At 45.5% G+C, this 72,089-nt stretch overlaps 2 protein-coding genes across 3 annotated transcripts; one reads left to right on the top strand and one right to left on the bottom strand.

Moving 5' to 3' along the window:
• Positions 1-12,628: 12,628 nt before the first annotated feature.
• HHIPL2 (HHIP like 2) lies at positions 12,629-57,728 on the bottom strand. Of its 2 annotated transcripts, XM_085887351.1 has the most exons (9): positions 57,199-57,728; positions 41,611-42,260; positions 30,815-30,958; positions 26,033-26,361; positions 24,475-24,601; positions 22,571-22,731; positions 20,736-20,817; positions 20,250-20,332; positions 12,629-13,314 (listed from the first exon to the last, which is right to left on the bottom strand). In XM_085887351.1, exons 1-9 carry the CDS (start codon positions 57,454-57,456, stop codon positions 12,977-12,979), a joined length of 2,172 nt encoding a protein of 723 aa, XP_085743477.1. In that variant the 5' UTR covers positions 57,457-57,728; the 3' UTR covers positions 12,629-12,976. The 2 variants fall into 2 exon arrangements, with proteins under 2 accessions (XP_085743477.1, XP_085743478.1); XM_085887352.1 differs by lacking the exons at positions 12,629-13,314; positions 20,250-20,332; positions 20,736-20,817 and adding an exon at positions 21,640-22,088.
• Positions 46,525-47,862, top strand: LOC147022611 (endosialin-like). The gene has a single exon (XM_085887353.1). The coding sequence runs from the start codon at positions 46,657-46,659 to the stop codon at positions 47,719-47,721; it is 1,065 nt and encodes a 354-aa protein (XP_085743479.1). The 5' UTR covers positions 46,525-46,656; the 3' UTR covers positions 47,722-47,862.
• Positions 57,729-72,089: the final 14,361 nt, after the last annotated feature.

Raw genomic sequence — 72,089 nt, 5'->3', positions numbered from 1 at the left:
TTCCCCATGATGTGATGGAATATATTTGGTTATTACAGTTTCACATCAAACGTTGTGTATATGTTGGTTGTTACCTTTTGTCATCAATTTTTTTTTCTTGCTGTGTATATATATATATATATATATATATATATATATATATATATATATATATATATATATATATATATATATATATATATATATATATGGAAGCCACTTGATATATAATTATAAACAAAGACTCCAAACGAGGTACTTCATTAGACTTTTAGACGTCTTCCTGACAGATTCGTCAGAGGGAATTCAGTTTCACCACATCGAAGACCCCACTGGCACTTCGGATCACTGTTGTCATCAAATATACAGCTGCTGTCATTACAGAACTCTGTCCTCTCATCAAATGTGTCAAAAACAATTCCGTTCACAGTCCTTTATCATCATATTTGAGGTACGAGGACACAAATTGCTCAGAGGCTTTTCGTCATTCAACTGTTTGGGATAGATGTTTATACACTCAATCATGTGATAACACAGAGTTGTTACAAACCAAGATAGAACAGAACTTGTTCCACTCTATTGCGGAGAAAATGGATTCTGTGAACGCCAAGCCAAGCAGAGGCCAAGATATACCATGGCCATTACAAAATTGTCATTCAGCAATATCGATGTGGAATCAACCAGTGAAAGAGGGAACAGTATATGCCGACTTCACAATCAGTTTCTTAATTTTACTGATCATCCTTGGTGGATGCTGATCAACAGCATTACCAACCTAAAACCACTTTCAATTTGTTGAATATTTCAACAAATTGTTTCAATCAAAGTCATTTGTCAGTGAACTTGACTGTAATACCCAAGGTGACAACAACTCTTCCTTTGTCAGCATTCCTTGGAGTTTGTTTGTTTCTGCCCAAAAGTTGTCAAAAATAAGCTGCTTAAATAACTTTGAACCATTCCAAGCGACCGGTCCTGATAGCATTCCCACAATTGTCCTCGTAATGTGTGAATGTGTACTCACTTCACCAGTGGCTCGTCCTTTGGAATATTCCATTGACAAGAGGGCCACGCTGACCGGGTGGAAGGCCGTTAACGTGATGTCTGGTGATAACTGGAATGGCACTCAGTAGAGCACATACTTCTGCCAGGCTGCACAGCTTATGATTTGTATCTCACTGATAGGCCGCATCTGGATCCGGGTCTGAACCAACATCGAATCGGCTCGTTCTTGTCACTGAACCAACTCATCCACCAAGTTTTTTTCATAACTCGTCTCCAACTTTTTGAAATATAATGTTATAAAAAATATATAATATTGTTTTTGCCAAAGCACATCTTCACTTTCGTCCCCAAATTTCATGTTCTGAGCTCAAAGGATGGCTGAGATATAGCCCAAACAAACAAACAAGAAAACAAGACAAAGACGTCGTGCAGAGCATGATACTTGCAAAATCCATAAAACAAATTTGACCTCAAAAATAATTGCCTTGTTGAAGTCAGTGACGTGAAATATAAATCCTCTTCAAATTTCAAGTCAATCGGATGAAAATTGAGGATTTTAGAAACACCACCTTAATTGTTGACCTTGGGCCTATGTTGACCTTTTGGTCCATGTTGAATTCAGTGACATGAAATATAAATCCACTTCAAATTTCAAGTCAATCGGATGAAAATTGAGGATTTTAGAAACACCTCCTTAGTTGTTGACCTTTTAGTCTATGTCGACCTCAAAAATAATTGCCTTGTTGAATTCACTGACCTGAAATATAAATCCTCTTTAAATTTGAAGTGAATCTAATGAAAATTGAGGATATTAGAAATCCCACCTTCACTGTTGACCTTGGGCCTATGTTGACCTTTTGGTCTATGTTGACCTCAAAAATAATTGGCTGGTTGAATTCACTGACCTGAAATATAAATCCTCTTCAAATTTCAAGTCAATCAGATGAAAATTGAGGATTTTTGAAACACCACCTAAGTTGGTGACCTTCAGCCTACGTTGACCTTTTGACCTCAAAAACAAAAGGCTTCTTGCTTATGGCAAACTCTACCATGTGGTGAAGTTTCGTGAAGATCGGTTTAAAATTCGACCTGTCGGCGATAAACAGACAGAATAACAAAATCGACGAACCAATATACTTGAAAAAAATCTTCGATTTTGCAAGTGACAAACAAACAAACAGACAGACAAGCCGGTAGGTGACATGGGTGGTCGCTACATAATTGCATACTATTACTAGTCATACAGTTTTTGACGGATTGGGCTGAAATTGTTTGACAAAAAGGTTGATTATAGTGCGCATAAAAGCACGGAAGCTGATTTTTGATTTTCGAAAAAAAATTTTTGGGGGATTTTTTAAAAATTTCAAAAGCCCATTGCTTGGCAACGGTTTCCGTCCATAGCAACGGTGCTCAAAAGCATAGAACTAGATCCTGGTATGAACCTACCTGTCAAGTTTCATCAAAATCGGTTAACTCCTCTGGCCTCCAGAGCTGTCCATTACATACAAACATACAGACAGACGGAAAAACTGAAAATAAGGGTAGTCCAGCGACCACCCAACAAACATACAGACAGACGAAAAAAGTGAAAATAAGGGTAGTCCAGCGACCACCCAACAGACCCAAATGCAATACCCTCTCCTTCAGCGAGGGTAACAAGAAAACAAACGGAGTGAAAACTGAGTACTCCCTTCGACGCCCCGCGATGACGTCTTGGGTGAGATGAGTTAAGTTGGTGAGGATTTATGGGGGCACACTGCACAGCCATGACTGACTTATGGAACGATCTCTCCCAGTATCAGGACATGGGGAAAAGCTTGTTAAGTCAGTTTCAATCAGACAAAGTCCATTAACACGACGTAACGCAGAATGTGATAATAAAGGACAAAACTGTTCAGGCTATCACATTTTAGTACTGGCCATTGACTTGGAAATATTGACTGAGCCAAGTGCTTCCTTGGATGCCATCAGCCTGCAAGTACTCAATGTATTATTTCCACTGACTTGGGGTACAGCTCCCCTCTGTGGCTCTGATTTCTGTTGCACTGCCAGTGGAGTGGAATCCAAGGATTTGGCGTCAATCAGCAAGAATCTGAAGCTCAAAGACTTCTGAAAGGTGGTTTTCCACTCCATGTCAGTGAAATAGCGTGTGACCTACTGATTACCTCCGCCACCGAAGGTGAAGGAGGTTATGTTTTCACCCCTCTCTGTCTGTTTCTGTCTGTCTATCTGTCTGTCTGTCTGTTTGTCTGTGTGCAGGATATCTCAAAAAGTTGTGGACGGATCTGGATTAAATTTTGTGGACAAGTTGGATGTGTGACCATCTTTCATGGACAGGTTGGATGTGTGACCACGACAAACTGATTCGATTTCGGTGAAGATCCGAATCTGGATCTGGATACGGGAGTTATTTAATTTTTAAGTGATCCTTCACCATTGAGAGATCGGGTCAAAAAACGATAATATAGCATGTTTCAAAAATGTATTGGGCCCGACATGTTCTCGTGGATCAGGTATTACGTGACGGAGGTATGAATGGGTTTTTTTTCTCACAGTTCTCTTTCATCACTTTTATTCTCTATTCCTCTTTTGTTATCTATCTGTCTAAGGAAAAGTGAATTCGTACAGGAAGTTTTATGTGAGGCTCACTTGGCTGTGGCTGGATGGATTTGAGGGTAGTGGAGTAGCGGCTGAAACCCGAATCCTATCCTGGTTCCTCTTGATGACTCCATCTTTGCTCATTACTTCTTCAGGTTCCTTCTTGGTCTTCTGTTTCGTTAGGTTCGTATCAACCTAGCTTGCATTTATCCAGAACCTCAAATCTGGTTTTGCCCCCTATGTCCTTTCAGTCCTACGTCAGTCCCAAGTGTGTCAGGTAATTATCTGTGAAATCGCCTCTCTGAGGTTGTTCAATCTTGCTTTTCCTTCTCATCCTCAAACGTGATTGACCCACTGTCATCTTTTTTGTCAAATATAAATTCATTGTATTATATTCTCACTGGCTCTACCCCTCTGTTCACCTCGAGGAGCAATGGATCTGGAATGGGGTGTGAACAGGGGATCAGCCCCCATTCTGCAACACACACGTACAGCATAGACAAAGAAGGCCTTTGGAATGATGAATGAAGAAGATTCAATTATGATGGAGAACAAGTCATAATAAATGCCCAAGACCCCGGACACTACGCCAATGGCTTTAAGAAGACGGCAGGACTGAGTCAATCGGACAAGTGTAAGTTCTGCAAGGTAGAAACAGAAAGTATGAGTCAGCTATCGGGATGTAAAAAGCAACTCATGTCAGAACAGCTGTACAAAGAAAGGCACACCAGAGTATGCAGTGTAATCCACTGGCATATCAGCCAAAATCTCAATATCCCAGTTCCAGAAAACTCAGAGAAACATGAACCAAAAGCAATCACTGAAAACAAGGAAGAAACGCTCACGCACAACCTAACGATCCCATCGAACGTGAACATAGAAAACAAAGCATTGCAACCAGATATTGCGCTGAGGTACTCTGTTCCACCTTCTGAAACCTACATTTGGACATAATGACCACACAAAAACACACACAGCTTGAGGATGAGTTCCATGGGATCCAGAACCGTGCCAAATACAACAACAATGATGGGAGTGAGAACCAAGCCAAGGATGGAAGCTTTGGTGGGGAAGAAGGCTCCGAGGACGCCGAGAGTCACACCGATCAACATGTATTTGGAACACGGCCTCTCACCCTGGCCTTGCCTTGAGGCTTGTTGGGTTTTGCCGACTCTATCCCATCAAGGAAGGATGAGACTGAAGAATAATAAGACCGAGAAGAATGAGACCGAGACCGGGTGTACCCTGGAGGCCACATGGGAGGTCGCGCATTTCTACATCACCACTTCGGGGATGGAGGGAAAATGGAGCAGGGATAAGGAAACTGCCCCTGCTGCATTTCAAAATATGATTGCGACAATTCTTCAGGGTTTAACAGGTGTACAAAACTACCTGGAGGACATCATTATTTATGGCTGTTCAAAAACTGAGCACAACTATGGAGAGCTCTTGCTCTCTTCAATCAAAACCTGCCCACGTTCGTCTCGACAGATGTGCATGACTATGGGCTGGGGGAAGTGTTAACTCAGCTGCACCCTTAGAATACCGAGCACAGTGGATTTTGCGTCTCGCACACCGTCTCCTGCCAAAAGGAAATACTCAACAGTAGAAAAGGAAGCTCTAGCCTGTCTGTGCTGTGGGAAAAGTGGAGGACATGCCTCTGGGGACACCACTTCACTCTTCAAACTGACCACACTGCTAACCACGAAAAGCATCGGTCATGCCGGAATGCGAATCACCAGATGGTCGACTCGACTGCTTTGCTTTTCTTACAATGTGATGCATCACCCTGAAGAACATAACTACACTGCTGACTGCTTACTCAGACTGCCTCTGCCTTCCGATTGTGATGCGGCACACAATGAACCTGAGCTGATTGCCACAATTTCGCCTGCCCTGATTGCTCTCTCTTGTACCAAGTTATTTGCTGCGTTTCCTGCTTGCCCAAGTATAGCAAGGCTGGCCAAATCTAGGAAAGTGGTTGCACCTGGGCTTGCTTTGTCCTACTTTGCTGTCCATCATGAACTGGCAATTCCCAATGCATATGTGATGTGATTGACTCACTTGATTGAACTGCCGTCTTTGCGTACAAAACCGGTCAACCTGATTGGTGCAAGAAAGTCACGAGGACATTGTGCGCACTAAAGAGCGCCTCTGCGGCCTATACTGGTTGCCGCAGATGGATAGTCTTGTGTAATCCATTGTATCGTCTTGAGTCACTTCGCCTGCTCCACGTCAGTCAGTCAAACTGCCTGAGGAACCCTGACACATTACGGAAATAGACATTGTTGGACTTTTCGAACGTAGCACTTGGGACTGCTGCTATGCCATCATCTTGGTTGACTATTACAGTAAGTGGCTTAAGGTGGCATTCGTTTAAAGTGTCACAACAGAGGTCATTGCTGCTTTTCTCTCAGCATTTTGCAGTTGAGAAGGGAATCCTCACCGGGATGTTACCGACAACGGCATGCAATTCACGTCCACCACCTCCTCTCAGTTCTTGGAAGAGAGAGAGAGATACAGAAAACTCATTCCAGCGTCCACTACCCTCAACCTAACGGAGCTGTAGGAAGGTTTAACAGAATGTTGAAGGAGTACATACATCATGCGGAACGAGAACGGAAACCTGCGGCAACTGAATTTCTCTGGAATTATCAGGCAACACCACACGCCACTACCGGTGTACGGCCTTTCGGGTTGCTTCACAAGAGGAACATGCGCACCAAGCTGAACATCTTTCTGGTCATCTCCGATTCCAAAGTGCACCTAAACATGTGGGACAATGTCATCAAAAGACAGGTACAAAAAACAAAGAGTACATCGACTAAAGAAGGAGGGTGAAGATTCAAACATTTAAACCAAGGGATCAAATATGTGAGTATGGGGACTTCAAAATACTGTACACTGAACCTATGCTGATTTAGGAGAAAATTGGACCGAGCACACCTGTGCCTAGTAATTGAAAAAAAAAATGGAACACATCACACCTGGCCCTCTATCTAGAGTCTGCACTAATGCTGAGCAAAGAGGGAAAGAAAGGAATGAATCAGTTGCAAGTCCAGTGTGATGCAAAAGGGTTAGAAGACCATCTGCCTGACCGAAAGACTTTGAGAGATGGAATGAAACATCGGCAGGTGTGGTACTTGGCAGAATTTAAGAACAGGGTAAGTAAATATTCAATGTTGTGTCCAAATTTCACCACGGGTGAGCTATCGGATGATGCGACACAATCATGAGTGAACAATGAATACAACATCAAGGATAAAACACAGCCCTGACGTGCTCTGGTGTTCACGGTGATCGTTTGAGGGAAATTAGAACCAATTTTGACCACCTGTGGTCCGTATAACAAATAAAGAAAAAAATACAAAATATACTTACAAATCACAGTCCCCCTTGTCATTGCCACCTACAACTGCCGTGGCACTTAGACTAGGAAGTAATTGGAGAGTGTTGATTGAAGTGCACAATGTGATGCAGCAGAGAGCCGAGTAAATGCACATGAAAAGGATAAAGTACTCCAAGTTGATTAATCGCGAACGCAGTGAGCTTCATACTTAACGCGTGCACATGAAAGAATAGGAACCAACAACAACAACAACAACAACAACAACAACAACAACAACAACAACAACAACACAATACCCCTGGCAATTTGGAATCCGTGTCGTGGCTGTGACCCTTTTGCTTCCGGTTGTTGTTAAACGCTGTGCGGTGTATAAACACGATTGGGTTTTAATTCTATCTTGTGAATATTACTTAATGTGTGCACATGAGAGAATAGGAAACAACAACAACAACAATAACACAATACCCTGGCAATTTAGAATCCGTGTCGTTGGCTATGACCCTTCTGCTTCCGGTTTTTTTTTAAACGCTGTGCGGTGTATAAACACGATTGGGTTTTATTTCTATCTTGTGACTATTACTTAACATGTGCACATGAGAGAATAGGAAACAACAACAACAACAATAACACAATACCCTGGCAATTTGGAATCTGTGTCGTTGGCTATGACCCTTTTGCTTCCGTTTTTTTTTTTTAAACGCTGTGCGGTGTATAAACATGATTGGGTTTTATTTCTATCTTGTGACTATTACTTAACATGTGCACATGAGAGAATAGTAAACAACAACAACAACAACAACAACAATAACACAATACCCTGGCAATTTGGAATCCGTGTCGTTGGCTATGACCCTTTTGCTTCCGGTTTTTTTTTAAACGCTGTGCGGTGTATAAACACGATTGGGTTTTATTTCTATCTTGTGACTATTACTTAACATGTGCACATGAGAGAATAGGAAACAACAACAACAACAATAACACAATACCCTGGCAATTTGGAATCCGTGTCGTTGGCTATGACCCTCTTGCTTCCATTTTTTTTTGCTTCTGTTATTTTTTGTTTCCGGTTTTGTCATGGGGAATGATGCATGCCGGGAGATAAAGGCATCGTCGGAGACATGAAAGACCCAAATAATATCAGACATGGTGTATATTTTCTCCACTGATTTTAATAAAGATATCTCCCGCATCATCAAAAAATAATTTTTAATCGTGATTTACATTATTTGATGGCTGATCCCGAATCCAGGCCGAAGTAACCGGAAATTGCAGCATCGAATGTAAGAAGAATTCTACGTTCGCTTCTAGGCTTTGCCTATTCCATATTACATTGCAGTGCATGTGTAATGCATTGTGATACTTTACAGGTGAATCCCAATAACAGGAAAATGAATCCAAGCTTCCACAGACTTGTGTGACCACTCACAGAGCCGCGATGACAGGAATACCGAGGTGAGGTATATTGTCTGCCGCATGACCCGAGGAATCTCTTGAAATTGATGTCAAGGATGGCGATTCTGATGAAGACTTGTAGGACTGCGCATATGACAATTATCATGTCACGGATGAGTGTAAATGATGATAAAGCCGGGAGGCGACGATGGTTCGCGGGAATTATTGAGGAAGCCCGACCGTAAAAACCTATCTCTTCCTTCAAAATTGACCAAATCAATTCAGATTTTTTTATATGTTGTACTTATGGACATTACACACAGCTTCTTGGAAATGAAATTACGAGAAAAAAATAAATAAATAAAAAGTTCAAGTGGGCGTGGCTCCGCCCACAAGGGGCGTGGGACGTCACTCATACAAAAAGACACAACTAGACCATGATCTCTAGCTTGTGTCCAAGTTTCATCAAGACCGCATCAAACGTCACGGAGCTATTATATGCTCTGGAGAGAGTCACAAACAGAAAGACAGACACACAGACACAACTAAAATAGTGGTCACTGCTGGTGCCCATGAACCAAAAGCGGTGTTTGAACGTGTACTGACTCATGAATTTTTCTTTGTACTTTTTTCTAAAATTTGTTCTAAACGTGTGAGCACGAGCAGCCAATCAGTGGAGTCTTTCCAGACAGCCAATAGGTGTAGAGGACACTGCAAGGCTCACTCCATTAGAGCTCGTTATCACAACCCGACAGAAGCTCACGTGCTTTTCCTTACAAGCCTTTGCTCACGCATGGCTCACTCAGTATATCAATAGTTCAGAGTGACTTTTGTTCTACACCATCAAGACAATTGAGCGAAGGGGATTTCGTTTGTTTGGTGAAACCACCACCATGAAAAGGAACGGGTCTCCTCTGCTCACCATTTTAAGGCCGCGGTGGCTTGACGCCAAGAAACCTTTCTTCTTCACGAAATGCTGGAGAAACAACGGAGGATTAATTATCAGCCGGACTTCATTGACAACGTGTCGATGAATTGGTGACCCCCACTTGATTCGACGAGAGCAATTCATCCCATATTCCATCATGTCAAATGGAAGTCCTCCTTTTGTCGCACTTCCCATCACAGCTGTTAGCTTGAAAATACCTCCATTTGGGCAAATGACCCCACCATAAGTTTCGCTCAAGTTGATGCACAGGTTTTTAACCCAAGGCATCACAGCACTGGAGACAAAATTTGCACACGTCAGGGCTTCTCTTCACCCAGAGATAGCCCAATAGGTGCGGAGCAGTCTCATTGAGCCACCCACTGAAAGGGCCGTACGACTCCCTCAAGGCAGAGCTCGTTTGCCGCAACATCTGCCTCATTGCAAAAACGATTGCATCGCCTTCTTATTTCGGATGAGCTGTGAGATCGTAAGCCTTCTCAATAGCTACGAAGGAAGTGACAATTGTTGGGTGAGAATAACCTAGAGGATGACATCCTCAAGCAGCTTTTTCTCCAACGATTGACACTCAATACTCAACGTATCCTTGGGTCAACCAACGATTCGGTGAATATTGAGAAACTGCTTCATGTGAAATCTCTCTCTCTCTCTCTCTCCCTCTCTCTCCCTCTCTCTCCCTCTCTCTCCCTCTCTCTCCCTCTCTCTCCCTCTCTCTCCCTCCGAATCATTGTAATAGAAATTGTAAAACCAAAACGACACTTTGTGGACAGCCTGGACTTCCTTGTATCCACAAAGCAATCCATACATACAGCCTGTGCCCGTATCCACAGGGCAGGTGCACTGAAGAATAGAAGAAACTTTATGAATTATGTGACAAAATGCAAAAAAAAAAAAAAAAAAATGCATCATTGTATCTCTTTTGGTTTCCTTGTAATAAAAATTGTAAAACATGAACAAGGCTTTTGTGAACAGCCTGGACATCGTTCATAAGCCGAACACAATCTTCATATTGTTACGGCTGTGGAAATTCGCAAACCACCATTCAGGGCCCGTAGGTGAGATATCTCGAAGTACATGTGTAGTTAGCCCCAAACCCGTTGTATAGAGGGAACTTATGTGATTCATTCGGGCTGCGACCCTTTGAGATAGCCGTTTTTCTGTTCTATCTATATTTTGAACCAACCACGTCTCAACCGCCATCACACAACAACCACCACGCCAGCCATCATCACCAACTGCAACCATGCTCCAACCCTCGGACAACAACAACAACGCCAACAGACACCACCTTTACCTTCACAACTCAATCCCACATCATCGCATCACCGTCATTCCCAAACGGCACCATAACCATCAAAGCACCACCGAAAACCCTCCACCACCTTCGCCTCTCTCCTTCTACGGCCATTCCCGCACCACCTGTGAACACTGAGTGTCGGGCTGTCTTGGGCTCGTTCAAGATACGCACCGAGCCGCGAGTGCAAATAGCGGCCTTTCCGAGGGAGAATTTGGATCAAGAATGCTACACGCCCACTTCTGATCCGTCCAATCAGCAAGCGCGGAGCGGCTTGGCCCCGCCTCCATGCGCGTCTGTGTGAAATCCATATATGCAAATTATAGGATGAGGGGAGGTTCATGCCCACTTTTCCTCCGTCCAATGGGCGAGCGTGGCTCCGCCCCCGAGGTCATTCTGATCCGGAAATTTGCATATTGTTTTCTCCTGCCGGCCTATAAAATGGCGAGCGCAAGGCGAATCGTGGCAGAGTGAGTCGAGTCGGGCAGAAAGAGTGAGTCGAGTCGGGCAGAAAGAGTGAGTTGAGTCATCGGTGTGGCAGACTGTCGAGTCGGGTGGAGAGTGAGTTGAGTCAGGTGGCGAAGTGATCGGTGTGTCTTTGAGTTGGGTTCTGGAGTCGGCTGAGAAGAGTTGCGGGAAGAGGCAAAGGAGCTCGGGTCCGAGGCGAGAAGGACGGCGGTCGGCGACGAGGTCGCGGTATGGGATCGCTCGTCACGGGACCCAAGCCAGCCAGCCATTCTCCTCACGAGTCACGAGGACGCGGGTAGGACACCCCCCCCCCCCCGGTCTCGCGCACAATTGGCCTACAGGCCTGTCTGCCCCCTTGTCTATGAGGGTGGCTTCTTTCCTTTGCTTTTGAGTAAATGTGTGTTGGCACCGTCTGTAAAGTAGAACTGTATAAGTGTTGCCGTGTGTGCGCGTAGTCGGTAGTAACTCTGCGTCTTGTTGCTTTTGTTTTGATTGCTACATGTGCATTTTGACTGGCTGTATATGTATGTGCTTTCCGTGTGTCGTGTAATAAATGTGCTTTGTGTGAACTGTTTTCCCGTTTCGCTTCGTCTTTTCTTTATTGACCCTCCATCCTGCTTCACGTAAAGGGTTCGTAGTGGGCTTAATACGCCCGGTAATGAATCGGAACCGTCGAGGCCGACGATAACACCGCCCGGTTATCACTGTAGCACGGAACGGACCGCTTAAGCGGTTCGTGTCTGGAGTCGACCTGTGGCGAGGTACGATCGCCCGGTTTACCATCCGCGTGGGTACGTAGGTAGGTCGAGTTTGGCGAACAACCCTATCCTACGCGGGTGGCCGATTGGCACGATTGTGGTGAGGTCGAAAGGCCCACCCATGACTGGCTCCGGGCGATAGTTCCCGGAGGGTCACGACTGAATTGTCCAGTAGTTTTGTCCAGTAATAATACACAGTATTGACCATGGACACAAAGAAGAAGCGTGAAACACAAATAGTTTCGGAATAATGTATAAATCTCACCTGAAAAACAAAAATAAATCAAGATGAAGAAAAGAAGGATTTAACACCCCCTTAGTGATTGAAGCAGACTCTGAATGCATTACAAGGGCTCGAAGGGCACTTGGTTGAGCGCATACCTCTGCCACCTAATGCCTGATCCACGAGAACATATCGGACCCAAAAAGTTTTTTTTGAAGTTTCGGCCGAACGTGTCCACAACTTTTTGAGATATCGACATATACAGGGTGTTTCAAAAAAATGTTAACACTTCCAAGAATTTTTTTTTCTTTCCTTGCTGTTGACTGAAATGGCAATGATGTTGACGTTGGTGCAAAGAAGGTCACTGCATGGATGGTCAACCACGGTGGTCCGCAACAAATACAGAGGGTATTTCAGCTGCGATCCACCCTCGACATTGACCATTTATGTCATGTAAGTGTTTACATTTTTTGAAGCACCCTGTATATCGGTCCAGCCACATCTCTCAATGTTGATGAATCACGAAAAAAAAATTTCACCAAGTAACAAAAAGATGAACTAGAGGGGTGAAAACATAAGCTCCTTTCACCTTTGATGGTGGAGGTTAAAAAAAAAAAAGAAAAAAAAGATAATTGTCCCCCTGATCCCAATTATTATTGCACTGTGAATAATTATTATTGTAGATTATGAAAAACATGAACCAAGTGGATTTTGATATTTTATTAACAGTAATGATGATGGGAAATTCCATGAAATGAGAATGAACTTTACGGGAAGTCCAAATGTCAGTGGAACTTGACCTTTCAAATCACACCCTGTCTGTCCAACCACAACTAAAACTATTATTAAACACTGCGATGCAGTTTAATAATAAAAATAAGACATTTCATAGGATTATAACATTAAAGTGACGATGCCTATTTACAGGGCAAGTTACATTCTGCCCAAACGCGCCATTCAATTACAGCTACATGATGGAGAGGAACAGGAACAGGTAAACGAAGGGCGGCCTCACTGAAGAAAGCCCACACGCTTCGTTCATCACCGTCGTCTCCTGTGCATCCGTCTGGCCACGCTTCTGGGTCTTCTCATGATATTTTGAACTCACATTTGAAGGCAGGGATGCAGGGGTCACCTTAAAGTTGGATTTCCAAGAAATATTGGTATTTTTGGTGGCCAAAGGTGAACTCTGAGTTGACGATTTGCTCTCATGGCCACGAGTTCGCTTTGCTTCATTACGAGACTTCTTCAATACAGACTTGATTTTTGTCATTTCACGGCCTGCTTTGGTATCCAATACCAACTCTGTGTGAACACACATACACACACACAAAAAAAGTTCATACTGTGACACCAAACTGGACCTCATGTAACAAGGAAATAAAAGACAGGCACCCCTGTCAAATTTATTCTCCATTATATCCCACCCTGGACCTACAGCACTCTCCACATCCTCTCCATTGAACAAATGACGTGTGAGTGATAGAAACAACCACCTACAATGCACAACATCAAAGCGGGACAGAGAGAGAGAGAGAGAGAGAGAGAGAGAGAGAGAGAGAGAGAGAGAGAGAGAGAGAGAGAGAGAGAGAGAGAGAGAGAGAGAGAGAGAGAGAGAGAGAGAGAGAGACACACAGAGAGAGAGACACACAGAGAGAGAGAGAGACACACAGAGAGAGAGACACAGAGAGAGAGACACAGAGATATATATATATATATATATATATATATATATATATATATATATATATATATATATATATATATATATATATATATATATATGACCGTGAAGATATATTTGAGGTGACACTGCACATCCTGACCCAGAGATTATCCGTGTATGTGTATTTTCAGGTGTGATGATGTCACGTTTTTCGAAATTCTCCAATCGTGCCTGCAAGCAAAATGGTAGAACCGTCTGTTTTCAAACTTGGGCTGAGAATCTTCTACCATTTTTATTATATTTATTCACTTTTTTTGGATGCCATGTTGAGGATCATGCGAGAGCTTAAAATACTGAAACGTATAACAAAGCAGGAGGCAAGAGGGAAGCACAAAATAGTGGGGGAAAAGGCAACAGGATATCTGTGGAAGGGAGAGGGATGTGGCGGGGTGCATGGGGTACACAAGATGGTACTACAGGGACTTTCAGGAATGAAAACAGGAAATTTGAAAGAGGTGGATTAATGAGATTACAAAAGATCAAGATTTTGGATGGGGGATGATATGAGATGGTGATGAACAGCTGTTTTGAAGACCTGGAGGGAGGAGTGGGATTGAAGAGAGTGTGGGAGTTTGCTGAAGAGGCAGAAAAAAAGAGGAATGAAAGAGTGAAGGTGAGCAGTGATTCTTGATTTTGGCAGTTTCACCAGAAGGGGGGTTTGGTGAACCTTGAGTGCCCTGAGAAAATATAAGGGGGACAGATCACAGACAGAGTGGTGGGGGGGGAGCCAGAGAGAAGACAGCAGAAGACAGAAAGATGACCGACCTACCTCTAGTGAGAGAGTGAGAGACCCGGAGACTCAGCTTCATCGTGGGAGATACCAATGATCCTTAAAGCCTTGGATTCCACAGAATGAAGTTGAGCTATGTGTGAGGCAAGAGCACCAGTCTTGGGGGGGGGGGGGAGAGCAGTACTCCAGACAACTGTGGATGAAAGCTTTGTTCGTGGTCAGGAGCTCAGGTGTGCCAAGGAAGGACTTTTCACGATGGATGATAACCCAGTCGGCAACTGGCTTTGGAGGCCAGCTTGGAAACGTGGCTTTCCCAAGAAAGATCATGGCAGATAGTGAGACCCAAAAGCTTAAATGAAAGGACTTCTTCAAGGGGATTGTTGAGAAATGAGAATTGGGGGGGGGGAGTTCCAGATGGTCCTTTTGGAGAGACATGGTGAGAGCGTGAGAGTTGTCAAGATTGAAACGTATTCCAAGTGTTTGACCAGCTTGTGATTTTATCCACATGTGCAAAGAATGAAGAGGCTTCTGCTTGCCAATTAGAGGGATGACAGATGGTATGGCAGAGGGTAGAGTCATCAGCAAAGAGATAAAGAGGATTTTCCAGTAAATGTGAGAGAAGATTGATGATAACCAGAAAAAGAACAGGGCCCAGAACACTGCCTTGAGGAACTCCAGCCTGGACAGGAAGAGGGGATGAGAGAATTCCATTAAGAGCCACACATTGACTGTGACAAGAGAGAAAGTCTGCGAACCATGAGTGGATATTGCCTTGGATACCATAAGAAGAGAGTTTGGTCAGCAGGGCAGGGTGCCAGACCACATCGAAAGCTCACGATATGTCTAGGGAGATGGCTCTGATGTCATGTCTGGCATTGAGGACCTCCATCCATTGTTGGAGAAGCAGAAGCAGCATATCCAGAGTCGAGCGACCTGATCCAAATCCAAATTGATGGTCGGAAATCAAGCCATTGGAGAAAAGGAAGGATTTAATATCAGAAGTGATGATGGATTCCTTGACCTTGCTGATGATTGGGAGAAGGCTGATTGGTCTGTATTTGTAGGGATATGTTTTTGGACCTTTTTTTTTGCAGGGCAGTGATGTTTGCTGATTTCCAAGCAGATGGCAGATGACCTTGAGTAAATGCGAGGGTGAACAGAACAGAGAGAGGGTGAGCAAGAGCAGAGGAGCAGGTTTTTAGAACACGAGGGCTGATGCCGTCTGGACTTGTTGCAGAATCTGAGTCGAGGTTTGGCAGCAAACTCTCCACTTTGTCAGAAGAAAAGGACACAGAGTCCAGGAACAGCTGAGTGCAACTGTGTAAGGTGGGTACAGAAAGCATTGGGTTTGGGACACAAGATTTAGAAGCAAACAGAGTTCAGGCATTCAACCTTTTCACGTGCAGTATCAACTGTGCAGCCGTTTGAGGTAAGAGAGGGAATTGAGGGGGACATACACCAGAAATACTTAACCAGATGCCACCAGGATTTGGAGGAGGGAGACAGATTTGAGATGAGAAAGATGCTGTTTCCTGGCTCTCCCGAGGGTAGACACACACTTGGTCAGAAAGCCTTGCAGAAAGAACTTAGATTGCCTTCAGTAGGATTTGCCTTCCATGAGGTGAAGGAAAGTTGTTTCATGACAAAAGCCTCACCACAAGCTTCAGTGTACCATGGATGGGAGGAAGGATATGACATCTGAAGATGACATGGGATGAATCTGTGCATGAGGGAGAGCAAGTTCCTTTGAAAGAATTCCCAGAATGAGCCGATGCCAGAGAAAGTAGAAATGGGAGACAAGTCTAGAAGTTTGATGGCTGCTTGGAGACCCTGCCAGTTGGCCTGAGTGAAATGCCAGACTCGACGGGGCTGAGGTGGTTCTCTGATAACAGCCAGATATATGTCCACTTTAACAAGCATATGGTCATATGAACCGATTGGATCGGAGGAAGAACAGCAGACATTTTCAGGGAAATTGGTCAAAATCAAATCCAGAACAGATGGAGTCCCGTTGGCTGTGGTCCAGGTCGGGAAGATGACCGATTGAGTCAGTCCCAATGAGTCTCAGAAGTCCTTTGCTAAAGTGCCATGGCAGGTGAGAGAGATACCCACACCAGGCCAACTGGCATGATGGCAATTAAAGTCACCGCATCTGAGGAAGAGAGAGTTTGGATGAGTGGATAGAAGTTGGCCCATGTCTTCAGCGAGCGAGATGTAAATGGAGTCATCACTGTTTGGTGGACGGTACAACACACATATAAACAAGAGGTGGGAGCAGAGGTGAAAAGTGGGGAGGGGTATTTGAAGGTGAGGGGAAAGCGGGGAGATTTGAAGGGGAGCAGTGAGGGGGGAGGTGGGGGGGAGAGAGAGTGAAGTTTGCTTTGAAGACAAAGAGCTAAGTCGTGGTGGTGAGGGGAGAAGTGGCAGTGGGGAGTAATAAGAGAGGGGGCAAAGGGAAGTGGGAGATTGGAGGAGGTGGAGTAATGAGATGGAAGAGTGTGACGAAAATATTAAGATATGTGCAGAAAGTGGAAATTTGTTGATCTCAACTTAAATAATGAACCATCTGGATCTTATTACATTAGATCCAGACGTTCGACAAGCTGCTTTTGCAAAAGATGGCGATACAGTCCACAGGGGGGTCCTTTTTTCATGAATTACATTCGCTGTTTGCTTTTTTTTCACCTTTTTGTACAATCTGCTTTCATTATAAAATATAAATATAAATATATGAATAGTTGCTGCAATTTATTAATCGCCGGCATTTGCTGCGAGTACATACATGATGAGTCACAAGTCCCAGGACACCGTTTGAGCTGTTTATACAAGATTTGTTTGTACCGTGTATTTATACTGTGACTACGCTCTGTGGGGGTACGTCAAAGCTGAGGTTGCAGAACATCGCATGGCATCTGTTGATGAACTGAAAAAACACATTCGGGAAGCAGTTGGTACCATAACACATGGTATTTTGCATCAGTCTCCACACCGCATGAGAAAAAAATTATCTTCTGTCATGACAACAGCGGACATCATATGGAGGCACTCAATGTCAAAGGAGGTATTGTAATTGTTGTATTTCTGCAATATTTTAATTATTACTCCTGTTATTATTGTAATCTGTTATTACTCCTGGGGCTTATGGCTCACCCTGTAGACAGCATACACGGACGTGGTACAAATGGCTAAATGGGTACAAATGACTCTCCGTGGGTGTGTGTGTGTGTGTGTGTGTGTGTGTGTGTGTGTGTGTGTGTGTGTGTGTGTGTGTGTGTGTGTGTGCACCTTCATGTCAGGTTACGTGTATGTGGTGCACAGGCGCACAGACCAAACTCGCACCCAGGCCTGTGGTGCGTGGTGCCATGATGGAGGTTTCGTGACCGTCTCATGAACCATGTGCTTCAGCGCGGAGGGAGCGGACATGCTGCAGTGTCGAATGGACGTGCAGTGACCCGAAAGCCATGGGATGTGCCGTGCAGTGCGGGTGTGGGGAAATCCGTGCAAGTGAAAGGATGAGTACATCACCAGTGCATGTGCATGGACCACGAGGAGGTTGTTGGAACACATATGGGGGGGCTGTTAAGGACTGATGGCTTCCTCAGAGGGTAGCAGGTAGGAATCCGATCAATTGTAGGTTGACCGGACAGGTGAAAAGGTTGCTGCATGTGTGAGCATGCCTGTATACAAGCAAGCCTTTGTCAGGTAGATAGCATAGGTTTTAAATGCTCCGGCCCAGTTTTATGGAGAACTGAGTAGTTAAAAATAAAACGTTGCTCTTTGGGTGCGTTTTATCGCCCCGGTATGCTGCCTTCCCTTCGCCTCCCCTCATGCTACCTTCCCTCCCCTCACGCTGCCTTCCCTTCCCCTCACGCTGCCTTCCCTTCCCCTCATGCTGCCTTCCCTTCCCCTCACGCTGCCTTCCCTTCCCCTCACGCTGCCTTCCCTTCCCCTCATGCTGCCTTCCCTTCCCCTCACGCTGCCTTCCCTTCCACTCACGCTGTCTTCCCTTCCACTCACGCTGCCTTCCCTTCCCCTCACGCTGTCTTCCCTTCCACTCACGCTGCCTTCCCTTGCCCTCACACTGTCTTCCCTTCACATTGCCCTCCCTTCCCCTCATGTTGCCTTCCCTTCCCCTCCCCTCACACTAACCTCCTCTCAAACCCCCGTAACCAACATACAAATCTCCGCAGGTCGAGGCCAGGAAGGGGTGTCATAGTCTGTACTAATTGGACAAATCAACGTATTTTTCCTTAGAAGTCGGAACTGCTGCTCGGATCAATTCAACAGTTTAAATTTTGAAATTCAGCTCAGGTTAAGACATTCTGGAGCTTATCGCATGTGTGGCAATTAAATAAAAGCACGAACACTGGCACAGCTTTTTCGATGAATGAAGGAAAATTCCCTTCCTTCCCTTCCCTTCCCTCAAACTTACATCCTCCCGAAGCCCCTCCCACCTTCAACACCCCCATGGACGTGTCTGGGCGATGTTTAGTCTGACCCGTTTGAACATTCTGGTTTCACGTACCCCCATTTTGTTCAATCTTTTACTAATGCCGGCAGAAGGGGACCATATGTCCGCCCCTCCCCGCCTTCCCTCAAGTCCCCCCACTAAATGCTAGTCAAGAATTCCTCCCCCTCTTCTCCCTACCTCGCTCCTTCCTCCCTCCTCTCTCCCCCCTGCCCCCACCTGCCTCAACTTCATATTGCTGTCAGTGAAGCGACAGGTTGTATTTGTTAGTATACAGTAGAGAAAGTGCACGGAGAGGAACTCACCAAGCGGCGTGAGCAAGCGGCTCAGAGCAAGCACCAATGAGGTTCGAGCAACTGCAGATATTGAGAATGTCGCGGAGTCATCGACAGACCAGTTGCTTCAAGTTTGTAAAGGGCAATGTCTCCCTAAAAATGAAATGGCTGACATGGGTCAACCAAAAACGAGCACCATCGATGTCGAGGAATTGATGGAGAAAACTGGTATCGTGGTATATATCGGTTATAAGCTCGATAGGTAGTTATGACTACTTGTGACCATATCCCGTGACTCGTACTTCAAAAACGAAGATGGCATCCGTAGCAACTGAGACAGATGCCCATTTTACAAAAACAGGGAAATGATTTGTTGTCGGATCGTAATTATGCCAGTTTCCAAAATGCTAGAATTGAAAGTGTATCACACATTCCTTCATTCAAATCGAGCTGTTACTGCTCAGAAGCCTTAGTAGTTGCAGGCAACTGATTAATTAGTAGAAGAAGAGCAAGCCTAGTGTTGGTTTAGTGGTAAAGGAGGTGGCTTTGGATCCTAGGGTCCTGAGTTCAAGCCCTGTTGGCCACTGAATTAAAAATATACCAGGAGGTTAACTCAGCCTGTCATCCTTCCGTGGTCAGCAAAATGAGCACCAGTGTACCGGTAAGGGGGACACTGCATCAGCGGCATAGCCGCATCCCAACCAATGATGCAACCAGCAGCCACAGGCTGCACTCGACAGAGAGAGAGAGTATAAGAGCAGGATTTCAGAAGAATGCCAAATTGATAGATTACAGATGGGTGAACAAGGATAGAGTAGAAAAGATCACACACTCGTATAAAAGTCGAGATTCCAAGATAGTTAGCGAAGAGCTGTTACTTTGATGCAACAACAGGATTGCACTGACATACAGAGGCAAATCCATAGGTGGAAGTATAAGAAAAACTTAAACTCAGTCCATCGTTAGATAAACTGGCAAGAGGTAATGAAACTTGAACGTGTCATGTGGAACTGTGGAACTGTGGAACGTGGCATGGCGTACCTTGCTTCTGCACAAACGGCACCAGCTTGCTCTGTATTGTGACCGGTCTTGGGATGAACGTACATTTTCCTGGAGCTGAGGCCCTGTAGTTGAAGGATGCGATCATTAACCACGACTTTGCACAAAGGACTATAAAAATAATTATGTAGATGGCAAGTTTGCGGTGAACTGCTCTTAAAGTTTACGTCATCCCGATACGCACTACCGTGTTCAAAGGTAACTTTATTTTTTTCTCTCTCTCATAACGTCAACGTGCAAGTGTAATCAAAAAAGTTTCCGCATGATGAAATCATTTTGAAAATCTAATTTTGAATCAAGTAAGTTGTGTTTGTTGCCTTGCTAGGAGAGCCAATCGGAAAAGGTCAACGATGACTTTCCTTGGAGGCAATGAGTATATTCTTCAACGTGATGGAGAAAATGATTCATGAGCGGGTCCTTGTGCCTTTGAGGAAAGGATCGAGGAAGGTAAAGGAATTGTCGACAAACCTGGATGGATCTACTATTCGGTAGATTGACGACGTTGGAGAAATTGTGCTGGGTAGGCCCGAGGCCAGAAGATAGACTTCACCTGCGAGAGAACCGGAGAGATGAGACTTTTCAACAAGTCATGCAAACAAGACATTTAAGTTCTTATACGTAGATTCCCTCTTTGTTTACAAATCAATCTCACCGAAACAAACTCGATAAGAGAAATGGGGGGAAAAAAACAAAACAAAAAAGATTGCAAGTTGTGAAAGATTGGAGGCCGAAGTGAATGAAAAGTGCTCGTTAATCTCGTAGGGGGCTAACGTGCCGATCCCAGAGAGCGGCACTTTGGCTCCAAACAAGACTTCACCTTCTTCTCCTTCTTATATATTGCAGCACACAGCTGCAGGTAGTATCATTTGCTTGGAGCACGGCTGTGTCACCAATGCAGTGCCCCCCCCCCCTGTAGTTTAGGGCATAAATTAGTAATTTGTTCATGGTGCCGGTGAAAGCTTGCCTGCTCTTCGCAAAGGACACCACAGGATCTTTAACTCCCACCAACTAATGCTGGTACATGGAACGCCCAGTTTAATGTCCATCCGAATGACGGCACACACATTGACGCCTCGTCCCGCCTGTAAAACACCGGGGATGGGGGTTGTAGCTCGGTGGGTATTCAAACCTAGGCAACAAAGCTCAGGGGAGTGTGCGCATACCTATAGGGTACCCTACCAACCCTCCCACAGGATTAACGAATGCTCACACCATGACAGTTACTGCTTTTGCATTTGCTGAACCATATCATGGGCTTCTCCTTAATCTGCCATTGTCAAACATGAGGCATTGCCTTTAAACCACACAATTTGATCCCGTTGGCACTGAACAACCATCTTATGTATTCAGCCAACACCAGGGGGTACAGAAATAGAGTTCAAAATCTGTCAGTGATTTATTACTACACTTCTGTGAGCCGAAGTTCATGCATGTAACAAGTCAGCTTTCCAACATGGTCACATTCTCATTTTATCCTCTAGAGTCTAGATTCACTGGAGTTGCTGGGCTGGCAGGGTAGCCTAGAGGTATGCACACTCACCTCTAACCTGTTTAGCCCAGGTATGAATCCCAACCCAGCTATCAACTGTCATCCCAGCGTTTCACAGGCAAGGTGATCCATCAATGCATGTGCCGTCCCTTGGATTGACGTTAAACTGGGTGTCTTGTCTTCTGGCATTAGTTGGTGAACGTTAAAGATCCCATGGTGCCCCTCGTTTTGAGTAGGTGAGATATCGCCGGAACCTGCCCGAACCTCCAGAGGGCATTGCATCAGTGGCACAGCTGCACCCTCAGCCAATGGTGCTGCACTGTAGCCTCGTGCTGCATTCGAAAGACAAAGAAGACTCAAATTATTTTATTCCGATCAATTCACTGCCAAGCACATCAATTAATGAATGAACTTTGCCCAATCACAATGTCCTGTGCTTTTTGTGTGAAGGAGGTAGGAAACATTTTTAGAAAGATTATTTTCTGGTAATTATATATATATATATATATATATATATATATATATATATATATATATATATATATATATATATATATATATATATATATATATATATATATATATATATATCTTCTTCTTGTTCTTTCGGCTGCTCCCGTTAGGGGTCGCCACAGCGGATCATCCATTATGATCCGCATAGTGATTTGGCACATGTTTTACGCCGGATGCCCTTCCTGACGCAATATATATATATATATATATATATATATATATATATATATATATATATATATATATATATATATATATATATATATATATATATAATGTTATAATTAGTATTCGTTCTTACCAGCTTCGTCCTCAGCAAATGAGATAATGTACTGGTAGTGAGTGTTTGTGAGTCCAGGAAACATGCAAGTCTGCCCTTGACCCATGCATATGTCCTGCTTGATCCACCTTCCTGGAGGTTTTCCTTCACCTTTTTCCTCTTCTTTGAGAGCCATAAGCTTCCTGAGGCACAAGGTATTTCTACTACTGTGAAATGTTCGTACTTCCAATTAGACAAGGAGTGTCCAAAAACAATTGTTTTAAGTAAAAATCTACAGGAAGTAGACAAAAAAAAAATGGAAACACCAACAAAATGTCACCAAGTCGGGTGTTGGCCCACCACCTGCTTCCAGATTGGCAAGGATATGACGGGGAATGGAGTCAACAAGGGTCTGAAACTGTTCCGCAAGAACGTGCCACAATTCTTCCACAAGGAAGTCCTCCAATTGACGTCAGTTTGAAGAAGGCGGAAACCAACTGTCGGAGGTGCCTCCTCTCCAGACAATCCCACAAATGCTCTATCGTCCATGGGACTGAGGTCTGGCGATTGGGAAGGCCATGGAAGATAGGTAACTTCGTCCTCGTGCACCTCAAACCACCTGGTGAGGGCACGTACCCTCTGCACTGGAGCATTGTTGTCCTTAAAGACACCCCCTCCCAGCAGCGAAGAAATGCTGCAGCATGGGATGGAGATGATCGCTGAGGACGGTAACGGAGCGTGCTGCATCGAGTGTGCCTTCTTACGGAATGACCCTGGCCATGCGAGGAAAACGTGGCCTACACCATTATGTGAATACCAAAACCTTTTACTGTTAGAACCAATCACTCGGGACTGTGGAACTCCCTGGGCTGTGGTCACATGTGCATCAATTGAGAACACTGTTCAGACCACACCGCTCTACTCCACAGCTTAGCAGTCCATTGCCGATGCTCCTTGCACCACTAGACCCACAAACGGGCGTTGCCAGATGTTATCAACAGTTTGTACATAGCAACCTGGCGATGGTATCATGCTCTGTGAAGTTCCTTTATGACCGTTTTCAATGATACAGGATTCTCACGACCCATGTTGAACTCTGCACACAGTTTGTCCACCATTGCTCTCCTGTTTCACCTCGCAGTCAAGACTAATACCCATGCATCGTGCTCGTCAATTATGCCCTTCGAAGATGACCTCTTTCCCATCTTTTTCCCAGGCTGGCATCACCTTTGAGACAGTTCCTCACGACGCGTCAGCAATTTCCGCAGCCTTTGTCGCTGAAGCGCCTGCCAAACGTGCACTAACAATTACACCCTCTTCAAAGTCACCGAGGTCTCTTCTTGAGCTCTGCCAGTAATACCGGACTCGAGCAGCAACCCACTTACAGTATATATGCACGAAAAGAGGACTCCCGCAAAGAGATTCGCAGATTTAATGTGCCACTGCCATACATGTGGCGGCCACATACGATGTATGTATGTAGTACGGGCCGTGACCCTGGTGTTTCCATTTTTTTTTGGTCCACTATATGTAAATTACGATGATAAAACTGGATGTGCAAAGTTTGTTAGGGTTAGGGTTAACAGCAGCTTTCCTTCCATATTTGGCATATTTGACGAGTACCCATACCTCGAAGTCATATATGAGGGTTCAACCAGTCAAAAACATGGTAACAAATTAAAACTGGAAAGTACTGTACAATATTAATAATAACTGTGCAGTTCTTCTTTAATCCAGGATATCTAAACAAAGTAGTTTATGAATAAAAGTAAAAACACACTTATGTAAAAACACTTTACTTATGTAAAGTAAAAACTTATGTAAAACATTAAATTTCATGAATAAAAGTACACAGTAATACACACCTTTTACATCCTTTTCTCTCTAAAGAATAAAAGGTTATGTGTGGAACACGTATGGGGTCACTGTGATGAGGTATGACTAACCCACTCATGTAGTCCCCAAAAATGTACAAGCCATTGAGGTTTGGAGAGCGACATCCACGGTACACAAAACCACCTGTGACCGACTGACCTGTGCTGTGGTTGTATGCAAATATGGGCAAAACATCATCTGTAAAATAGAGCCATCATGAGCAAAGCACAATACAACACCGAGTAAGAGACAGAGACGGAGAGAGAGAGAGACACACACAGACACAGGGAGAGACAGACAGACAGACAGAGAGAGATAGAGAGAGACAGAGAGAGATGGAGTGAGACAGAGAGACAGGACAGAGAGAGATAGAGAGAGAGAGAGAGAGAGAGAGAGAGAGAGAGAGAGAGAGAGAGAGAGAGAGAGAGAGAGAGAGAGAGAGAGAGAGAGAGAGAGAGAGAGAGAGAGAGAGAGAGAGAGAGAGAGAGAGAGAGAGAGAGAGAGAGAGAGAGGACAGACAGAGAGACAGGACACAGAGAGAGAGAGAGAGAGAGAGAGAGAGAGAGAGAGAGAGAGAGAGAGAGAGAGAGAGAGAGAGAGAGAGAGAGAGAGAGAGAGAGAGAGAGAGAGAGGACAGACAGAGAGACAGGACACAGAGAGAGAGAGAGAGAGAGAGAGAGAGAGAGAGAGAGAGAGAGAGAGAGAGAGAGAGAGAGAGAGAGAGACAGAGAGAGAGAGAGACAGGGAGAGAGAGAGAGAGAGAGAGAGAGAGAGAGAGAGAGAGAGAGAGAGAGAGAGAGAGAGAGAGAGAGAGAGAGAGAGGACAGACAGAGAGACAGGACACAGAGAGAGAGAGAGAGGACAGACAGAGAGACAGGACACAGAGAGAGAGAGAGAGAGAGAGAGAGAGAGAGAGAGGACAGACAGAGAGACAGGACACACACACACAGAGAGAGAGAGAGGACAGACAGAGAGACAGGACACACACACAGAGAGAGAGAGAGAGAGGACAGACAGAGAGACAGGACACACACACAGAGAGAGAGAGAGAGAGGACAGACAGAGAGAGAGAGAGAGAGAGAGAGAGAGAGAGAGAGAGAGAGAGAGAGAGAGAGAGAGAGAGAGAGGACAGACAGAGAGACAGGACACAGAGAGAGAGAGAGAGAGAGAGGACAGACAGAGAGACAGGACACAGAGAGAGAGAGAGAGAGAGGACAGACAGAGAGACAGGACACACACACAGAGAGAGAGAGAGAGAGAGAGAGAGAGAGAGAGAGAGAGAGAGAGAGAGAGAGAGAGAGAGAGAGAGAGAGAGGACAGACAGAGAGACAGGACACACACACAGAGAGAGAGAGAGAGGACAGACAGAGAGACAGGACACACACACAGAGAGAGAGAGAGAGAGAGAGAGAGAGGCCAGACAGAGAGACAGGGCAGCGGCAGGCAGACAGACAGAGACAGAGACAGAGACAGAGACAGAGACAGAGACAGAGACAGAGACAGAGACAGAGACAGAGACAGAGAGAGAGAGAGAGAGAGAGAGAGAGAGAGAGAGAGAGAGAGAGAGAGAGAGAGAGAGAGAGAGAGAGAGAGAGAGAGAGAGAGAGATCATGGTTCAGTTTAACTCACTCAGGCTTGTGTTGTGACAGAGACTACGATCATAGCAGGCAAAACCCTCACGAGCCCTCCATCCATAGTTCCCTCCACGTACCACAATGTCCACCTCCTCGTACTTGTTCTGTCCAACATCTCCACAGAAGAGGCGTCCTTGGCCAGCACCTGAAGCTGGATCACCTTTGTCGAATGAGCATCGCCACATGTTGCGCACTCCGTAGGCAAACACCTCCGGCCGAGCGTCTCTGTCATCCACAAAGGGGTTTGCTCGAGGAATGCCATATGGAAGACCCTGCGCAGGGGTATCCACATCCACACGAAGAACCTTACCAAGCAGGCTGGACCTGGTGAGGCATCAGTTGAAACAACAGAACAACTCAAATCAAACATTTTCGGCTGTACATTCATGATCGATAATAAAACATCAAATGAGCATTTTAAATATCAAATGTGCACAACATCTGGGTAGCTCGACACCGTTTTTCATTTTATCTTGTATATTATTTTGCAGATACATCAACACATACATTGCACCCCTGCAGGACTGCTAAAAAGTGAACCAAATCACTATCGAGTAGCTCTCCTGGAGGGGAATTTCATAATGAAGAGAGAACCTTCAGTTGGAGATCAAAACAAGGATTTCAGATTCGTATGAAAGGTTTAATCATTTCATCTCCTCTCCCTGTCAAGGCTGGAGTGCCCCCAAGGCAGTGTTTCTAGGCCCTGTCCTATTCCTCATCTTCCTCAACGATCTCCCTGTCTCTCTGGAAAATCCTCTATCTTCATGCTTAAAATAAAAATAAAATAGGACCACTGGACCTGATGCTCATCTGGGCCCTGTCCTAATGTTGTAACCCAAATTTGGTAGCATTCTGAGTTCTGATTGGTGCATCTGGAGAAAAAGATTTTTTGAAGGAATTTACAGATTTCCCCAAAATTGACGAAGTCAGCCATTTTGACACGCTTCCGGTCACATTATTGGCATGACCTCCGCAATTTAACAACTTTATCCTGGCCTAATGTTGCAATACAACCAAAATTTTGGAGCATTCTGACTGGTGGGTCTGGAGAAGAAGATTTTTGAAGGAATTTACGAAGTCTGCCATTTTGACCTACTTCAAGTCACGTGACCAGAACGAGCTTTGCAATCCCCGGCACCAGTCAGGAGTGGAATCTTCCTGCAAAATTTCAACTAGATAGGCCCAGCGGTGAGGAAGGGAAGGCAGAGTGAGGGGAAGGGAAGGCAGCATGAGGGGAAGGGAAGGCAGCATGAGGGGAAGGGAAGGCATCGTGAGGGGAAGGGAAGGCAACGTGAGGGGGAGGGAAGGCAGAATGAGGGGGAGGGAAGGCAGAATGAGGGGGAGGGAAGGCAGCGTGAGGGGGAGGGAAGGCAGCATGAGGGGAAGGGAAGGGGCGTGAGGGGAAGGGAAGGCAACGTGAGGGGAGGGAAGGCAGAATGAGGGGAGGGAAGGCAGCGTGAGGGGAGGGAACGCAGCATGAGGGGAAGGGAAGGGGGCGTGAGGGGGAGGGAAGGCGGCGTGAGGGGAAGGGAAGGGGGCGTGAGGGGAAGGGAAGGCGGCGTGAGGGGAAGGGAAGGCGGCGTGAGGGGAAGGGAAGGCGGCGTGAGGGGAAGGGAAGGCGGCGTGAGGGGAAGGGAAGGCGGCGTGAGGGGAAGGGAAGATGGCGTGAGGGGAAGGGAAGACAGCGTGGGGGAAGGGAAGACAGCGTGGGGGGAAGGGAAGACAGCGTGGGGGAAGGGAAGACAGCGTGGGGGAAGGGAAGACAGCGTGGGGGAAGGGAAGACAGCGTGAGGGGAAGGGAAGACAGCGTGAGGGGAAGGGAAGACAGCGTGAGGGGAAGGGAAGACAGCGTGAGGGGAAGGGAAGACAGCGTGAGGGGAAGGGAAGACAGCGTGAGGGGAAGGGAAGACAGCGTGAGGGGAAGGGAAGACAGCGTGAGGGGAAGGGAAGACAGCGTGAGGGGAAGGGAAGACAGCGTGAGGGGAAGGGAAGACAGCGTGGGGGAAGGGAAGACAGCGTGAGGGGAAAGGAAGACAGCGTGAGGGGAAGGGAAGACAGCGTGAGGGGAAGGGAAGGCAGTGTGGGGGGAAGGGAATGTGGTGTGAGGAGAATAAAAGGGAAGGCAGCATGAGGTGTAGGGAAGGCAGTGTGAGGTGTAGGGAAGGCATCGTGAGAAGGGAGGGGGAGGGAAGGCAGCATGAGGGGAACGGAAGGCAACATGAGGGGAACGGAAGGCGGCATGAGGGGAACGGAAGGCAGCATGAGGGGAACGGAAGGCAGCATGAGGGGAATGGAAGGCAGCATGAGGGGAAGGGAAGGTAGCATGATGGGAAGGGAAGGGAAGGCAGCATGAGGGGAAGGGAAGGGAAGGCAGCATAAGGGGAAGGGAAGGGAAGGCAGCATAAGGGGAAGGGAAGGGAGCATAAGGGGCAGGGAAAGGAAGACAGCGTGAGGGGAGGGGAATGGAATGGCAATAAAATGCACCCAAACAGCAACACTTTTGTTTAAAGGAAGCATTTAAAATATTTTCTTTTTAATTGAACATTTAAAATTTGTTGGGAGCAGTTAAAACTCATGCTGTATACCTGGCAAAGGCCTGCATGCACGTATGTATGTATGTATGTATGTATGTATGTATGTATGTATGTATGTATGCTCTCACATGCAGCGACCTTTTCACCCCTCTGGTCAGCTCATTCCGAATCCGATTCGCATATGCTACACTCTGGGGAAGCCGTTTAAAATTCAAAACTTAACCATTAGTTCTTAACAATCTCCTTAACAGAGGGGGGTAGGGGAGGAGGGGGAGATGGGAGGGGGTGAGTGAGATGTGAGGGGGAGAGAGAGGGAGGGGTGAGAGAGAGAGGGTGTGAGAGAGAGAGAGAGAGGGAGAGAGGTGGGAGGGAGCGAAAGAGGTGGGGGGGGGAGAGAAAGGGAGAGAAGTGGTAGAGAAAGGGAGAGAAGTGGGAGAGAGCGAGAGAGGTGGGGGGGGGAGAGAGAGAGTGAGGGGGTGGGAAAGATGTGAGGGAGGGAGAGGGGTGAGAGAGGGAGAGGGATGAAAGAGGGGATGGAGGGAGAGGGATGAAAGAGGGGATGGAGGGAGAGAGGGGCGGGGGGAGAGGGGGGATTCTGGCAGATGTGACATGCAGTTTACCATCCATCCGAGAGACGGCAAACATTGAAGAATCACCCTGCTGTGAAACACTAGGATGACAGTTGAAAGCTGGGTCGAGATTCCAAACGAGCCTAGACAGCTTAGAGCAAGCATGCGTACCTCTACGCTATCCTGCCGTGATGTAGTGATTCATTGCTTTGTATCAACTGAAAACATTTTACTCATTGTAATCATCTGAGTTATTTTGCCTTCATAACTTTGGAGATGTCCCCATCGAGAACTGTGCTGCAGTATCAACATGAAAGCTTGTGGAGATCGAAGCTTGAAGAGTGCTCCAAGCCAGCACTCCAACTAAACGGTTGAAGAAACTTCTAAAAATGAAACGTTTGATATTTTTGTATGTATCTATCTATGTCAAGGTGACGGGTCATCTAATGAAAGAAGATTGTACAAAAATGGGGAAACATGGTGTGAAATAAAATTGCACATTTTCAGCGGGCGAACTACCACTTATTTTGTCAATAAACAAGGATTTATTTATTTTAGTTTTTAGAACTTGGGATTTCATCATTAATTATTAACTCACCTGGAATTTAGCCTGGTGAGCTTATATGGTCGAACAGTGTCTGCAGGTGAGTGAGTGGGTGAGTGAGTGAGTTAGTCCGTAAACACTTCAGTCATTCTCACTTGAACCAAACATACAATTTTGATGAAACTTGGCCATAAGCTTCATATCTGATGCCTAACGAAAGAGTATTCACAGCATCAAAATCTACACTCATTAAGGTGATATACAGGGGGGGGTGGACCCCCCCCCCCCAAAAGGTATTTACTCTCTTCTCCAAAACTACACACGTAATTATGATGAAACTTGTCCACAACATTTTCACCTGTGATATACCAAAGTTTGTTCATGGCATTAAAAAAAAAAAAAATCAGGGTCGAAGGGGTCTGTGGGGGGTTTGAGACTGTTGTTCCTGCTCCAGATGAGCTTCAGGACACGCGGTCCTATTTTTGTTTTATTGTGTAATTATTTCCCACTTTGCTGCCATGAAAACCCATAGAGGCAGTTTTTAACTATGAATGGATGAATGGCTCACAGAAGGAAACACCTTCCTCATCCCAAAATCAGAAGAAACCCAACGACCTCACAAATATCGTCCAATAACATGTCTACCAACAAAATAAAACGTCTGCCAGGATTTGTCACATCAACGATGTACCAACACCTGACCATCAGTATTTCAATAATTTTGGCTTTTATTTGAAATTAGGAATTTGTTTTGTCCATACAATTGGGGTGGGGGAGGCTTTTACAGATGCAGTGCACAGGACGCGAGGGTGTCTTACTCTGGCCCTGCTCACTGGATGTGTGAGATCAAGCTTTGTGGCATAAAAAAACAAAAAAGTGAAGGCAACAGTGTTTTCCTCATGACAGTAATGTGAGCAATAGCCAGATCAACAATGAATCTTAACAGGTTGAGACATTTTTAACTTTTCCACGATGTCCAGAGTAGCCGACTTGGTGAGAGCAGCCGACTTGGTGAGAGCAGCCAACTTGGCGAGAGCAGGTGAAAGCAATCAAAAATCCCTTAAATAACTGAAAGAAGTGTAAAATTATGAAAGTTCATGTCAAACAAACAATAACATCAAGTAACTTGCTTATTCTGTGCATTTCCAAAAGTTCCAAATGGATCTCCTGCCATGCCTCCATCTCCAGTGAATATGTACAAAAGCCCATCATCTCCAAACAGAAGTTGGCCACCATTGTGGTTCGCTGCAGGCTCCTTTACCTCCAGGAGAAGTCTGCGGACAATACATGCTCGTTTGAGGGTCACAAAGGCAAACATCTTGTTAACTAAATATCGGTCTCGTTTCCTTGGAGGTTTGTCCATCTTGTTCAACGGCTGGCGCCTAAAGCTTGCCCGTTCCCTCGTAACCCAATATCAGTGAATTGATCTTTACCACTTTGTTTTACAACTATGTAATGAGCCTCGATGGTGGTATTTCATAAGCCAGAACATATTATGTTATGGACGAATTTGGATCAAACTTGGTGGACAGGTTGGGTGTGTGACAAAAACCAATTGATTCGATTTTGGTGAAGATCTGGATCTGGATATGAGAATTTTAACTTTTTTCAGTAATACTTCATCATCCAGAGATATAGACCGGCAGTCCAGACCATCGAGCTCCAACGAACGAGGTCCTAATACACCCAAAAGGATGCAAGAAACCTCCCTCTAAGCTTCAAAAATGGACGGCTGTCGGTATATAGCAGATGGCTTTGGCCCCCAGCTCATCAAAAGCAGCCCCCCCCAAAAGGCACTCGATCCAACGTCAGAGGTCCCAAATGAAAACAACCTGGAATGAAGGATTGAGGCCCCTGAATATGGCATGGCCATTAACAGAAGAAAAATGGACACCAAAAATTGGTGTCAGACTGCCAACAGTCTGACAGATGCCCAAAAATGTCCCCCCAAAAAGGCTTGAGGTCATATATAGGAAGTCTTGAGTGAAAGTGGCTCAGAATGAAGCATTGAGGTCCTCTGAATATGGTATGACCATTAACAGACATTTTGGGGGTGGCATTACCCCAGCAGATGTTCCTATATACAAGTTCTCTCTTCTTGTGAATGGCAGCTTGGCTGCCGGGGAGCCATCATTTCTTGGAAGCACGGCTGTGCCCCTCTACCAGTACATCGGTACTCATTTCGCCGACCTCAGAAGGATGACAGGCTGAGTCAACCTCACCTGGTGTTAATTCAGCAGCCAACGAGGCTTGAAATAAGGACCCTCGGATCCCAAGCCACCACCCGAGCCACTAAGCCAACACCTTATGAAGGGAAATGAATATAATTGAGTTATACCAAGATTTTCCCGAGATCAGACTTTTGGCGAAATGACCAGTCCATTAAGAGGAACGTTTTTCTGAGCCTGATCCTCCATCCATCCATTTAAAAGTTTTTCCTTCCATTCTCTCTCAAACAGGGTCATGTCTGCTAACAAATAACACTTTCTCAGTTAAAAGTGCCAGCAACACTTAAACTCACCTGCATTTTGTCCTCACTTCATTTAATTATCATACGGTCAACTCATGAACAACATACAGTTTGAATACTGACACAGCACTTGCACCAATTCCAAGTTGGTTTAAAACCATATTTTACAATTAATGACATCACTTTGGTTTTTTCCTTGCAGTGTCTTCATCACCGCTTGACACGTTTTGGTGCTGGAGGGTTCTTCCCCCTCTTCTCGATTACAGTCACTTACTCGCACTGTACTGTACAGATTTTTATAAATGCAGTATTTAAGTCACAAAAGTTATACAGTCGTTTATTAACCCCCATTGGACTTGGTTTGAAACAGGGGCTTACGGATTGGGTCTCGTCCGTCCGTGCGTGCGTCCGTCCACAGCCATATCTCAGACACGTATGGACCAATTTTGTTCAGAATTGGCACAAAGACAAAACATGATGGTATTTGTCAGGTGTACCTCACTTTGTTTTGTGATCTTATAAAAACAATACACTTGTCAGGTCAAGCCAGATCAGATATGTGACTTGCTGCAAGAACCATGTAAACCTGTATGAACCTGTTCCATGGTCGGGTTGTCGGCGACTAAACTGTCTCCCCCACCAGGTTTTCTGGTGAGGAGGGTGTTTGGATATGGACACCCAGCAGGATTAAAAACAAAACCTGTCAAAGGGTGGAGGAGCTCCTTGTGAGCCAACGGCCATCCATATCTAGTTCCCAACTGCGTCTGTGGACGTCCTCCTGGAGTTGGGTAAGTTTTTTTTTTAGGAGGTTGGTGGCAGGATTTGCACTCTGGCCACCATAAAACACTTCATTTCGCAAAACCAACAAATGCAAAGAAAACTGAAAACCCACTCCGTGGGAGTTTCATTTCTGAACCAGCGTCATGGAAATTTCATTCACAACTCCTCCATGTCAGTCCGTGATGCGGAAGGGACCCTCTGTGCTGACCAAGAGTCGCTTTAGCAAAATAATCAAATCATGTCTGTCTCCTTAAAGCTTTGAGCGCTCATTCTAACCCTGCCCAAAACTAAGACCCCCAACGCAAACATCCAATCACACATTGAAAATGTCATCACCGGAACTGGCTGCATCAATCAAGCTGTTGCACAGAACGTTTTTCCAAGGTTTGTGTGACACTGACGAGCGTGAATACAATGATGCAATTGAGAGGAGATTTCTGGCCAATGCATCTGATGCCATTTACAGCACTTCAAGAGGAACAATACGCTCCTGGAAACAGTCCTCTCGGACTTGGAATCAGAACTCTGACTTGGTCAAAGTTACTCCTACAGATCCTCAACCGACTCGGGCATTCGATCAGCTACGATGAAGTAAAGGCACTAGAAACAGACTTCACCTTCACATGTTGAGAAGAGAACCATGAAACCCCTGATGACCTCAGAATGGAGGCTGGCTACGAAACAGCCCTCGCTTGGGACAATTATGATGTCAACATAAAGACCCTGGATGGGAAAAAACACCCTACATTCAACCGTGGGATTCTGCTACCAGAACAAATGCCCAAGACAAAAGGAAATCTAATATCTGGAAATGCGCGCTGGACAGATGAGAAGATGGTTTCAGGAGGTTGAAAAAAAAAAGACATTCAACGATATTAAACCATACCATATGAAAAGTGCATTATCTCATCTCTCTCAACCATCTGACGAAGATGGAATTCAAAGACAGCGGCAACAGGACATAGACTTCCACTGGTTTCTGCAGGCCGCCGTAAAGGTGATGCCTCTCTTCTCAGGATTATCTTCACCATTTGTGCACGACGCCTGACCTCAGCATACAATTTGCTATATGGACCCCCATTTCCCTTCCTCCAACACGAAACGATGTCGTCAAAGAGACTATGATGCGCTCCATCAAAGTGGCGACCAAAACAAAGCACGACTACGCCATCGTTACTTACGACCTGGCAGTGGCAATCAAAGCTTATTCCACCAAAGCCCTTGAAACACCTACTTTCAACCGACTTCCCATCCTTCTTGGAAATTTTAATGTGTTGCTAGCATTTTTGGGGGGCATTGGGTACCTACGTTCACGAGTCGGGGGCCAAGTTTCTGCTAATGGAATCGGGCGTGTTGGCTGAAGGGTCGCTTACAGGATTTATTCATGAAAATTTTTACAACAGGTGTGTTAGAGTCCACCAAATTTTGGCCAGCGTGATTGAAAGATTACTATGCCAGCTATTTCGAAATACATGAGTGAGTGAGGAGGTTGAGGCACTGATGACTATTATCGAGAATGCTTCCTCTGACCAAACAGAGATGAAAAACTATTTTCAGTGAGAAAGAGTCATTACAAAATTATCTGACATTGTGTGAACAATTTTTGAGCGAGGTGATTGAAGGACAATGGGGACCAACGGCATCCTTTTGGAGCACAGATGTGTCAGCATCTGTGGTCAGCAGGATATTCAGAGATCTGCAAAGAGCGGTGCATACAAATGATGTCGACCTATACATCTGAGTTATTCCAAAAATTGTCGACATTTTCTTCGGTCTTAATTGTCCGAATTATGCCCGATGGGGGACTCTCTTTCTCCACAAACTGTGAAATTTCGATCCAAAATGCCGGGAGATTCTGGACCTTGGAGCATTCTCCCTTCGCCGTGCTCGCAGAAACTTTGCACACGGTCAACAGGGACGCAGCCTCTCCTTTCAAAGGTATTGTTGCGTTTCACAACTCAGAAAGTACGTTCCGACACTGGTACATCACCACCATCCAGAGAGGGCTGATTGTCTCCGAATTACAAAATCCCTTGGGGATGGAGGTGGGAGAGCAGCGAGCAAGACGGCTTCATTCATGGCGCGTCAAAATGGGCAATGAGCACATCGATGCCATGGCCGATATTGCGAAGGATTCCTGCGACCCCTACGAAAACCCTGTTTCAACATCTGAAGATCGCCTGAATATTGCATCCGGGAAGGCGACTACGGAGGACACAAGGACGTCTCTGCTTCAAATGCTTTCAAAGGGCCATGAACAATGCCAGACATTCGAGGAAGAGTGTGCTGGGGAGAGTGCTCGATTCCTCCAAACTGTTCCCAGAATGAAGGTAGCAAATTTGACTGCTGACAACAGCATGAAGAAGAAATCAAAAGTTTCTTGAGTGAGAGTGGTTGCCAAAGGAGTCAGGGATATATTTGGGAGGATCATCCTTGCTGCTTCACAACACATTGCTGGGTTCAATCTTCGGCACATCCTCTTCTTCCCCACCCTGAAGACAGATAAATATACACTACTTAGGACACTGGAATCAAGGCAAGTAGATTTGGTAACTAGTGCCACCCTTCCTCGAATTGAGATGACTGTGATGGACGGTGGTCTCTTGTTGCATGCCTACATTGAGGAGATGTTTTCAAGCAGGACCAGGGAACTATTGACTAAGGTATGTGCCTGCACTGGAAGGGAAATCCATATGCTCTTTGATAAGAACATGACTTCATCAATCAAGTATAGTGAGCGGAAACAATGGTGGGGGGGGGGCAGATAATAGCCCTTTGACTGGACCTGAACAGATTGTGAGTCAGAGTGGAATGCAACCGCTGAAGAATGAAAACTTCAAAGATCAGCTGATGGGATTCCTCTTGTGTGAATGGAAGAATGACTATGGCATGACTGTTGGCCAGAAAACACTTGTTCTCTCATGGTGACCATTGCATTCAACTCAGTTATGACTCCAAGGACGAATCCATGGTGACCAAACTATCAGAAAAACTCCAAGGCAAACATGACGAATCCGATGCTGATTGGCTTCCACACAGCAACAATGGCTGGGAATATTTTGGTGCGGGCTTCGGACACTGACATACATACCCATCATCATATTGGGTATGCTCAGCAGATCTACAGATATCTGGGGCGTGTAAGTCGAAAAATCATCATGGACTGTTGAACCGCGAACATTCGCTGCGACATTGCCATTTCTGGCTTAGCCAGTGTTTTGGAGAAAAGGCAACCCGCAGTGACGGCAGCACTGCCCGGGCTCCACACATTCATTGGTTCCAATTTTACTGCAGTATTCTTATTTTTGTTGTATACCTTGTCGAGGCTTGGATGAGAGCCAACACACAATGCACAACAAGGAGGGCATGAGACAAGAGGGCCAGGAGTGGGAAGGACAAAACAGTGAGGAACAGAGACATTCGGAGATCTGTGGAAGGGGGAGGGATGGGGTGGGGAACATGGGGAATACAAGATGGACATTACAGGGACTTTCAGGAAGGAAAGCCGGGAATTTGAAGGAGGTGGATTTGGGGTGGATACACGGGGGTAGAAAAGATCGAGGATTTGGATGGGGGACGATAAGAGGTGGTGGTCATGTGGTATACAAGATGGGCATGACATGGACTTTCAGGAAGGAAAGCAGGGAATTTGAAGGAGGTGGGTTCTGGGGTGGATTAACGGGGGTAAAAAAGATCGAGGATCTGGATGGGGGTGGTGGTAAACAGCTGTTTTGGAAATTCCACAAAAAAAATGGAAAGTACGACAATATATAATCAAGGAACAAGATGTCACAGGGAAGTAATGTCGAAACCTTCAAAAATCTCGCAGCCATGGACCATCCGGATGTTAAGACATTGTCCTCTTTCTTACACACTATGTATGGTCAGAAGCATGTTGTTTGAGGACTAGTGCAAACCCTGTGACTGGAACAGGCTTGGATCCACTCGAAAACGTTTGGAAACAGTAAGATGGCATCCTGGTCCCAGAATGGTTTCCTGGAGCAGCTGTTCCGACATGCCTTGTTGGGGAGCAGGAGGAAAGCACTGCTTCGGCGGATTCGGATCAACAGCAGGATGACGAGGACAACGACGAGCCAAGGAGTGAGGAGGGTAGTCGCTCTAATACAGATTATTAGATCGAGTCGTTCATCAAATCCCAATTCATCATTCATAAGATTGAAGCAGTGTTACTGTTACGTGTTGAAGTAATATCAACGTCAATGCACATTGTGATGTTCATTCTGAGATTGAAGACTGTCGTTATGATGATCCATTCTAGGATGAAGAATGTGATGGTAATCGGTATAATGTACGGAACTTGTGTAAGTTTTGGGTATGCATGATGTCGATATATAAACACGATAACTATATTGTCAGTGAACAACATTGTTTGTTTTTTTTTTCTCATGCAGTAAATTTAATTGGCATTGCAACTGTGGAATTCGTCACCCCAAACAGTGAAGGTCAAGTCAGGTCAGGTATGGGAACATGTGTCAGAGAAGCGCGTCACCGCGTCCACTTTCCGCCGGTACTCCAGGGGCCTCCGTCTGGCCATCCCCCAGGCAGATGCCAGGCCCATCCCCATCTCCTTGAGATGATGGTCAACCTGCTGCAACCACGAGGAACGTGGTCGGCCCATTGGCCTCCTCCAATCACGAGACTCCCTCTAGTCTGGGAGCCAACCTGTGTACGAGGCTGTTTTAGGGTTGGACCTTACAGCCTCTGCTATAAAATTTTACACCCCCAGGATGTTTAGATATATGTTTGCAGTTCATGAAAACCAATGTTGGCAATTCATAAGCTCTTGCGAAAAATTTTGGCGGACGTTTTTGTTTGAGGAAGATTTGAAAAATTTGATAAAACAGCAATTGTCAATAAAATTTCTAAAAAAATTAAAAAATCACATTCATGAAAAATAAATGTGAACTAAATGTAAGAATTCAATCAGTGCATTGTAAAATGACAAAAAAAAAAATTGCCTTTGTGGAAGTAAACCTCGTAAAAGTACATAATTTTGTGAAAAATGCCTTAAAAATAACGTTTTTTGAAGATGGCCTTTAGAACTTTTCTTATCATAGGCAGATGCTGCATTAGAATACTAATTTCTCTTAATGTGAGATGAACATGGTATCCATGGCTAATTAAAACAGCAAATTTGAGTGAGTTCTATCAATTTTTAAAGAGAAAATTAACATTTTTGTCAACCAAAGTTACCCCTACCCCCAAAATCCTCTTACTCTATTGAACACAGTTCGGTTAAGGTTTGCTGGATCCAGGTTGGGTACTTCACAGTTCACTCTTCCAAAGGAAAATTCAATGGTGTTTGGAGTGACATGGCCCTGGAGCAGACATACAACAATGAAGGGAAGACATCTCTGTTCAAAGGCATATCTCAGGCACCAGCTGCTCGAGATAAATATGTGAAGACAGCACCATTTCTCACAGCTGTATCAGAGAACATAAAGTCTATGGCTAATCTAGGCCAACAGGAATCTACTCATCATGGAGAAACACATAAGCAGGCAACAGAAGAACATATGCATGTTGAGGAGATCAAGAAAGTGATATGCCAGCAGATGATAAACCCATTCCAGTGTAACAACCAAGTGGATCTGCTCAATAGAGCAACTGGTGAGAAGGATGCTTCAAAAGACTTGGTCCATGCTCAAGCTAAGGGCATGGAAGCCATTATGAAAGCAGAAGAGGTGGTCTCTATTAAGATTGAACCACTGAAGCTGGTAACTTTCTCCTCACAGAAGAAATCAAAACCATCAAGGAAACAGAGTTTAATCAGGATCTATCAAGATGAGACTGCAACTACACGTGTGCTGTGTTTCTATCGAGATGCCGACCCAGTCACAAGACAGATTGCATTTTCCCATGAGTGGACAGACTATCCATCATCCCTGTTTGAGGTTGATCCACGCTTAGCACAGGGGTTTGTAATGCGCAAAGGCAACGAGTCTGATTTCGTGGCAGTGCTAATTGCTGAAGCTGAGCAGGATGTTGTTTTACAGCTGCCATCATTACCACAGAGTGACCTATACACAGTTTATCTGGTAGACACAATGGCATTTGTAAATAAATACCAAAAAATGGGTGCGAAAACATTTGGTGAACTTCCCCAGCTGTATCTTCGCAAGCTCCTGCAGTTGTAACCTGAAATGTGCAACTGTGTCAACATCATTGGTGATCAGTATGATTTTGATGATAGCCATACTTTGAAGGGTGATGAGCAGCAGAGGAGAAACCAGACAGACCAGGCAAGACAATTCTCACCATCCAAGAGTCTAGAAATTCCGGACTGGAATTTATTCATGAAGAATCCAAGAAATAAAGGAAATCTTCAGAACTTCATTGGCACTTCCCTTTGTGAGAGTCCTGAAGCTATTCCGGATGGAGTGACCATCATTCTTGGTGGTATGATGGAAAACAAAGGTCACACTCTTTCCATCACATCAGCATCAAGTTCAGTTCTGGACTTACCTTGTGAAGAACATGAAGAGGCAGACACAAGGATTATTGCTCATCTTGCGTATTGTGTGGAATATCTTGATCACCATCGAGCTGTTGTGCATGCAACAGATACAGACATAATTATGCTGTGTATATATCACTTCTGCTGCTTGAACACATTGCAAGAACTCTGGATACAATGACAGAATCAATACCTACCTATTCATGAGCTGGTAGAAGTGTTGAGCAAGAAGTACCAGAAAATCCTCTTGATGTCGCAGCTACACTTCTGTGCACATATGTGTTGTGTGGATGTGACACAGTGAGCTACCCATTCAGAAGGGGAAAAGAAGAGGTCAGGTCAGGTATGGGAGCATGTGCCAGAACAGCGCTTCGCTGCGTCCACTTTCCGCCGGAACTCCAGGGGCCTCCGTCTGGCCATCCCCCAGGCAGATGCCAGGCCCATCCCCATCTCCTTGAGATGATGGTCAACCTGCTGCAACCATGAGGGACGTGGTCGGCACACTGGCCTCCTCCACTCATGAGACTCCCTCGCTGAGAGAATCTGGTGAGCAGGATCAGCGTCAGGAAAACGAGCCACATGTCCATACAGCCGCAACTGACGCTCACGGACTATGCAGGTAACAAATCTCATTTGAGTCTCTCTCAGCAACCGCTCGTTGGACACAAAGTCCGACCAGCGATAGCCAAGGATTCTCCGAAGAGACCTGGTACCAAAGGAATTAAGTCTCCATCTCAGATCCTTGGTCAGAGTCCAAGTCTCGCATCTGTAGAGCAAGACTGGAAGCACCAAGGAACTGAAGACTCGGACTTTCGTCCTCCCGCACAGGAACCGGCAGCGCCACAATCTATTATCCAGTGAATCCATGACTCCCCAGGCCTGACCCAGACGTCTATTGACCTCTGACTCACAGCCAGCAGAGACATGAATATCACTGCCGAGGGAAGTGAATCTCTCGTGACCTCAACATCATCACCACCAACAGGCACAGACAGGACAGCAGCATCCAAGATGTCATTGAAAGCCTGGATATTAGTTTTGACCCAGGAAACCCATAATCCCAGTGGCTCCGACTCCTCATTCAGCACCTCGGGGGCCCCAAAAAGGATACCTTGAGTCTCCACAAAGATGACTGCATCATCTGCGAAATCAAGGTCAGAGATCTTGACATTCCCAAATGATGCACTGCAGCTTGATCTCTCCGACATCCTCCCTAGAATCTAGTCCAAACAAGCGCTGAAAAGTGTGGCGGCCAGTACACACCCCTGACAAACTCCAGTAACAACTGGAAATAAGTCAGTGATGGTACCACCACATCTCACAGCACTCTCAGTACCAGAGTAGAGTTCAGACATCAGATCAATCAGTTTTGGTGGCACCCCACGAAGACCAAGAATCCTCCAGAGGGCATCCCGATTCACTGAATCAAACGCTTTACAGAGATCAACATAAGCTGCAAGCAGCCCCTGCCGAAACTCTCGTCTGCGGTCGGTGAGGACCTGAAGAGAAAGGATACAGTCAATCGTTGACCTCTTTGGTGTAAAGCATGACTGCCCTGGACGCTCTAGGAACAAACAGTGAATGTAATCGGTTGTATAGACATCAAATGAGTACCTATACAAGTGCTAAATGAAGACAACATCATGAAATAAACTCCATTGTTGTTTGACTACAATTCATCAGTTGTGTATTACAATTGATATGACAATCAGGGGCGTCTGCCAAAGTGATGCCACTGCCTAAAATGTCTGTTAATGGTCATACCACATCCAGAGGACCTCAGTACTTCATTCTGAGCCAGTTTCATCCGGGACCTCCTACGTTGGACCGAGTGCCTTTTTGGGGCAGCTGCTTTTGATGAGCTGGGGGATAAAGCCACCCAGTATATCCCGGCAGACATTCATTTTTGAATCTTGGAGGGAGTTTTCCAAGATCCTGTGTGGTGCCTCCTTGGGACCTCATTCGTTGTCGCTCGATGGTCTGTGCTGTTCTGGCATATCGGTGGGATACAAAATGTAAACTGTTCAGCCAGCAGAGGTATGCGTTCTACCGAGTTCCGTTCTAGTTTTTATTTCATTCTCATGTTACTTTAATTATGTCCGTTTAAGATGTGAATAACACCTTGATTTCATTAAACATTTACAATGCATTATCTGAACTTGTGATACGTGCAATGTATGCTCAGGTTCCTGGCTCACCGCTCTGAAGTCGGATCTGCATGGTTCTCATCTTGAGCATCCATGTGAAATTCGCTAATGCGAATAACCTCATGACCGTTGTTGTTGACGACCGAGTAATACACAAATAGACGACCATTGCGATGAAATTTTGGATGGAAGGCCAAGCCGAGGAAGCCGCGTTCATCCCCAAACCAGGGAGATGTAAGAACCCTGTCCGTCAAATTGAGCAAGGGTTTGGAAAGCCGAGAGCCATCGGGAAGGAGAACCCAAACGAGTCCAAGTTGCTCTGCCACAAAGAGTCGATGTGTACCGTCGCTGGCGTGTTGTGCTGTCACTGGGTTTCGGAAGTTATTGGCAACTTCCTGCAAACAGAGCTGCAAACAGCCTTCGTCATTGGTGGGCATGATGCCCAACCCCATTTTCAGTGCAGAGTTGTCAAGTATGTCCGGGAAGCAGTAATTTGGGTCAGGCAGTGAAAGCTTTTTGCAAAATGTTTTGCCGTTGGACTCAAGCCTGTGTAATGTAGTGTCGTTGGTGATGAGAAACAAAAGTGAGCGACACTCACTGTAGAAGGCATTGCAGTAGTCGATACATAGCCCCGGTAGACTCCGCACGGGCGTCAAAATGTCCTCAGCATCGAAAAGGTGAGCTGCGTACGGGGAGCATTCCTGTGCAAATGAAAATCCAAGGTAGTGAGAGGGGAACAATTTGAAAACTAGAGTTTGTAGAACACCTTACCCCAAGCAGTCTTTAGAAACAACAACGTGGGCGGGGTCTACGAGTGTCAAATTGGATTGGTCATGGTGACGTAAAATACTGAAATATTTTATCCAAGTACTAATAAATGGAAAGGTTTTGAAAGTGCCACAAAAGGTTATTTGTGTTCTACAGTATTCAAATATATAATTTAATAGATATAAAATAAAGATTTTAAAGGATGTAGGAAAAAAAAATTTTTCAAAAGTTTACAGCAGTTGATGCAGCGTCTGAAACACCACCTCATTTAACACGTTACATTCTTTCTTCATGCCTGTTGTTTATGTCCTGTATGACGTCCTTAAAAACAGTAAGTTTCCTGTTCGGAATGGTTTTCAATTCTGTTTGACTGCCAGGCAGTTTTACAGAGTAAAATATTCATCTCACTCCTCTCTGCGCATGGGCACACGGGATGAATTCAGAGCTAAAGTACGGTAAAACTACAGGCTCATTTTCCGATTCATGTTAAAAGTAGAACATTCAATTTAAATCAAGTTGTTCCTCGATCATAAACTGGTGTTTGGCGACAGAAGGAGAGACAGAAAGAAGTCAACCAAGACGAGACTTTCGAAATGACGCATGAATGCGAAATGAGGAATTTGGGCAATCCACCATTACTCACGTTACATTATTAACCATTTCGAGTTTTGTAACCTCTCCTTTATTTGAAAGTTATTATAAACTTGAACATTGTTGTTATACGACAAGCTTTGACCATCGTCTATGACTCTATATGATCATACAGATAACTAAGGGAAATAATAATTTTCTTTTCTGCAACGTATTTTAAAGGCTATTACTGACGTTACATTATTAACCATTTCGAGTTTTGTAACCTCTCCTTTATTTGAAAGTTATTATTTAAACTTGAACATTGTTGTTATACGACAAGCTTTGACCATCGTCTATGACTCTATATGATCATACAGATAACTAAGGGAAATAATAATTTTCTTTTCTGCAACGTATTTTAAAGGCTGTTACTGACGTTACATTATTAACCATTTCGAGTTTTGTAACCTCTCCTTTATTTGAAAGTTATTATTTAAACTTGAACATTGTTGTTATACGACAAGCTTTGACCAGAGTCTATGACTCTATATGATCATACAGATAACTAAGGGAAATAATAATTTTCTTTTCTGCAACGTATTTTAAAGGCTGTTACTCAGGTTACAAAAAAACACGTGACGGATGTTTTACTTTCAAATTTGTAAATTCTCCCCAACTTATTCATCGCACCACAAAATTATCATGTATTTTACTCAGCTGATATCTTGACCAAACATCAGTAAAAGAATAAACATCACTGTGTATGTGTCTGTCTGTCTGTCTGTCGTTTTGTGGATTTATATATTATATCCATGACTGATGAAATCGTGCAACCATTTTAGGAGTACAGACCACATGGCGTGGTATGTGGAATCCCTGTCATTAGTGTGGTTCCTCTGAGCTTCTGGCGAACGTGTGTGCACAGAATCTGAAATGTCATCTTTGCGGTAGGTCGGAGAACCTCTATCGTTTTTGTCCAGAGTCCTACGCCAATCAAGTTAAGAAAACGCTTGAGGTTCTTCGGAGGTCGGGAAGTGGAAGAGACTTCTCTACTGCCAAGGGTCCATCAGGTGGGGGGTTGGGGTCATCTAGTTCTTGTGAAGCGACAACTTCAGGTGATGTTTTACCTGCTTCGCTTAACGTCTTGCATGCTACCACAGATGTGGGGTCGAAATCCGAGGCTGAACCTCAACTAGAATCTAGGGTGCCTGGGTTGTAAGTCCTTTGGGCTCAGGGGTTCTGGTTGAGGGTGATGGAGAGAAGGGAGGAAAATATGATGAGGACAAGATGGAGAAAAGCAAGGTCGGACATGGGGGTGGGGGGAGTCCATTACCAAGATTGAAGGAGTTGGAGAGGGAGGATGGAAAGCCCATGCCTGAGGACTGGTTGCAAGTGTTACAGATATAAAAGAGAGGGAAACTTCAAAAGATGAGGCGGGTGGGGACTGGAATAGTTTGGAGGGCATGGGTGCTCCATGCGAAGGGAACATGGAGTGGCAGGTACACTTACACTTACAAGTACTTTCAGCTTTTAAAAAAAGTTTTAGTCATTTCATCCTACAATCCTTATCTGTGAGGCATGAAAGACGTCTTGGCCGCTCCGATTTACCGCGTTACCAGGGGTTCTGCACATGCGCCAATCAATCTGGGGCGGATTACACCATTTCGAAAGTCACGTATTGCTTCACCCTGCTTTTTGCTTTGCGTGTGTGGGGTAACAATGGCTTACTCACCCTCACTGAACACGTTCATCGGACATGAGATTTAATCAACTGTGGGTGCTTTACCTCGCCAGATACTCGGATTTATTCACTGCAACTCGATTGTATTATCAATTCATGGAATCATCTCACAAACAGCAGGTCTTGTACATTGTTTCTCCAAGGTGGCTTACCAGCAGGTGTCCTTATTGGTGAGAACACTTAGTCGGCACCCCTGAAGCTGTGGATCCAAATTTGGCTTTCACTCCCCATTTCTAATGTTTCGATGCACCTTTGTAAAAAAAGAAAATAATTATTGAAATGCTCAGAACAAATATCAGGAACTTAGTACAGTTTGTTTTCCGCTTTGTAGTGTCACCGAGATGGCTGACAGCACCTCAGCAGATTGTAAACTTTGCAAAGTCCTCCAAAATGTTTGCTCGAAATAATTTGTTCACCTGACGTCTCACTGTGTGGGTGGTGCATGGTGTGTGCAAATTTTCTTGGCACGAAACCCTTAACCCTAACCAACGCGCTGCTACGGCGCATGCTCCCACACCTGACCTGACCTGATACCCCCAACACAATCACCCTACCTCTGCTTACAGTTCGGTAGTGCATTTGTTTCGCCGGATCTGGAATCCCATCTGATTACTCCTGTATATGTGCAAACGGAAGGTGAAGGTCTCATTGTGAACATTCGATTCTTCCTAACTTACCTGCAATGTCAGATTACCCGTTTTGCTCACAAAATATTTGCCTGAGTTTACACAAATTATATACCAGGTGTTTATACTGTAGTCTACCTTTTGTTCAAGCTGGACGACCCTTATTCTTTTGACTCATTCATGTACAGGTTAATCACTCTCGGCATGGTTCAGCTCGTTGACTTATTCTGACTATAGAGGTTGATCATGAGGCAGAAACACTCGGAAAATGCTCGTGACTCGTTTCCAACAAGCCCTGGCCCGTCGGCCTGGCTTTGAGACACACATACTCGCCTCGAAGCCGTCGAGCTTGGGTTTGAATCTCAAGCTACATAAAGCAGCCCGGCTTGAAACACCCTTGGACGGACGTTAAACTGGGCATCCCATCTGCCGGAATTAGTTGGTGGATGTTAAAGATCGCATGCTGTCCTTCACGAACAGTAGGTGAGCCATCACCAGCACCCTGAACAAATTACAAATTCCTGCCCTGACTTCCTGTGTCGGAGTGGCGACCCATCCAGCATCGTAACCGTAGCCATATAAACTGCTTCGGCAGCACAAGCAACTCTGTATAGAGCACGGTTCATGATACGATCTGATATCTTGGCACCTCAGACCTCACAGGAGTGGTGAAACTCCACTGAGTGGTGATCAGGAGAGGAGAGTGTGGGGGAAAAGGGGGTAGTCCAAAAAAATCCCATCATTTTGCAGATCTGAATACTTTTTGACAAGGAGGATGACACAGTCTTTTGTTCACAAACTGAAAACAGGTGCAAGTAAACTGATATGTGAGAGTAAACCGAAAGGCAGAATGTTCTTCTTATTCATTCTCATAATTCTGTGAAAGCAATAACTCTGGGAAAGCAACATACGTTTCCTGCAGCAGCATATCAGATATAACGCCGCAAGCAGAAGTACTTGAGCGGAGAGGTATATCTACATCGATGTGCCGACGATAGCAAATTTCTGTATTTCCATTCATCAAGGGAGAAGGTTTGCTGATTAAAAAATGTCATTCAATTATTGGGAGGAATTTTCTTTGGAAGATGTGAAACATGGTTGGAATTGCAAACCAAGGGTTTTGAAAGAGCAACAAAACAGTGGAAAAAGCAAGACGCATTTCACATGATCATGTGTGTTTTTTCACAATCCATGTTGCATCATAGTTGGGTAAAAAAAAAAAAATTTAAGTCTCATTTCGACACCTCAAAACAAAACAAGACATGCAAGGACATCCTGTTTCCCTTGGTCGTTCATCACACCCTGCTCGTTTTCCCCACTGCCAGTGCCACTGCCTTTCGCCCTCCTCCACGAACCTAGGGTTTCGTTGAAAAGTAGGCGACCGTGGAGATGACATCGTTCAGCGCAATTCACCTTTCCATCAGACTCACCTTGCTGTGGATTACTACCGCAAAGGCATTCAACAAATCATCAATCACCTCTGGACCGTGCAATCGCCATTCAAGTCACTGCTTCATGCGGTCCGTGTGGAGCAACCTCAGCATTATGGAAGCTGAGAGCATTTGTTCAGGTGGCCATCATGGTCGTCTGGCATCTCTACCAGGTAAAAACGAGACCCAAGCTGCAAAGACGTTCCTGGTGAATGCTGCAGGTAAGAAAGAAGGAGTGATCTGGGACGTCTGGATTGGCTTAAGGCGGAATAAAGGCGATTGCATCAATGGATCGAGTGCGCTACGTGGATTTTCATGGTCCACGGGAAATGCTGACGACACGTTTGAGGCTTGGCACTCCGACGCAGACACTTCTTGTCCAGGAATTGAGGACTTATGCGTCTCTCTTCGATTCACCGGCAACCTTGACCCAAGGTGGTACACGCACAGGTGTGACACGGCGACCGAGGTTCTAGGTGTTCTTTGCTGGATCGATTTATCTCCCGATGCCAATGTTTCTGGAGAAACAGTAGAGCCGGAAATATCGCAGCATACACTTGCACCAGCCTGGCACGGGTGGGACGTGTGCTCCAGATGCAAAAACGGGGTTTGCAGCGGTGAAAGTGGAGCCCTGGGCTGTGCCTGCTTGGATGGGTACACTCCACTTAACAGTACACACTGTACGGATATAGACGAGTGTTCAGGAACAAGTGCCTGTCAAATTGACTGCAGAAGCTTTCTTGGAAAACTGCTGTGCAAATGCCCGGCAGGCTTCGAGAACCTTGGACACCTCGAGTGCGTTGAGACGTGCCCAACACAGTTACCATGCAGCCAGGTGTGCACCAACACAATGGGTGGATACGACTGCTCGTGCCTCCAGGGATATCACCTGCACCATGACGGGCGGCAGTGCATCGATGAGTCGCACAAGTCAGCTGCATCACCTTCACCGACACCGATTACGCTTCTCCTACTCACAATGACAGGATACTGCGTCATGTTGGGATGCTCAACGAAAGACTAAATATTTTCTCCACCTCCAATGCAAATTATTATGATTTGTCTCTTGCTCAGAGATTAAGTAATGTTTTTTATTGGCTGGAATGAAGGCATAATCTTCAAAACAATCCGCAACAGTTTTACAAAATAAACCTTCATGATTGATTACGATTGTCTTTTTCAAAATGACAAGCAGTATTTGCAAGAAAAATTGCTTCTTTTATATATTTTTTTTTAAAAACATGAATTATTGTACACAAATCCTTCCCAATTCCATATCCAGGTGATGCATGACGTCATCGCCGGGCACCGAAGGAAGGGAGTACTCCGTTTGTTTGTTTGTTTGTTTGTCCAGGTGATATCTCAGCCATCCTTTGAGCGAGGAAGCTGAAATTTGGTGATAAAAGTGAAGATGTGCTTTGTAAAAAAAAAAAAATAAAAAAAAAGGGTAATTTTATATTTTTTCAATTAATCAATTAATTTATTAATTACTGAGTTATTATCGATTTATTTATTACTTATTTGTTTTATTTCTCATCCCGGCAATATCTCAGGCACCTTTGAGCGAGGAAACTGATATTTGGACACGACGGTGAACAATCGATGTGGCTATTGAGGGTGTTTTTTTATTTATTCGTTAATCAATTAATCGATTAATTATTCATTTTTCGATTAATTACTTAATTTTCAGGAGCCAATTTAAAAAAAAGGTATGGATTCGGATGAAACAGTGGTGGTTTAGGTGTGCTATTTGGCAATTGATTGAGAAATCAATTATATTTACAATCATTATTTATTTATGTTAATTATGCAATTAATGAATCGATTATTGCACACCGCTCCCTCCCAAATCCGTCTCCATGTGCAGCAAGGCAGCATTGTGGGGCGCCGCAGGCACCCTGACAGTATCGCGCTGGAGGATTTGGTTTTTAGGGCATGGGGTGGTGTACTTTGAATGTCAGGTCAGGTTAGATCTGTGACCTGCTACAGGTACCATGTAAACCTGTACTAACCTGTTCCATGGTCGGGTTGTAGGCGACAAAACCGTCTCCCCCACCAGGTTTTCTGGTGAGGAGGGTGTTTGGATATGGACACCCAGCAGGATTAAAAACAAAACATGTCAAAGGGTGGAGGAGCTCCTTGTGAGTCAACGGCCATCCATATCTAGTGCCCAACTGTGTCTACAGACGTCCTCCTGCAGTTGGGTTACTTTTTTATTAGGAGGTTGGTGGCAGGATTTGCACTCCGGCCACCGTAAAACCCTTCATTCCGCAAAACACAAAAATGCAAAAAAAATCTGAAAACCCACTCCGTGGGAGTACCTCCTGTGCAGCTTCCCTTCGCAGGGCAGCTCACCGGATGACAGGATTGGGGCAAAGCCTTCGGGACCCCAATCTTTGATGATAGGAGGGAAACCACGGGGTCAGATTGCGGGAGATTGTGTCGGAGTGGTGCTGAGGTGTCGTCCACCAGACGGCGGTCTCCTTGGGTTAACCTGAGGCGGTCACTTCTGGTGGGTGCCTGGAATGTCCTATCCCTAAGAGAGGATGATCACCTTTCTCAGTTATTATCTGAGCTCAAGCGTTTGGACATCGGGATTGCAGCTCTCTCTGAGGTTCGGAGACCGGATTGCGATGAGATAATGGTGGGTGGTTACACCTACTATTGGTCTGGTCGCTCTGATGGTTACCATACCCAAAGAGTTGCTGTAGCTGTGTCCAATAAGCTGACCCCAATGATAATTGAGGTAACACCGGTCAACGAGCGTATTATGAGATTAAGGATTCATCACTCCTTAGGTGTCATTTCCCTGGTCTCTGTTTATGCTCCGACTGAGGCGAGTGATCTCATCATGAAGGATTAATTCTACCCCACGCTCGAGTCTGTGGTTGATCAGTGCCCCAGACGAGATACACTTCTAGTCTTGGGGGATTTCAATGCATCGACTGGAACTGATAGGGATGGTTATGAGGTGTGTGTTGGTCCCCATGGGTCAGGAACTATGAACCTGAATTGCACCAAGTTCCTTGACTTTGCAAGAAGTCATGGACTTAGGGTGGCTGGTTCATGGTTTCAGCGCCCACAAGATCATCGCTGGACTTGGTATTCCAACGCTGGTGGTGTGGCAAAGGAGATTGACCATATCCTCGTTGATGGTCTCTGGAGGATGATCCAGAACTGCAGGGTCTACCGGAGTGCTCAGGTCCTCCATACTGACCACCGGCTTGTTGTAGCAATTCTTAAGTTGCACCTTATATCCAGGAGAATGGTACCATCCCAGCCTAGGCTGGATGTTGGCAAGCTCAAGGATGAGAGGGTACCTGAGGAGTTTGTGAACAGGATGAGTGGAGATTTTGGGGTTCTGGGTGCTTTGGAAGATCCAGAAGAGTTGTAGAGTGCCTTCAAGACCACCGTCCTTGATGTTGCCGGTGGATGTCTTGGAACTCACCGCAGGGCAAAGAACAATTATGTCTCTCAAAGGACACTGGATACCATTGACCAGAGTCGCAGGGCCAGGCTGAATGACAGAGCCGAGCTGTTCAGGGAGCTGAGGCGTAAAACTGAAGGGTGGACAAGGAGGCTGATGTGCGAGGAATCTGTGATGAGATAGACCTGTGGTAGATGTGGTAGATAGATGAGATAGACTTGACCTGTGGTCAAGTGATTCCTGTCCTGCTTACAGGGGAATTCGCGCATTGCGTTCATCCAAGCCCATCCCTTGGTGTACTGCAGTTAGAGCAGAGGGTGGTAGGCTCTTGACAGAGGAGTCCGAACTGAAGGCCCACTGGGCCGGTTACTTTGAGCGGTTGTACCAGGCTGATCCACCAGCTGTCGAGTTGGATGTCAGGGGTATTACTATAACTGTTGCTGACCCTCCAATCAACTGTGGTCCACCTTCGTTTGTGGAAACACATGCTGCGGTGAACCAGGTGAAAGGGGGTAAAAGCTCCAGTGATCTGTGGCATCCATGGTGAACTTCTCAAGGCTGGTGGAAATGCTGCACTCGTGTCGTTGCATGCAGTTTTGTGCTCTGCCTGGAACACAGGCATCATCCCAACTGACTGGAAGAGGGGCCTTGTTGTCCCTCTCTGGAAAGGGAAGGGTGATCGCCAAGACTGCAACAACTACCGAGGAGTGACGCTGCTCTCAGTGCCGGGCAAGGTCTTTGCTCGTATAATTCTTGATGGCGTTCGCCACCATCTGCTTGTGCACCAGCGTGCAGAGCAGTCAGGGTTTACACCAAAGAGGTCAACGATCGAGCCTATCCTTGCTCTTCGGGTCCTCACCGAACGCAGACGAGAGTTTCAGCAGGGGCTGCTTACAGCTTATGTTGATCTCTGTAAGACGTTTGATTCAGTGAATTGGGATGCCCTCTGGAGGTTTCTTGGTCTTCATGGGGTGCCACCAAAACTGATCGATCTAATGTCTGAACTCTACTCTGGTACTGAGAGTGCTGCAAGATGTGGTGCTACCATCTCTGACTTATTTCCAGTTGTTACTGGAGTTCCTCAGGGGTGTGTACTGGCCAGAACACTTTTCAGCACTTTTATGGACTGGATTCTGGGGAGGTTGTCGGAGAGATCAAGCTGCGGTGCATCATTTGGGAATGTCAAGATCTCTGACGTTGATTTTGCAGATGATGCAGTCATCTTTGCGGAGACTTCATATATCCTTTTGGGGGCCCTCGAGGTGCTGAATGAGGTGTTGGAGCCGCTGGGATTATGGGTTTCCTGGGTCAAAACTAAGATCCAGGCTTTCAATGACATCTTCGATGCTGCTGTCCTGTCTGTGCCTGTTTGTGGTGAGGATGTTGAGGTCGTGGAGAGATTCACTTACCTCGGCAGTGATATTCATGTCTCTGCTGGCTGCGAGTCAGAGGTCAATAGACGTCTGGGTCGGGCATGGGGAGTCATGGATTAATTGTGTAATGGGGTGTGGCGCTGCTGGTACCTGTGCGCGAGGTTGAATGTCGAGTCTTCAGGTCCTTGGTGCTTCCAGTCTTGCACTATGGATGTGAGACTTGGAGTCTGACCAGGGATCTGAGGTGGAGATTTAATTCCTTTGGTACCAGGTCTCTTCGGAGAATCCTTGGCTATCGCTGGTCGGACTTTGTGTCCAACGAGCGCTTGCTGAGAGACTCAAATGAGATTTGTTACCTGCATAGTCCGTGAGCATCAGCTGCAGCTGTATGGACATGTGGCTCGTTTTCCTGACGTTGATCCTGCTCACCAGATTCTCTCAGCGAGGGAGTCTCGTGAGTGGACGAGGCCAATGGGCCGACCACGAGCCTCATGGTTGCAGCAGGTTGATCGGCATCTCAAGGAGATGGGGATGGGCTCAGCATCTGCCTGGGGGATGACCAGATGGAGGCCCCTGGAGTACTGGTGTAAAGTGGACGCAGTGACGCGCTGCTCTGGCGCATGCCCCCATACCTGAGGTATGCACTCTGCCGAAACCCTCCTCCGGCAGAGGTACACACTCTTCCGAATGCCACTGCAGTTTCGTATTTGTAATATCAGTTAAATAAGGAGTAAATAAATGTGAAATTGATTGATAACACTGGTCAACAATTTTTTACTTTCTGAATGTTGTCTAGATTTCTACAAGTGAATTAGGGTATTCTGGCACTGCTGAATCAGGAAATGGCATCCGTTTCTCTCCATCAGGTAAGGTTTTTGTGCTAAGTTGATTTGAAAAAATCAGATCTTGTGACAAAATCAATTACATTTTTGTGGCATTATCAGCTGATTTTTGTCAACACATATCACCCTAAACATGTTTTTAAGAAAAAAAAATGTTTTGCCAACAACATTTATTGATTACATGATAGAAACATCGATTACTGTCATCTGAATGGTGGGCATTGATAAAGGTAAGTACAAGTAAATTGCATGTTGCGTCACCACTGTTCAAACTTCAGGGCTTGAACTTCCGTTTCTTCGAACTCCTGGAATGTTCAGCGGCAGGGAGGTCTCTCTTCAGATTCCAACAGTAGTCAGCCATCATGACTGCGTCCCAGCGACCCTGATACCTGGTCTCCATCTCCTTCATGTCCTGATGGAATCTCTCCCCCTGCTCGTCACTCATTGAACCCAAGTTCTCAGGAAACCGGTTCATATGTGAAAATAGGTAGTGCATATTGATGCTCATGTTGCAGCCCAGGTTTCTGAAAGCAGTCAGCATGTTGTTGACAAGTTCTGCGTAGTTTCTGGCCTTATTGTTGCCAAGAAAGTTCTTCACTATCAAAACAAATGTCTTCCACGCTTCCAGTTCCACTTCGTTCATTGAGTTTTTGAACTCTGGATCTCTGATGAGCTGACGTATCTGAGAACCATCAAAGATGCCAGCTTTCAACTTCTCCATGGTCAATCCTGGAAAAGCCTGGCACAAGTAAGTGAAGCAGTCACCATCTTTGTCCAGAGCCTTGGTGAACTGCTTGATTAAGCCGAGCTTGATGTGCAGCGGTGGGAAGAGTATTCTGTCTCTGTCCACCAGAGGGTCGTTGATGACGTTCCTTTCTTTGCATGGCACCAATTCCTCCCGCACAGGCCAGTCCTTCTTCGTGTAATGCTGAGCACGGTCCCTACTATCCCACATGCACAGAAAACATGGGTACTTGGTGAAGCCAGACTGTTGTCCAAACAAAAAGTTCACCATCTTCAGGTCAACACAAATAAACCACTTATGCTGATCATAACCAATTTTCTCCAGCACGTACTTCACCGCTTCATACTTCTCCTTCAGTGTAGTCGAGTGAGCGATGGGTACAGAGGCAAACTGGTTGCCGTTGTGTAGCAGAACACATTTCAGTGATCGCTTGCTGCTGTCAATGAACAGTCTCCAATCTTTGGGTTCGTACTGTGGCACTCCAAGCTTGAGCAGAGTTCGTTCTTTCTTCAGAGTTCGTTATTTCAAGAAATACAACTTTTTTGTATCACATTATTACAAAATCTGCCCCATTAACTTTAGTTTTGATCCACGAACTTTATGCTTTGCCTCACCAATTTTTGGAAGATTTTGAGGTTTTATGACTTCAAACTGATCCCTTTTCGACATAATCACCCAGAACTATCGTACCTGAATACTTCTTGTCATTAAAATAATTATTTCCAGTCAAAACAATTATTTGACATGACATTTTACCCCCACCAACTTCTTCTAAAATGCTCCACACATGCGTACATGTGAACAAAAATGTAAAAAACGACATGTGGCCATATCTCAAAAACTTGACCTGATTGAACAAAACTAATGTGAGTTTTGGATTCAGCGCATCAGATTCGTCCTAAATCAGCTTAAAAAATGCAGACAACAAATTTGTTGTTGACCAGTGTAATTAATCATCGTGAAAAACAACATGGAGATCTCACCTTAATCTGGGTCAGAAACAGTCAGTATTGTTTAAAAATAACATTCCCCAGTTGGAAGGTGCGTAAGTAGAATCATAACCAAGCAGGTTGGGGCCTTGGGGACGGTGTAAGCAGCTATAAAGGTTTGTGAACCTGATTTTAGGAAATGGCAACGTTGAGAGACAGACGAGGCAGATCAAAGAGAAGACATGGATAATGTCCCTTTTGTTATATCCTCATCAGAGCAATTCTTCCTTTGGAGAGAAGATGCCAACAGAAAGATGAAGATCTTCCCTATTCGTGCTTTGCCCCACCTCAGGTATCTGTCGGGCTCACGTGTCGCACAATCAACCCCCTTTTAGTGAAATTACCTCAATCCAGGATCACTGTTCACTTCCACTCATTTGTTTCTGATCTTTTTCCCCACTTGTGGAACCAACTTCCACATCCTCTTCAATTTCATTCTTCCCTCCATGTCTTCAAGACAGCTGTTCAGCACTATCTCAGATCATCTGCAATCCAAAACCATATTTTCTACCCTCGTTTCTACCCGGTGGGTAGGACGTGACAAAGATAAGGGAGAGGGAAGGTGGGTGTGGGCACGGCAAGACTGCGTGCAAAGTAGGTCATACCCCCAGCCAATGTGCTGTAGAGTGGAGATGGAGCAACACCACTCAGTCATGGTTTGGACTGGAAATGGATGAGCATTAAATTTATATTTCCCATGTTCTGCAATTAAATGAATTCCTGTGAATTGGGTGATTGGGGCACAATCTTGGACGTATCGCCACTACGACACAGGATACCAGCAAGCTGGCACTCATTTTGCCGTCCTCGGAAGGATGACAGGCAGAGTCAACCTCACCTGGTATTAATTCAACAGCTGAGTAGGATTTGAACACAGGATCCTTGGATCCCAAGCCCACCACCCCAACAATTAAGCCAACACCAGGCATGTGGTCCACCAAAATGGTCACTAAAGTTGATTTCAACAAGAAAACTTGGTGAATTACTATAAGTTACTGAACAAGCACAAAAAAAACATATTGTTAGTCCGTGTGGTTTTCACCCACTGATGACATCATCCATATAATCAATGTTCAGAAGGATCTTCTGGACACTGATCTAAGGCTCATGGAGGAGTGGGTACATCAACCGCATGACAGACAAGGGCAGCAGTGGAGTTCAAGTGAATTAGGACATTAGCAAACAATGTCCATTTACAAGGAACTACAAGGACACGAGTAGATGGACACGAGTGGTACAATATATTCAGTGTACGATTTGAGTATGGGTCTCCTGCATCACAAGTCAGGGGTTCAGATGGGAGCCACTTACCCAATATCCACGTCTATTTTTCAAAACCTCCGAGTAAACTTTCCCTACATTATTCGCACCTCTGTGTACCACAACCAACTTCTTCCTGCCACGACTCAATGCAATATCGTTTACCCTTCCTTCAATGTCCAGAACTCCCGATCCTTCAAAACTACACAGAATTCTGTGTCCAACTCCACACAGAACGACAATCTTTTCTGCAGAATGAAGAATCCACATATTTAATTGTCTCAACACCCACAAAATGTGTCTCCCATACCTCATGTCTACCAATTTCTCTTTCGGCACCTATACCACCTCCCGCACCCGCTGCACCTCCGCCACTGCCTGCACCCGCTGCACATCCGCCACTGCCCGCACCTGCGGCACCTCCGCCACTGCACCACTGCCTGCACCCGCTGCACCTCTTCCACTGCTCGCTGCACTTCCGCCACTGCCCGCACCCGCTGCACCTCCATCACTGCCCGCACCCACTGCACCTGTGCCACTGCCCACACCCACTGCACCTCTGCCACGGCCCACACCTGCTGCACCTCCACAACTGCCTGCACCCGCTGCACCTCCGCCACTGCCCGCTCCACATCCGCCATTGCCTGCACCTGCTGCACCTATGCCACTGCCCGCACCCGCTGCACCTCCGCCACTGTCTGCACCTGCAATCATGCGGACTGTTCACATGAGAAAGTCGAATTAGTGCGAGTAAACTTGTGCCCGAGTTCATGCATCGAAATAAGCATCGCAGATCGAGCTACAGTACCGGAGATACATCGCCGCCCATTCCCCGTGTCCGAGCCACAGTACCGGAGATACATCGCCGCCCATTCCCCGTGTCCGAGCCACAGTACCGGAGATACATCGCCGCCCATTCCCCGTGTCCGAGCCACAGTACCGGAGATACATCGCCGCCCATTCCCCGTGTCCGAGCCACAGTACCGGAGATACATCGCCGCCCATTCCCCGTGTCCGAGCCACAGTACCGGAGATACATCGCCGCCCATTCCCCGTGTCCGAGCCACAGTACCGGAGATACATCGCCGCCCATTCCCCGTGTCCGAGCCACAGTACCGGAGATACATCGCCGCCCATTCCCCGTGTCCGAGCCACAGTACCAGAGATACATCGCCGCCCATTCCCCGTGTCCGAGCCACAGTACTGGAGATACATCGCCGCCCATTCCCCGTGTCCGAGCCACAGTACCAGAGATACATCGCCGTCCATTCCCCGTGTCCGAGCCAAAGTACCGGAGATACATCGCCGCCCATTCCCCGTGTCCGAGCCACAGTACCAGAGATACATCGCCGCCCATTCCCCGTGTCCGAGCCACAGTACCAGAGATACATCGCCGCCCATTCCCAGTGTCCGAGCCACAGTACCGGAGATACATCGCCGCCCATTCCCCGTGTCCGAGCCACAGTACCGGAGATACATCGCCGCCCATTCCCCGTGTCCGAGCCACAGTACCGGAGATACATCGCCACCCATTCCCCGTGTCCGAGCCACAGTACTGGAGATACATCGCCGCCCATTCCCCGTGTCCGAGCCACAGTACCAGAGATACATCGCCGCCCATTCCCCGTGTCCGAGCCACAGTACCAGAGATACATCGCCGCCCATTCCCCGTGTCCGAGCCACAGTACCGGAGATACATCGCCGCCCATTCCCCGTGTCCGAGCCACAGTACCGGAGTTACATCGCCGCCCATTCCCCGTGTCCGAGCCACAGTACCGGAGATACATCGCCGCCCATTCCCCGTGTCCGAGCCACAGTACCGGAGATACATCGCCACCCATTCCCCGCTCCGCTTTCTCGCGCACCTGGCACATGATGGACTTCACATAATGGGCGCATCGTTGGGAAACGGCACGATCCAAGTTCTCCATGACCGTGTGGAACATCTTCGCGAGCTGCTCGTCACGTCGGTCGGTGCAGCATCCGAAAAGCACGTAATCCGTGCAGAACTGTAATGGGTTGTGTGATTTGAAGGGAGGACGGAAATCGAGGCATTGCGGGTGGGAAGACATGGGGACAAGGAGCGTGAAGAGGACGCACAGAAATCGACCATCAACGGCCATTCCCAGCTCAAAGTTCCCCTTTGGGATTCAATGGCTCAGCACACCCAGGAACATGGCGAGCGGCAGGGAGGAGCTCAATTGGTGGCACTTTGGGAGGGAAATAGAAAAGAGCGTTGGAAGGGTCAAGAACTGGGAAGGCAAAACAAATCGAGAGAATAGGAAGGAAGGGAGGAAGGAAGGGAGGAAGGAAGGAAGGAGCTCAATTAGTGGCACTTTGGGAGGGAAATAGAAAAGAGCGTTGGAAGGGTCAAGAACTGGGAAGGCAAAACAAATCGAGAATTAGAAGGGAAGGAAGGGAGGAAGGGAGGGAGGGAGGGAGGGAGGAAGGAAGGAAGGAAGGAAGGGAGGGAGGAAGGGAGGGAGGAAGGGAAGAAAGGAAGGAAGGGAGGAAGGAAAGGAAGGAAGGGAGGAAGGAAGGAAGGAAGGGAGGAAGGAAGGGAGGAAGGGAGGGAGGAAGGGAGGGAGGAAGGGAGGAAGGGAGGGAGGGAGGACGGTCAAGTCGTGAGATCGTTAAACAATGGGACCATTGAGGCTACATGTGTGTATCATGTTAAGGATACACCAAACATCATGGTCTCCCGACTCAAGATATTCCAATATAATTTACCATCGTGGAGGATAAATTGTAACAGAGATTTTGCTTCACAAGATTTTCCCTGAAATTCGATCAAGTTGTCATCGATTGAGGAGGCGGGTCGGAATTGTGGGGGGGGGAGAAGGAGGTGGTGGGTTGGAAGGTGGGGGGGGGGAGAAGGAGGTGGTGGGTTGGAAGGTGGGGGGAGAAGGAGGTGGTGGGTTGGAAGGTGGGGGGTCATAATCGTGTGGGGGAGGAGGTGGGTCGGAATTGTTGGGGGGAAGGGGAGGAGGAGGTGGTGGGTAGGAATTGTGGGGGGAGGAGGTGGGTCGGAATTGTGGTAGGGGTAAGGGGAGGAGGAGGTCGGTCGGAATTGTGGGGGGAGCGGGGAGGAGATGGTGGGTCGGAATTGTGGGGGGGAGGGGGGGAGGAGGTGGTGGGTCGGAATTGTGGGGGGGAGGAGGTGGGTCAGAATTTCCTCAGTATCTCAATGTGTAACTAAATAATGGCAACTTAACACGTGAAGATGAACTTTCATTTCAGCTCCAAGTTTAACTACAGAGATGTCTGGACGTTCCATCCAAAGTTATTGTCAGATTCACTTTATAGTGCGTAATGCGAATGCACTGCACAAGACTTTGCGTAATCTAACCACGTGACCAACTATGCCCACTTTCTTGAGCCCACAAGTACAGTAGTTCACAAACACCTTCAGTTCGTTGGGAAAGCAAACAGTCGGCGTGTGTGCACTACCCTGGTTGTGAAATGTTCAAACGATACAGTAAGCTTATTCACCTTCACTGAAGTTTCCCTGTATCCATCAATCTTCGCTCACAAATAAGGCAATTCATAACATTCAGCAAGAATACATTTACACATCACGTTTCATGTGAATATAATCCACTGTGCCAGGAGGAGCAGAGCAGGGCGCATGGATGTTAAGAGGGTCACACAACATGCGGAGTGAAACACACATGGTACACGAAGTTAACTCCACAATGTCAGGGACATTTTGAGGCCATGAAACTGGGGCCACCTTCACGAATTCTGCTCAATATCTATCATTTAGTCAACAAGCATTCACTCATGTACACACATGTACACACACACACACACACACACACACACACACACACACACACACACACACACACACACACTGGATCCACATCAGTATATTGCTCTCGATACAACACTGTCTTTCACCCAGATTGCTACACGGACCCCTGGGGTACGTTGTGGGAAGGAAATCAAACGAGTTGGTGCCACTATATGCAAAAACAGCTCGGGGTGGGGAGGATGTGATGAAGGTAAGGAGAGGGAAGGTGGGTGTGGGCAGAGAAAGATTGCATGGAAAGGATACGGTCGTGCCCCAAGTCAATGTGCTGTAGAGTGGAGACGTAGCAACACCACTCAATCATGCTTTGGACTGAAAATGGATCAGCATTAAATTTATATTTCCGATGTTATGTAATTACTGTGAATTGGCTTAGATATATATATATATATATATATATATATATATATATATATATATATATATATATATATATATATATATATATTTCCTGTTTTATCTTTCCGATAACACCGATACACAGACAAGGAGCAGGAAGGTAGCCTTTTGTCCTGTCCCCAATTTCTCTCTTCATGAAGCAATGTCTTGCTTTACTGCAACTATATCATACCCCTTGCTTTCGAGTTATATTTCAAACTTCTTCATCTTATTAAATGAACTCATAACATTCACATTAAATTTTAAAAAAAACATTATTAACCTCCGCTACCGAAGGTAGACGGATGTTACATTTTCACCCCAATTGCACATTTGTAAGATGAGATTGCTTGAGGAAGGGATTGGTCCTGTGGAATGGTCTGAGGCAGCAACTGGCTTTGAAGGCCAGCTTGGACATGTATTCAAAGGCTCGACAGGTGAGAGCAGATCATGTGGCCAAAGAGTCAACATCTCTCACAAGATGCCTGAGAGAGGTAACACAAAAACAAAAAAAGAGAAACCCACAATATTTAAAAAGGATATCCAATATTCAGATTCAAATACTGAATGTTCAAAAAAATAAATCAAGTTAAACCCCCGAATTCAACCATTGTGAAACAGAAAACTCAGAAGAAATGCCACAGAAACAAAAAAATTAATGAAAATTTATGTTTGTGAAGGCATCAAGAAATATACAAAAACTAGCGATACCCGTGCACATGCACGGGATAGCAGTACAACATAGCTGGAAGCAGACGACAGACCGTACACGGGGAATGACAAAAATACGCATTGTGCAAAATGCAAGTGGTACGATGGAACGCCAAGACGTCCCAAACATTGTCAGCATGTCCGCTAAGTGCCACAGCAATTTCATAGCGATCGTGCGACGGCGAGCCGAGTTTTTAGTGTGCAAGCTTGGTATTTTAATAGAGATCAGAACGGTGGCAAAGCAACAGCAAATAAAAAGGACAGGCCGATTAAAATTGGAAACTACAACGAATCTCAAAATTCAAAGCCCATCCGCATCCGCTTTGTACTCCAACTAAACTTGAAGAAAATAACTAAACGAGAACAGCACTCGCAAGAGCACAACGGCACCCACACTCAAACCTGGCAGAGATTGAATGTAAACTGTTCAATCTCTGCCAGGTTGAACAGTTTACATTTTGTATCCCACTGATAGGCCGGATTTCTATCAGGACGTGAACCAAAATCGAATCGATTCGTCCTTATCAAACACCCAACCTGTCCACAAAGTTTTGTCTAATCTGTTCATTTACCACTTTCAAAGCTTTCATCCGCAATCTGATGGAGCATCGCTCTCCCCTCTGGGCTGGTGCTCCTGCTTCACACCTCGCTCGACTTCACGCTGTGGAAACCAAGGCTTTTAGGATCATGGGTATCTCTCAAGATGAAGCTGAGTCTTGGGGTGTCTCACTTTCTCACCGCAGGCAAGTCGGTGGTCTTTCTATCTTCTACCGTCTCCTCTCCAGCCTCGCTCCCTACTCTGTCTGAGATATGCTCCCCCTATATTTCCGCAAGGCACTCAGAGTTTCAACCGTACACAAAAATATTTACCATAAATTTTAAATAGGGGAAAGAATACGAGTACAAATCTATCCTCGATGATATAATCTCCCAAGTCAAGAAGATTTAGATAAACGGGATTATGGGTATTATTTTGACATAGATTTAAGCTCTCCTGGAAAACTTCGTAACAAACATAAAGACCTTCCTTTTGGAGCTGAAAAAGAGATCCCCAATCAAGAGCTATTCGGTGGTTATCAACAACATTTCTTTAGTTCTTCAAACGAGTTTAAATATTGTTACGGTTCTAGGAACCGTATGCATACAACATACAGGTGTCCCAATTCATTTATGCCATTAAGTAGATGTGTAGACAGAACCCCTCCTTGTGTGTAGTGGGAATTTGAAGAGGTGCGTTGCGATGTTTTTTTAGTTGGGGTAATAAATCTTTATATCCCATCCTCCATTGCGATCCACAGTACCCGAGCGCTTGCAGCCTTCGGTTCGCTGGCAACAATGTACCACGGTCCACCTGTTGTCTCTCGAGGCTCGTTTTTTCCGAGACAGACTCTTCGCTGTCGCAGTTCCTATTCGGCTTCTCCAAACGCTCCAACTCTTTGACGAGTCCACACGCGTGAAGTGGGCGGGCCTCCCCGGTGCCTGGCCGAGGCCCCACCCAGAAAGGGCGGACCCATGGGAGCCCCGTCCAATCAGGGCGGACAGTGATGTCAGTTTTGACCAAGGCCCCGCCCCACTGAGGGAGGTCTATAAACCACGACACCATCCTCAGTCTTGAGTTCTTTGGGGGTCGGAGTTCAGTTCTTTGGGGGTCGGAGTTGGTTGGAAAACGAAAGGGTTCCCGCTGCTTGGCTCTGCTCACCTCTCACCCCGACTACTGCTCCCTGCCCACTCAACCTCCACGGGCGGCTGTGGACCTGACTGCACGACTGTTGGCAGGTGCCGCACCACGGAGCATTCCTTTCTCCGAGACTCAGATACTCGAAAGAACCGAGACCTCAGCCCGCCTCCCTCCCTGGCTGCAAAAGTCCTTTGCCTTCAACTGGGTTTATTTTGTCCGAGTGTCTGTCTGAGTGTGTGGTGCCAGTCTAATAAGTAGAAATTGTAGAAGTGTTTTCGATCATTGTAAATCTTGCGTGTATAATTCCCGCGTAAGTCTGCTGTGTATCTTCTTTTGAAAGTTGCTGTATATTGTTGCACTACATCTTCTTTCTTTCCCCTGCATAACACCCTAATAAACCTGTTTCTCTGCCACATAAATTTCCTCGTTTATTATAAATAAACAATTGTAGAAATGTTCCCAGTTCGTTTCCGTCCTTTCCTTCATTGGTCCAGCATGGTTCGGATCTGAGTTTTAGCCGGGTCTTTGTTCCCGTTCATCTGTTCATCCTCGCCGGCACGGCTTTGGCAGTTCCGCTCGACTGCACCTGAATCGGAGTTGGTTGTCGGTAGTTGGAACTTTACCACAGTCGGTAGAGTGACCCGGTTCGAGCAAGACTGGCCGAGGGCGTGGTTCCCCGGTAGACGACACCGCATGGTTAATTAGGTAAATTGGTTCCAGACAAAAAGACCCTATGCTACGCGGTGGAGGTATTGGCATCCACGGTCGGTTAAGTGACCCGCCGCCTCACGGAGTTGACCGTGAGCGACGTCCTACAATTCCGGGAGTCTGGTGGGAGACAACGCAACTTCCCCCACCAAGCAGTCGTCCTCGCCACCGGTCCCTGGCCCGCAACAATATATTCCAACAACTAAATTATTAACAACGTTTGATAAAGAGAAGTATGTTTTACACCAAACAAATCGAAAGCAATTTATAGAAGCAGGAATACAAGTTAAAAAGGTACATAGGGAACTAAAGTTTAGTCAAAGTCATTTAGTCCAAGAGCATTAGGGTTTAACCTGGACATTTTTGGTAACAAGCTGATTTTTTCAGGAAAGGTCCAGGAATGTGTGTGAAATAACATACTAAAAGTCCTCATGAATCCTCCTTGAGCGTTTTCCGCAATCCAAGATGGCGTCCAAAATGGCTGCCATTTAATGTTTTTCTCTTAACTTTGCAAGTAGGTTTCCGCGAAACGCACTTTAGATGTCTAAATATATTTTGAAGTACAAGGAACTCAATAGAATACATTATAAGAGATGTAGAAGCACACAAGTGCCAATGCCATCACATGATTGCCATCACATGATTCTGCAATTTCTATAACACATCACAATCACAGTACTCTATAGCATGTTTACATATTGATACCTGTGAAGTTAAATTACGGATGAATCAACTCATTGTGGGGTGCCAGAATGTCTGGTAGGAATTGTATTGGGCAGAGAAAATCTCGCAAGGAAACCTGAGAGGAAAATGATGATGATGATAGTGGCTACTCCACAGAAATTCACTGCCATGTAATATGTGACTTGAAGACTAACTTATTTTGTTATCCCTAGATGTGCACTGCACTTGTACTGTCGCAGCCTGGTAATATATTTTATCTCCTATGACAACCAGGGATGACATCTCATAGCACTTTGTATCCAATGGAAAAGGCACTTTAAAATGTCTGCTATTATTAATAATGAATGTATACTAGCATATCACAATATAGGAATGACATGACACACACAAAAAAGGAACCTTTTATACAAATACAGCATACATGTACCAATAGGAAGGAGTGTCATACACTCTCTGATTTCTATCATACTATAATTCTTTTCATCTGCATGAAACAAATAAAATGATTCAATACAATGTTTTAGGTGTAACGATAGACTACTCCACAGAAATTCCCTGTCAAGTGATATTACACAGTACTGTGTAGTACATGCATGAAGACACAAATTTTGATCATGCATTTAGTCTGGGTACCAAAATAATAGTTTTACTTCCTTAATGATAACGGAATGTTTCAAATAGAACTCACCTCATGGTAGACATCAACTGCATCTTGTTGGTAAAAAAAGGTTAGCACCAAGTTTTCAATTTCCGAGCTTTAGGTGACGAAAATGGACCATATGGCAAATTTATGTCGCCCTGTCTGTTTAGCATCAAACTGATGGTACAATGTTTCCCTCGTAATGTCATAAGCGATTAAGGGCACACTTCTAGACTTTAACATTCAAATTGATTTGAATACTGTATGCACAGCAACCACATTTATAATTGAAATGTTTGTTGAATATTTTCAGGATGAAATATCACAGTTAATTAATTAATGATAAATATTTAAACAATTTTGAGATGAAATTGTTAATGACGGCCATTTTGGACACCATTTTGGATTTTTGGAAGAGCTCAAACAGTTTTATTGGTACTTGCGTGCTTCAACATCTCTTAAAATGTATTCTATCGAGTTCCTTATACTTCAAAACATATATTTAGACATTTAAAGTGTGTTTTGGGGAAACCTACTTGCAAAGTTATGACAAAAAACAGTATATATGGCGGCCATTTTGGACGCCATTTTAGATTTTTGGAAGAGCTCAAGCAGTCTTATTGGTACTTGCGTGCTTCAATATCTCTTAAGATGTATTCTAATAAGTTCCTCATACTTCAAAACATATGTTTAGACATTTAAAGTGTGTTTTGGGGAAACCTACTTGCAAATATATGAGAAAAACATGAAATGGAGGCCATTTTGGACGCCATTTTGGACTTTTGGAAGAACTCAAGAGGTCTTATTGGTACTTGCGTGCTTCAGCATCTCTTAAGATGTATTCTAATGAGTTCCTCATACTTCAAAACATATATGTAGACATTTAAAGTGTGTTTTGGGGAAACCTGCTTGCAAAGTTATGAGAAAAACAGAAGAGGCGGCCATTTTGCACGCCATCTTGGATTGCGGAAAACGCTCAAGGTGGATTTATGAGGACTTTTAGTATGTTATTCTAGACATATTCCTGGACCTATCCTGAAAAAATCAGCTTGTTACCAAAAATGTCCAGGTTAGGGCCTATTTTGACCTAATGCTCTTGGACTAATTGGTTAGGTAAATATATTCATTATAATATGAGGATGAGAACAAAGGCGAATAATGATTTTGAGAAGGACTTTTACAAGTTGATGAATCATTCTGTATTTGGTAAAACAATGGAAAATATAATACATAAAATGTTAGACTTGCTACAACTTGGGAGCAGGCAGAGAAGTTGATAAATAAACCAAGCTTTAAAAGAGTAGAAATATTGACAGATAATTTTTGTGCTGTTCATTTGAATAAAGACAGTAGTAAGATGGATCAACCGATTTATGTGGGAACATCTGTTTTAGATCTTTCAAAGTATTTAATGTATGATTACTTTTATAATAATCTCAAGAAAAGACATGGTGAGAATATTGTTTTGCTCTGTATGGATACGGATAGCTTAAAAGTAGAGATAACTACAGATGATGTTTCCAAGGACATCAAAGAAGATGAAGAAATTTGTGATACAAGTAATTATGATCTTAATAACCCGCTCTTTTCAAATAAGAATAAAAAGGTTATTGGTAAATTTAAAGATGAATTTGGTGAAAAGATACAAATTGAATTTGTACGTGTTAGATCAAAGGCATCTGCTTATAAATACGTAGTGAGAGGGTTAAATGAATTCAAATGTGAAAAGAAACTTAAAGGTCTAAAGAAGAGTGTATTCAAAGAGACCATGAACTTTCAACATTACCTTGAATGTATCTGGAAGAGAAAGGATGTTTACGGAGAGATGAATCTTATAAGAAATTATAAACACAAAATAGTCTCAGAGACTGCAAGAAAAAAGCTCGAACAGCATTTGATGATATATATATATATATATATATATATATATATATATATATATATATATATATATATATATATATATATATATATATATATATATATATTTTATTTAATGAGTGTTGCAATAAATACCTTTCCTGATGGGCTGAAAGGAAAGTATTAATAAAAAAATGGGGTTGGGCTTTTAACGGGCTACCACTGCACTATTTTTAATTGATGGATAAATTAAGTTATTCCTGAAAATAAAACATAAATATTTATAGTATCTTGATACGACTACTCAATTTGATGAAAGAAATGATCATAGTGTTACGGCTGTGGAAATTTGTAATACACCAGAAAGGTCCTCAGGTTAGATATATCGATAAGTTAATGTGTAGTTAGTCCACACCCGTTGTTTTGAGGGAATATGTGTGATTCATCCGGGCTGCGACGCTTTGAGTTAGCCATTTTTCTATATCTATCATTATTTTGGACCAATCAACCCCCCAACAACCAAATCGCCACCACCAACAACGCCCCCGAACAACTACACCAAACCGCCACTACCTTCACCTCCACAACCCCACCCTGCAAGCATCGCCTAACCCACATTCTCAAACGAAGCCCGCCAACAACCAAACCACCACAGCAAACCCCCCACCACCTTCGCCTTTCTCCTTCCACAACCATCAACCACACCACCTGTCAACACCGAAGGTCATGATGTCCAGGGCCCATTTGGTGGTTGTTGCCGAACGCGTCGTGCCGCGAGTTCAAATGGCTCCCTTTACGGGAGAGGAAATCGGATCAGGGGATGTTCACGCCCCCTTTTCCTCCGTCCAATGGGCGAGCGTCCTGCGATGTGGCCCCGCCCCCAAGCGCGATGCATGTGGATTCCTTTTTCGGAGGAAATTCGTATCAAGAGAGGCTCACGCCCCCTTTTTGCCTGACCAATGGCTGAACATCGGGTGGCGTGGCCCCGCCTCCAAGCGCGTTTTGATCCGCGAATTTACATACACGCTCATCCCCCGGTCTATAAAGACGCGAGCACAAGGCGACTCGCGACGGGCTGGTCGAGTGAAGACGGAGGTCGTCGTCGAGGTTGTCGTTGTTGGGTTGTGATCGAAGTCGTGGAGTCTGAGTCGTGTGTTTGCGGGGATCGGACGGAGAAGGGCACGGAGCTCGGAGTTGAGGTCGAGGGACGAGTCACGGAGTGAAGCAGGGACGCGGAAGAGGGCTCAGGCGCGAGAGTTCGCCGGAGTCGGTGCGGTCCCAAGGCCCCGCTAGCGGGACGGAGTGTCCGCCATTACTCTCTCTCCACCCCGAGCATCAACAATTCCACCCATCCGCGCTGAGATAGCGCCGCTAACCCCGTCCGTTCCCCACCCCAACCGTGGTGTCAACCGACCAATACGTGCCTGCGCAACGCACGCCTAAAGGAGCTCACCGACCACGCCAGGGGCACGGAGTCAGGCAGGTTACGCTGACATTGCGGCTAGCCCGCCATCGCGCCACGAGGGTGCGGGTAAGACCCCTTCGGTCTCGTTGACCTGGCCGCTCACCCAGGTCCCACGTACATTTGGTCCACGGACCTGTCTGCCCCCTTGCCTATGAGGGTGGCTTTTATTTGCTTTTTGTGTAAATGTGTGTGTGGCGCCAGTCTTTTAAGTATACCTGAATAAGTGCTTGTACATTGCTTTATGAGGTTGTACCTCTGCGTTACTTTCATTGATTTGACTGTTATATGTGCATTATTACTGTATGGCTGTGAATACGTGCTTGCCGTGTGTGTGTGTGTGTGTGTGTGTGTGTGTGTGTGTGTGTGTGTGTGTGTGTGTGTGTGTGTGTGTGTGTGTGTGTGTGTGTGTGTGTGTGTGAGAAATAAAAGTACTTGTTAAATTGTGACCCGTTTCGTTGAGTCCTTTCCTTCGTTTGAAAGTGCCATCTTGCATCACGGAAGGGATTGGTAGTGGGTTTCGACACCCAGCAATTAATCTGAACCATCGAGGTCGGCGAGAACTCCACTCGGTTATCCCCTTTGCACGGAACGAGCCGCTTAAGCGGTTCGTGTCCGGAGCCGACCTGCGGCGTGGTACAACTCCTCGGTACGCTACCCTCGTGGGTACTTAGGTATATCGACATTCGGCGATGCACCCTATTTCGCGTGGGTAGAATGCGGACTGGGTTGTGGTGAGGTAAAACCCCCACCCGTGACTGGCTCCTGGCGGTAGTTCCAGGAGGGTCATGACTGAATTGTCCATCCGGTGGGTGATGCGGTTGGAGTTACGTAATTGCTCGCACGCCAGGCGAGCCAGAATTCGTAACAATATGAAAGGGGGCGAAGCCCAACCCCCAGCAGGGGGATTAGTATCAAAAGGGAGGGTGATGAAGAAGTAATGTGTCCCAGTTTTAAAAGGAGAAATATGAGTGAGCGCAAGCGAGCGAATACTGCGACTTTGAGAAATGGAAGACATTGCTGCGTCAAAGCCTCCCTTTTGACACTATATATATATATATATATATATATATATATATATATATATATATATATATATATATATATATATATATATATATATATATATATATATATATATATATGAACTGTTGGGGTTCTGCAAAACCGCATGCCTCGAAGGCAATGGCACGCAACATGCAGTCATCCCCAGGCAGTTATTTTATTAGTCATCATGTAGTCAGATCTTCCCCTCATGTCTTGTGGGTTAATGGGATGAAATGCGTTACGTGGGTCTTTTAGCTCGGTCTATTTATATCTCTATCTTCCATTCAATTATGATTTCCATGTATATTTATTTTTAGCCGCGTCGCGTTGCAAACGCTGGCTCTAAGAGAGCTCCGTCTTGTTGTTGTTGTTGTTCTTCTTCTTCTTCTTCTTCTTCTTCTCCTCGTGAAGACAAAACCTTTCGGACGCGGCTCTTCGACACATTTGTCCTTGTTTCTTATCGAAACACCTCCTTTATTATATATATATATATATATATATATATATATATATATATATATATATATATATATATCGATAATTCCAGCAATCTCTATGTGTGCGTGTATATCTGTGTGTGTGTCTGTGACCGCTGTTTCTCGACAACCGCTGGTCCGATCTAATTGAAACTTGCCAGGTATATTGCTGGGGACCTGAGGATGTGCCTTTTCAAGGCTTGATTTTAATCGGACAAGTGCTTCCCAAGTTATGGCCATTTATTTACCAAACCAATGACAAGACACGTTGTTGCGTGGGCATGGCCGATGGGGAAGGGAAGCTCAGCCGCGTTCGCCATTACGGATTACAACGTTACGACTTCCGGATCCATTATGGGTTACAACGTACGGACTTCCGGATAATGATGACTTCGTGTATTCTAATAAATTCTCGATTTCTTATGCGCATTTACAGATAAACACAATGCCCCAAGTTATGATCGTTTTCATATTAGACGGTGTATAAATTTCGGTAACATCAGAGTGCTGGTATGCTCCGAACCAGGAAGTAAATTTTTTTCTCTCTTCTCTTTTTGTTTTTCCTTGCCACGACATTGCGAAAAGGTAAAATACGTTGGCGCTAATTGAATAATTGGGTATTAAAACTAAATTGCGAATAATCACAACTGCGAATAATATTCGAACTTCCGGGCCACGCACCTACGGGCACTCGAGAGCGAAGAAACTGTCTGCGTGGTTGTTGTTGCTCGTGGTTTGAATTTTTTTTTATGGGCACGTACTCGTGTATATATATATATATATATATATATATATATATATATATATATATATATATATATATATATATATATATATACATATATATGTATTATGTTTAACCAATAATATTGTTGCGGACCCGGGGTAGGGGGCTAGAAGACCACGAGGGGGGGGGGGGGAAGCTACCTCGGGTTCCCACAAGACTCTTCGGAATCGCAGGCCATCGCACACGAATAACTCTCTGACCTGGCGGGTCACTAATTAATCGACCGTGAACCCCAATAACTCGACCACGTGACGTAGGGTCCTGCGTCTTATGAATGCCAGTTACCTAATGGTCACGTGATCTAATTACCGGGGGACACACCCTCGGTATGCCCTGTTCAAACCGGATCACCTGACCGGATCAGACGCAATCACGCGTAACTCCCCAAGGACGTATCGGCTGGAAAAACAGATCGTTGGGGGATAACGTCCCGGCTCGGCTCGGATATGGACCATGCTGGGCCAATGAAGGAAAATATGAAAACGAGCTGGGAACATTTCTGGACAAGCATGGGAGAAAAGGTATGTGGCACAGTAAATGGGTTTATTATTACGTACAGCAGAGATAGCAAGAAATTTGTGGGGTGCGACAAATGGCAAGCAATTTACAAAAGCATACACAGAGCAGACTTATCCCATTAAAACTTCTACAACATGTGCCATCTCACTCACACACAAACATATACACACACACACAAACATATACACACACACACACACACGATTAGATAACCAGAAGGAAAGAGAGCAGATGAGGACGAACAGCCTCGCAATACCTGGCGCGGTCAGCCGACCAACGCAACCCAGTACGCTTTGGGGGAGGTTGGAGGGAGAAATACTGCTGTCTAAGGTGGGAGTAGGAGGTGTGGTGTGGTGCAATCTGGGCGGTGCAGTGTTGTGCCATAGGAAACTGTGATTGCGAATCTGTAATGGATGCTCTTTTGTGCGTCCAAAGGGGATGAGATGGAGGGGTGGAAAGAAAGAGAGGAGAGAAGATGCGTGAGGCAAAATATTCCTAGCCGAGTCATGCATAGGTCTGTGAGTGCAGCGTGTATCTCCGTGCAGGGCCGTCTTCCCAGCATTGTAGGCCCTGGGCTAAGCAATGCACTGGAGCCTCCACCCACCCACCCACAGGAATAAAAATGAAAATGGTCAATAAAATTAAGCCTATACATTTATTGGTACTTCAACAAAATCAATGTTTAAACATGAAAAATATGCTGTAAAGCGAGGATTAATCAAATGATATTTCTTATAATATTGTTAATCTGCAATAACAAAACAATACAGTATTATTGCATAAACAATGCAATATTTTTGCAGATTAACAACATTATAAGAAATAACATTTGTCAGATAGTTTAGCACAAATTATTTATATTATAAATATAATTTGAAAAGGGATTTGAATCCCAGGCCTTTCCAGCGAGAGGTCAAGTAATTATCCACTCTGCCAAGAGATCTCTCATGAACAATATGGCAGCATGGGGCCCCCTGGAATCGTGGGGCCCCTGGGCCACTGCCCAGTGTGCCCATGCCTTAAGACGGCCCAGCCTCCATGGGGCACTCCACTTGAGCGTTCCCACCTCAAGAGTCGCGCGTTATCTCCTGCCGAGTCACTTTGCCGGGGCTCGTGGAAACGTGTGCTCCACACTGGTCCCAGAAGAACATCTGTCGCACACCAACTTCGAGTGTAGATGTAGCAACGGCAGATGAGGAGCAGTGAAGAGAGGGTGGAGCAGAGAAGCAAAGGAGAGGGCAAGGCAAACAGGCGAAGAAGAGGGTGAGGCAGGCAGGTGAAAAAGAGGGCGGACGGCTTCGCGATCCACCTTTTATGAGCCCTGGTCAAAGGATGGGGTAACGACCCGAAGCGACACGCCATGACCCGAATCGCACTTTCCTATTCGGCCCCGGCAGTCCGAGACACGGCCTGCCAGACTCCTGGGGCCGGAAGCGGTCACATTCGCACATCCAGCGCCACTCAGCCTGGAGCCCTGCACCAAACTCCTGGACCGCAGCCCGTCCCTCGCCGGCGACCCCAGTCCCTCGCCGCCCGTCCTGGTGTATTCTGGTGACAGGACGAGGGTCGTTTCAGTCCCACGTGCCCATTTGGGGCATCGAAGGTGAGATGCGGTTGGTGCTGTTGACGTGCTTGGCTTGTCCCCGCATCATGCAGTCCGAGTAGCATGGGCAGTGCAGCACGCCTTTGTTTGGTGGCGAATTGTATCGATTCGGAGGTGCGAGAAGACGCGGGATGATTTTTCCAGAGTGCGTGAGATGTGTGTGGTCGAGGTGATGAGTTTTTGGTGAGCGAAGGTTGAGCAAGGTGAGATGCCGTTGTAAATTGACGCGGAAATTTGAATGAAAGGGGAAACCATGCATGTGCCAGGCAGCATCTTTGTTCTTCTTGTGATTCTTTCACAGGTGGCTGCGTGGAGTGTATGTGCTTGCTTGCTTGATTTGATTTGTATCATGAATAAAAGAAAGGGTTGAAATGGAAATTGGAATAGGA

Source organism: Eptatretus burgeri, chromosome 7 (assembly GCF_056783735.1).
Source record: "Eptatretus burgeri isolate ZD-2024b chromosome 7, Ebu_testis_v1, whole genome shotgun sequence".
NCBI classification, from domain to species: Eukaryota; Metazoa; Chordata; class Myxini; order Myxiniformes; family Myxinidae; genus Eptatretus; species Eptatretus burgeri.
Note: the sequence above shows the minus strand (reverse complement) of the source record. Positions and strands in the feature narration are given on the sequence as shown.

Coding starts and splice junctions, on each gene's coding strand:
- LOC147022611 (XM_085887353.1), top strand. CDS start 46,657: ATGACATCGTTCAGCGCAATTCACCTTTCCATCAGACTCACCTTGCTG.
- HHIPL2 (XM_085887351.1), bottom strand. CDS start 57,456: ATGGCCGTTGATGGTCGATTTCTGTGCGTCCTCTTCACGCTCCTTGTC. Junction 42,261..57,198: donor TGAAGTCCATCATGTGCCAG/GTGCGCGAGAAA, acceptor TCATTTGCACAG/GAATGCTCCCCGTACGCAGC. Junction 20,333..20,735: donor CGAATAGTAGATCCATCCAG/GTTTGTCGACAA, acceptor CTTCAACTACAG/GGCCTCAGCTCCAGGAAAAT.